The sequence below is a fragment of the Piliocolobus tephrosceles genome, chromosome 9, assembly GCF_002776525.5.
Source record: "Piliocolobus tephrosceles isolate RC106 chromosome 9, ASM277652v3, whole genome shotgun sequence".
NCBI classification, from domain to species: Eukaryota; Metazoa; Chordata; class Mammalia; order Primates; family Cercopithecidae; genus Piliocolobus; species Piliocolobus tephrosceles.
The window spans coordinates 18632212-18704300 of NC_045442.1; the positions used below are offsets into that span (position 1 = coordinate 18632212).

A 72089-nucleotide genomic window follows, 5' to 3' on the forward strand; every position below is an offset into this window, starting at 1 on the left:
ATATTTCAGAGTATGTAACTCTAAAAAATAAAATTGTTCTTATAGAACTACAATACTGCTATCATACCTGACCAAATTAATAATTCTCTAACATCATCTAATACCCAGTTCCCAAGAAAGTTTTAAAATCGTGAGGCTTGAAATTTCTATGGCCTCTCCAGGGAAAGGCCATGCTACAGACAGCCTTAACAGATTCATGATTGGGGAGTTCTTGTAGATACTCAGCTGAATTTTCACCCTATGACTGCATATTGTACCCCCGTGTATCACGTTAAATAATTAATCCCTCTTTTTAAAGTTTACACATTTCAGATATTTTATACATTTAGCTGGTCTCTTTCATCTTGGCTTAGCTGAGCTATACACATTTAATTCTTTTAATATTTCTTATAAATCAATCCCGTCAGCCCATTAATCATTTTGGAGCTTTTCTTTGAACCTCCTCCAGCTAGTTTCTATAAGCCTAGTAATGAGTAGCCCAGAACCAGACGCAGCATTCCAAGAGCAGTCTCACCCAAATCAAATCGCTCCCCACTTCTCCAAGTGCTCAATCCCAAACTACGAACGCCTTATTTTCTGTCTCATTTTAACAGAAACAAACATCTTGTTTCATGATTTTATTCCTGGTTATCTTTTGGCATCGCAGCCTGTGTCTCATCCCTCCCACTAAACATCTGTGCCTCAGAGCACCTTTCTCCAGATGTGATGTAAACAGCACTGGCGGAACCCAAAGCGTATACAGCTCTGCCACTCCAGCTGCGTGACGCTTGGCAAAACACCTATTCCTCAACACCACTTCAAGTTCTTCTTCACCTAAATAACAAATAAAGACAGATCCTACCTACTTTACAGGATTGGTGGAGGGACAAATAAGATGATGTAAATGAATGGGGTCTACTGGCCAGACGCGGTGGCTCATGCCTGTAATCCCAGCATTTTGGGAGGCTGAAGTGAGCAGATTGCTTGAGCTCAGGAGTTTGAGACCAGCCTGGGCAACAAGGTAACCTCACCTCTACAAAAAAATATTAAAAAATTAGCCGGGTGTGGTGGTGCACACCTCAGCTACTCAGGAGGCTGAGTGAGAGGATCACTTGAGCCCAGGGTGTTGAGACTGCAGTGAGCCACGATCGCACCGCTGCACTCCAGCCTGGGCAGCATAGTAAGACCCTCTCTCAAACCAAAAAAAAGCGAAGGGAATGTTTACTAACTTTAATGCTCTCTCTCTCTCTCTGTGTGTAGACAGATATATCTACTTAGTCAATTTTTGCACACTTACGTGCAAAAGGTGAACATCTATATTCTTTAAAGACATCAATAGCCTATTTCACCATTTCATAATCATTGCTGTCAGAAAATTGTTTCAGCTCAATTCTTCTTACCAAAACAATAGCTTATAAAGCATCTTTGAAATGTATAATTTGAATCCATAAATCATGAAAATTTTAGATTTACCTTTCTCCTCTTGGATATAAATCAGGCATGTGGCATTTGCTTCTGTTTACTGACTACTTCCTAGGTTCTAACAATTAGACTAAACACTATCTGAATGACCTAACTCAGGCTTCATATCAAGTAGACATTATTAATAATCCCACTTTACAAATAAGTAGAGCGGGGCTTAAAGAAGTTCGTTAACTTGCCTAAGGTTAATAGCTGATGATGAGCAGTAGGGCCAGGAAAATCTACAACATGAGAGCCCATGCTGTCAACCACAGGCATGACTTAGTATTTCAAACACTAACTGGGAACCCCTAACTATAGCTTCAAAAGGCCTCCTATTTGCCAAGCACGTGGAGAGAAGTGAAAAGGCATTGTCCTTTTCAGGAGGCTCATTGTTTGGCCGGTGAGGGACTCACAGCTGTTAAAAGAGGAACAAGCATAGTGGGAGTCATTATCATAGACAACCGTACCAACTAGGCAAGGCCTAAGAAAATGCTGCTCTTACACCAAAACTCAGATTCATTGTTTTTAAGAAAGACCATTTGATGACTATGGCTAGTCATTTTTCCCCTCTAATTTCATGGCTCTGGATTATCTAATAAATTACCAAATACCATCAATTTTCCTTTAAACTGTCCGTTCAAACATCCATTATCTGGTGATACTGTAGTTTGGTGTTTATTGCCTCAATCCTGCATTACTGCACCAGACTCAGTTCTAACTGGGCTCTCTGCATCTCATTTCTACCTATTCAGTTTTTGGCACATGTCACTACCAGATTAATCTTCTTAAAATAAACCTTTCATACGACCCAGTCCCTTCTCTGCGCTTTACTCAATCCTGGCTTTCAAGGGTCTAAATGACGTAATCCCAAATGATGCAAATCCTCCTCTCCATCCAGACCAGTCTGCTCTTTACTGACTGTGTTCATCTTGTACACCGTCATTTGTGCTGGAACTATTCTCCCCTCCTCAACTGCTCTCCTCTCTTAACCCTTTGAAAATTAAATACTGTTCAAGGCTCAACTCAAGGTCTTTCTCTTCTATCCTGACCACCAGGCGTCCTGTTCTCCCTGCTCTGTTTTCAGTAGGAGATCAGCAGATGTTTGCAGAAATGAATTATTGCTCTATCAGTAGCACTTTTGGCAATATCATTCACTGACACGTATATGTATGTATTGTCTTGCACCTCACGGCTACTTACCTTTTTTTTTTTTTTTTTTTTGAGACGGAGTCTTGCTCTGTTGTCCAGGCTGGAGTACAGTGGCACGATCTTGGCTCACTGCAAGCTCCACATCCTGGGTTCACACCATTCTCCTGCCTCAGCCTCCCGAGTGGCTGGGACTACAGGCACCCGCCACCACGCCCGGCTAATTTTTTGTATTTTTTGTAGAGATGGGGTTTCACTGTGTTAACCAGGATGGCCTCGATCTCCTGACCTTGTGATCCACCCACCTTGGCCTCCCAAAGTGCTGGGATTACAGGCATGAGCCACCGCGCCCGGGCGCTACTTACCTTCTTATAGGTACACTTCTTGAGTTCCCATCAAATGGAAGTTTCTTAAAGGCCCAGACTACATCTTTTGTATGGCGTGCAGTCTTTCCCTGCACAGTAGGCACTTGTGAATATTTGAAAACTAACATATTTAATTGATATAAAAGAAAATCACCTAGTTGTTACCTTTAGATTATATTGCCAATTCTGTGAGCCAAAAGAATATTAATGACTTAAGATATCTGGCCTCTAAGTCCTGTCCTTAATAATGCAATAATTTGGGGTTAGGAGAGTTTACTTTTCCATACCCCAATTTTCTCATTTATAAAGTAAGAATTTAAAAGTCAGATAATTCAGAGCACCTGAATACATGAATGGGGATTTATTAAATGCTTTGCCATTAGTCAACACCTTGACAGATGATTTTCTAAGAATATAAAATTCAACACAAAATTATGGTATCACAAGTCAGTTTATGTGTCTTAACTAGATACAGAATGTTCCATTTCTAGCAAAAGTAAGTGGAGAAAATAACCTCAAAACAAGTTTCCACTTAGGTATATAAAGTTTCAACTGAATCCATAAAAGCAGGTGTATTAGATATGGTTCTGCAGATAAACAGAAGGATACCTTGTGTGTGTGATTTATTATTAGATAGGAGGCTGAGAAGTCCCACAATCTGCCATGGGCAAGGTGGAGACCCAGGAATCCAGGTCTGAAGGCCTGAGAACCAGGAGTGCCAAGGGCAGGATAGATGTCTCAGCTCAAGCAGAGAGGGGGTAATTTCAACCTTCCCCTGCCTTTTGTTCTATTCAAGTCCTCAACAGACTGGAAGATGCCTACCCCTACTAGGGAGGGCCCTCTGCTTTACTTAGTTTACCAATTCAAATGCAAATCTCTTCCGGAGATACCTTCACAGACACACCCAGAAATACTGTTTAATTAGATATCTGGACATCCCATGGCCCAGTAAGTTGACACAGAAAATTAACCATTCCAGCAGCTAAAAAGAGAACAGCTGAGGCCTGGCGCAGTGGCTCATGCCTGTAATCCCAGCACTTTGGGAGGCTGAGGCAGATCAAGAGATCAGGAGTTTGAGACCAGCCTGACCAAAATGGTGAAACCCCATCTCTACTAAAAATACAAAAATTAGCCGGGCAGGAGGCGGGTGCCAGTAATCCCAGCTACTCGTGAAGCTGAGGCAGGTGAATCACTTGAACCCAGGAGGCGGAGATTGCAGTGAGCCAAGATCATGCCACTGCACTCCAGCCTGGGCAACAGAGCAAGACTCCGTCTAAAAAAAAAGAAAAAAGAAGAAAACAGCTGAAATTGTAATGAATTCTTAAAGTCCAGGAGTAGCAGCTGAGAAACAAAGCGATCACCAGACACAAGAGAAGTCCATACTTGCTTCCTTGCTCTTCTCCAAGGGTCTCTACTAGGTGCTCACAAAAAAGATTGGGGCAAGGCAGGAGAACTGAGAGACTGTACGAGGCACAAAGGCAGAGAATTCCCTCATACATGAGCCCTGCTCTTACGTGAAAGTCCTAAGTTGCTGGGGGAGAGGCCCAAGAAAAGATGCCCTGCCTTTGGTAGAAGGGTGAAAGCAAGAGCTGTCTGCCACTTAAGGAAGGACAGAAAATGAGCTCAGCTCAGGATATTGCACTGATACAAAGCAGAGAGCTGCCACTACTGGGGAAGGGGCCAAATTACTGAGAAATCACTGGATTCCATCCACCCCTGGAGTCTAGGAGCTCAGGGCCCAAGACCGAGGCCGGAGGATGAAAACTAAAAAACACCCTCTTACTCCATGATGAGCTATAACAAGCAACAGTCGATCACCAGGGAAGGTCAAAAAGAGCATGGGTCAGATTCCTTCTGTGGCACAGATATGAAACTTGCTGAAATCTGAGCATGGGGGGAAACACTAAGGAAAAACCCTTCCGCAATTCAGGCCTCACATGAAGCACAAAGCAGCAGCAGCCCACTCCTGCAGCGACTGGAAGTCTGGTGCACTGTAAGTATAGCATCAACAAATCCAAACCTAGTTCAGCCACTGACTAGACTGCCCCAACCTCCCTCCACACTGATGACTGGACACAGAAAATGTGCCTATTTCTGGATAGAAGTACAACTTATCTAAGTTTATTTTAAAGACAATATTTGGCATACAATCAAGAAATACAAAACCCACAGACAAGAACGAAGAAAAGCTGTTAACAGACTCACAAAGCTATTAACAGACTTAGATTTGAATGTCAGAACTGTCAGACAAGGAATTGAAAGTAACTATGACTAATATGTTAAAGGAGTTCATGGAAAAGGTAGACAAAATGCATCAAAAGGTAAAAAATGTCAGAGCTGGGCGCAGTGGCTCGTGCTGGTAATCCCAGCACTTGGGGAGGCTAAGGCAGGTGGATCACCTGAGGTCAGGAGTTCAAGACGAGCCTGGCCAACATGGTGAAACCCTATTTCTACTAAAAATATACAAAAATTAGCCAGCCACAGTGGTGGGCACCTGTAATCCCAACTACTCGGGAGGATGAGGCAGGAGAATCACTTGAACCCAGGGGGCGGAGGCTGCAGTGAGCTGAGATCCTGCGACTATACTCCAGCCTAAGTGACAGAGCAAGACTCCATCTCAAAAAAAAAAAAAAAAAGTGAGAGATGGAAACCAGAACACAGAGTTAAATGAAAATGCTAGAAATAAAAAACATGATATTAAAGACAAAGAATTTCTTCAACAGGCGTTGAGCACACTAGACATGGCTGAGAAAAGAATCAGTGAACTTGAAGATAGGTCAACTAAAATTATCCAAAATGAAAGACAAAAAGTAAGAAAGCAGAGCATCCAAGTGCCGTGAACAAATAAAATGGTTAAATATACCTGTAATTTGAGTCCCAGAAGGAAAAGAGGATGAGGAGAGCATGGAGTAGGATAAATATTTGAAGAAATGATGGCTAAAAATTTTCCAAAATTAACTTTTTAAACTATGATTTTATTTTTCTTTTTTTGCAGCCCACTTGAGGAGACAGACCAAAACTGATTAAAAAAAGAAAAAAAGGATCAAAGAAATTAAGAGGCCCCCAAAAGGATAAATACAAAGAAAATCACTCTAGACACATCAAACTGTTAAAAATTAAAGACAATGAAAAAATCTTGAAGGCAGCCAGAGAAACTACACAAGCCAGAAGATAACTGAGTGACTTCATTAAAGTGCTGAAGAAAAAAGAAGTTATCCAACATGGATTTATATACCCAGCAAAAGTATATTTCAAAAACAAAACACTTTTTCAGACAAATAAAAACTGACATAATTCATTGCTATTAGACATGTACTACAAAAAATATTAAAGGAAATTATTTAGAAAGAAGAAATATGATACCAGAATGAAATTTGATTTTACATAAAGAAAGAAGAAAGGGCACCAGAATGTGAATAAACGTAATAGATATTGTTAAGATTTTTAACCTCTTTAGAAGGTAACTGACAGTGTAAAGCAAGGGCTGGCAAGCTAGAGCATGAGGATAAATATAGTTACATTGGTACACAGCCACACACATTCATTTATGTGTATTTTGTTTTCCTTTTTTTTTTTTTTTTTTTTTGAGACAGAGTCTCACTCTGTTGCCCAGGTTGGAGTGCAGTGGCACAGTCTCGGCTCACTGTAACTTCCCCCTCCCGGGTTCAAGAGATTCTCCTGCCTCAGCCTCCCAAGTAGCTAGGACTACAGGCATGCGTCACCATACCTAGCTAATTTCTGTATTTTTAGTAGAGACAGGGTTTTGCCATGCTGGCCAGGCTGGTCTCAAATTCCTGACCTCAAGTGATCCATCCACCTCAGGCTCCCAAAGTGTTGGGATTACAGTCCTCATTTATGTGTATTTTCTATGGCTGCTTTCATGCTATAATGACAGAGGTGAGCAGTTGCAACAGAAACCCTATGGTCTGAAAAGCCTAAAATATTTACAGGCATACCTCATCTTATTGCACTTCACTTGACTGAACTTCCTAGATACTGTGTTTTTTATAAATTGAAGGCATATGGCAAACTTGCATGGAGCAAGTCTATCAACACCAATTTTTTCCAACAGCATGTGCTCACTTTGTTTCTGTGTCACACTTTGCTAATTCTCAAACTATTTCAAACTTTCTCCCATGATTATTATATCTGTTATGGTGATCTCTGATCAGTGATATTTGCTGTAACTATTGTAATTGTTTGGGGGCATCAAAAACCATACCTATATAAGACAGCAAACAATATTAGTGTTATGTGTGTTCTGACTGCTCCACTGACCAGCCATTCCCCCACCTCTCTCCCTCTCCTCAGATCTCCCTATTCTGAGACACAACAGTATTGAAATTAGGCCAATGAATAACTGTACTATGGCTTCTATGTGCTCACACAAAAAGAAGTGCACATCTCATTTTATTTTGAGACAGGGTCTTGCTCTATCATCCAAGATGGAGTGCAGTGGCATGATCTCTACAACCTCTTAATGTGTTGGAATTATAGGCGTATGCCACTGTGCCTGGCCTACATCTCTCATTTTAAATTGAAAGCTAGAAATGATTAAGCTTAGTGAGGAAGGCATGTCAAAAGCCAAGGTAGTCTGAAAGCTAGGCCTCTTGCACCAGTCAGCCAAGTTGTAAATGCAAAGAAATATATCTTGAAGCAAATTAAAATTGCTACTCCAGTGAACACACAAATAATAAGAAAGTAAAACAGCCGTATTGCTGATATGGATAAAGTTTTAGTGGTCTGGATAGAAGATTGAACCAGCCACAACATTCCCTGAAGCCAATGTCTAATCCAAAGCAAGTCCCTAACTATCCTCAATTCTATGAAGGCTGAGAGAGGCGAGGAAACTACGGAAGAAAAGTTGGAAGCTAGCAGAGGTTGGTTCATGAGGTACGAGGAAAGATGCCACTCCATTACACAAGAGTACAAGGTGAAGTAGCAAATGCTGATGTAGAAGCTGCACAAGTTATGCAAGAGATCTAGATAGTATCATTGATGAAGGTGGCTACACTAAACAACAGATTTTCAATGTAGATGAAACAGCCTTATATTGGAAGAAGATGCCATCTAGGACTTTTGTAACCAGAGAGGAGAAGTCAATGCCTGGCTTCAAAGCTTCAAAAAATAGGCTGACTCTCTTATGGGGGCTAATACAGCCAGTGATTTAAATTGATGCCAATGTCCATTTACCATTCTGAAAATCCTAAGTCCCTTAAGAATTATGCTACATCTACTCTGCCTGTGCTCTACAAATGAAACTACAAAGTTTAGATGACAGCACATCTGTTTACACAATGGTGGACCAAATATTTTAAGCCCATTGTTGAGACTTACTGCTAAGAAAAATAATTCCTTTCAAAGTATTACTGCTCACTGGCAATACACCTGCTCACCCAAGAGCTCTGATGGACATGTACAAAAAGATTGTTGCTTTCATGCCTGCTAACACAACATCTATTTTGCAGAAAATGGATCAAGGAGTAATTTCAACTTTCAAGCCTTATTACTGAAGAAATACATTTCATAAGGCTATAACTGGCATCGAAAGTGGGTCCTCTGGATAGATGGATCTGGACTAAGTAAATTGAAACCCTTTTGGAAAGGATTCACCATTCTAGGTGCCATTAAGAACATTCATGATTCGTGGGAGGTCAAAACATAAATATTAACAGGAATTTGAAAGAAGTTGATTCCAACCCTCATGGATGACTTGGGAGAGGTTCAAGACTTCAATGGAGGAAGGAACCACAGATGTGGTAGAAATAGCAAGAGAACTAGAATTAAAAGTGAAGTGAGGCCTGAAGACATGACTGTATTGCTGCAATCTCATGATAAAACTTGAACATATGAGGAATTTCTTCTTATGGATGAGCAAAGATTCCATCTCATTTCTTGAGATGGAATCTACTGCTGGTGAAGACACTGTGAAAATGGTTGAAATGACAACAATGGACTTAGAATATTATATAAACTTAGGTTGTTAAAGCAGAGCAGGGTTTGAAAGGACCGACTCCAATTTTCAAAGAAGTTCTACTGTGCATAAAATGCTATCAAAAAGCATCACACACTATAGAGAAATCTTTCATGAAAGGAAGAGTCAACTCTTCCTTTCTGAAGATTGCAGAAGAGTCAAGCTGCAATCTTCACTGTTGTTTTAAGAAACTGCCACAGCCACCGTAAGCTTCAGCACCTGACTCCCGATCAGTCATCAGTTAGAAAAGACCTTCCACCAGCAAAAAGATTATGACTCACTGAATGCTCAAATGACTGTTAGCATTTTTTAGTAATAAAGCATTTTAAAATTAAGGTACTTTTTTTTTAGACATAACACTATTGCACACTTAACAGACTACAGTGTTGTATAAGCAAAACTTTTATATGCACTGGGAAGCCAAAAGACTTGTGTGACTCACTTTATTGTAATATCCACTTCTTGCATATTTGTATTATTGTGGTGGTCTGGAACCAAACCCACAATATCTCCAAGGTATGCCTGTACTAGCTAGCCCTTTACAGAAAATGTTTGCTGAGCCCAGCCAACAGCAGTAAGGTAAAAACAAACAACAACAAACCCAATGTATTATAGGGTTTCTAACATGTAAAATCATATGTATAAAAACAATAGCAGGCTGGGCGCGGTGGCTCAAGCCTGTAATCCCAGCACTTTGGGAGGCCGAGACGGGCGGATCACGAGGTCAGGAGATCGAGACCATCCTGCCTAACCTGGTGAAACTCCGTCTCTACTAAAAAAAACAAAAAACTAGCCGGGCAAGGTGGCGGGTACCTGTAGTCCCAGCTACTCGGGAGGCTGAGGCAGGAGAATGGTGTAAACCTGGGAGGCGGAGCTTGCAGTGAGCTGAGATCCAGCCACTGCACTCCAGCCTGGGGGACAGAGCGAGACTCCGTCTCAAAAAAAAAAAAAATAGCATAAAAATTAGGAGACAGAAATGAAAATATACTATTGTAAGGTTTCTACATTACACATGAGGTTGTAAAATATTATTTGAAGGTAATCTGTGATAAGTTAAATATGTATATTATAAATCCTATATAAAACAGAAAAAATTTTTCAGAGGTATAACTAAAAAGCCAATAGATATAATGAAATACAAAAAAAGTATTCAGTACTAAAGAAAATGGTCAAAGATGAAAAAAGAACAACAAAAAGATGGCTCACATATAAAACAAATGAAAAGATGGTATAGCAAATCAAACCATGTCTATAATTACATTAAATGTAAATGGCCTAAACATTCCAACGAGAAGATTGAGATTATCAGATTAAATAATAAATTAAGACCCAGACATATGCTGCCTGTAAGACACCGACTTTAAGCATAAGGAAAAATATATACCATAAAAACACTAATTTTAAAAAGCCAGAGTGGTTATGTTAATAGCAGACACGTCCAGAAAAATATTTAGAAAAAGAAATACTATCAGGAATGAATACAGACATTCATAATGACAGATCAATCTATCAAGAAGACATTACAATTTTACATGTATATGCCCCTAATAATAAAGCTCTCATACAAATATAGCAAAAAAAGGTGACAGAACTGAAAGGGCTGGGTGTGGTGGCTCACGCCTATAATCCTAGCATTTGGGGAGGCTGAGGCGGGCAGATCACTTGAGGTCAGTTCGACATCAGCCTGGACAACATGGTGAAACCCCGTCTCTACTAAAATACAAAAATTAGCTGGACTTGGTGGCTGGCACCTGTAATCTCAGCTACTTGGGAGGCTGAGGCAGGAGAATCACTTGAACCCAGGAGGAGGAGGAAGTTGCAGTGAGCCGAGATCACGCCACCGCATTCCAGGCTAGGGAAGAGTGAGCCTCCCTCTCAGAAAAAAAAAAAAAAGAACTGAAGAAGTCCAACATTGTAATTGGAGATTGCAGGTCTCCTCTCACTGTAACTGATAGGCAAAGTCAACCAAAAATAAAAAACAAAACAAAGCAAAACAAACCCCCCATTAAGGCTACGGAAGACCTGAATAACACAAGCAACAAGCTTGACCTAATTGATATTTACAGAATGACCCACCCAACAACCATGAAAGCACATTCTTAACAAATGTACATGGAACAAATTCCAAGGTAGACCAATTCTGAATCATGAAACAAGTCTTAACAAATTTATAAGAATGGAAATCACATATTTTATGTTCATGTATTTTATATTCTCTCACTGCAATGAAATTAAACATCAACTAGAGAATTTTATATAGAAAATCCTCTAATATTCAAAAAGTAAATGATACACTTCTAAGTAATAGGTAAAGTGAAATATCATAATGAAAATTATTTTAAATTGAATGACAACTTATTATAACTTATGAGATGCAGCTAAAGCAGTGCTCAAAGAAAAACTGGTAACATTAAATGCTTAAGTTTGAAAAGAAGTGACCTAAGCCTCTACTTTAAAACTAGAAAAAGAGCAAGTTAAACCTCAAGCTAGCTCACTGAACTATACACTTAAAATGGTGAATTCCATTGCTTATAAATGTGACGTTAAAAAAATTCCTTTAAAAAATAATTGAACTTAAAAGGAAATTGACCAGGGTCCAAAATAAAGAACACTCTGAAAACCAGAGTGATAAACACACTTATTGGTGCTACAGCAATCCAGGTAGTGGGGAAGGGAGGCAAGATTTACTCCTCTCTGTAACCAAAGGGTTTGCATTTTAAGTGGGGATGGAAATGAAGTGTGGATCTTGAGAGGTAGGTTTTGGAATTGTGATACTCGCAAACACAGACATAAAACTGGTACCCTTAAAGGACTATACATTTAATATAATGGTAGACTACAATACAATTTACCACAAACATAGGGCAAAAATAAGGAAGCTTTTTTTTTTTGACTTAGGCTTTAAATTAAACAAAATACAACACAACAATAACAAAACATCTCTGCAATGATCATTTACGATAAGGATTTTGGAACAGCACTATCTCTGGTGTGCCTAGCAGAAACAATCCCAAAAATCTCTCTGGAAGGACACTCTCAACCCATGCACACACACTCCCACAGAGTCTCACTGAATTAACTCATAATCCAAGTTTGCAACACAAAGAACACAAGGTAGGACACAATCTTCCTTGGCTGAGAATGGGGAGATTCAACAAGCAATATTAGAGCATACTCCCTAAGAATTCCAGATAACTGAGTTAACAGAGACTATTAGGACTAAATAGACAATAAGACTAAATAGACTAATAGACTACATAGAAAATGAGACTAAAAAATACACATAAAGAAAAACTCTAAGAAATCAGAGAAAACCTCATTAAAACCATATAGTGATAAAGTAAACATGTGCCTAAATGGTTAAGATGAAAACGTAAAATACTTTGTGGTGATAAGGATGTGGAATCATCAGAATTCTCATACATGGTGGTACAGCAACTTTGAAAAACTGCTTGCAGTATCTACTAAAGTTTAACATATGTATACTCTGCAACCTAGATTCCAGTCTTAGAAAAATCCATCAGAGGCAGGTCATGGTAGTTCATGCCTGTAATCCCAGCATTTTGGGAGGCTGAGGCAGGCAGATCACTCGAGGTCAGGAGTTTGAGACCAGCCTGGTCAATATGGTGAAACCCTGTCTCTACTAAAAATACAAAAAAATTAGCTGGGTGTAGTGGCGTGTGCCTTTATTTCCAGCTACTCAGGAGACTGAGGCACGAGAATTGCTTGAACCTGGGAGGCAGAGGTTGCAGTGAGCCGAGATTGCACCATCCAGCCTGGGCAGCAGAGCGAGGCTCTCTAAAAAAAAAAAAAAAAAAATTCCAACAGAAATGTGTGCATGTTTACCAGGAGACAAGTACTAGATTGCTCATAGAGGCATTATTCAAAATAGTCAAAATTGAAAGCTAACCAAGTGTCCATCATTCAGTAAAATGGATCGATAGTGGTATTAACTGAATACTACTAAACAATGACAATGAACAGGAAGTGGGGCCTTTGGGAGGTAATTACATTTAGACAACGTCATGAGGTTGGAGCCACCATGATGGGGTCAGCATCCCTGTAAGAGGAGGAAGAAAGACAAAGCTTCCTCCCTCGGCCATGTGAGGACACAATGAGAAGGTAGCCCTCTCCAAGCCAGGGAGACAGCCCTCACAAGAACCCAACCACATACTAACACCCCGATCTCAGACTTCCAGCCTCCAGAACTCTGAGAAACAAGTATGTTAAGTCACTCAATCTATGATATTTTATCATAGCAGCCCAAACTAAGACAGCCAAAATATGGAAGAACCTGATGATTGTACCTTTGTGCAAAAGAAGCCAGACATAAAAGAATACATATCACATACTTCTATTTATATGAAGCACAAAAACAGACAAAATTACTAATCTACATTGTTACATGAAACACTAATCTATAATCTTAATGAAGCAGTAGAGGATTCTGGAGGCCTTGGTGATGTTCTGTTTCTTGACTTGTTTGATTATAGACATGTTTGGTTTGTGAAAATTCACTAAGATATACAGTTATGTGTGACTTTCTGTATGTATATTAAATACCAAAGTAAAAAAAAAAAATGCATTTTACTAAAACCTTAATGAAAGAGTAAGACAACACACGAAAAAAGAAGAGGCAGATTTTGGAGGAAAAAAACCTGGTGTAGAAATAAAAACAAAAGGCCGGGGCACAGTGACTCACGTCTGTAATCCTAACACTTTGGGAGGCTGAGGTGAGAGGATCACACGATGTCAGGAGTTCAAGACTAGCCTGGCCAACATGGTGAAACTTCACCTCTACTAAAAATAAAAAATAAAAAAATTAGCTGGGCATGGTGGTGCACGTCTGTAATCCTAGCTACTCAGGAGGCTGAGGCAGGAGAATCGCTTGAACCCAGGAGGTGGAGGTTGCAGTGAGCCAAGATTGCACCACTGCACTCCAGCCTGGACAACAGAGTGAGACTCTGTCTCAAAATAAATAAATATAAAACACAAGAGTGACTGGAATAAATATATGATTGTTAAACAGTAAATAAAAATAGCAAAAGGCATTCATTATCTGGAAAAAAGATTGGAGGAAATTCCCCAGTATGCAGCATAGTGGGATAAAGAGATGGAAAATACGAAAGAGTAATTAGATATACAATAAAACAAAAAGACTTAAATAGGATTACTAGCTGGAAGAGATGCAATATCCAAAGAAATGAAGGATGGGAATTCTCCAGAATGAATAAATATAAAAGTTCAGGTTCATGAGGAATGAGTTCCTGAGCAAAATAATTACTAATTATCTCCACTTGGAAGCCTAATATTTTAGTGTTGGAGAGATTCTTCGAGATGGACTAGTCTGTCTCCTTTGTTGTAAGGATAAGGAAACTGAGACCCAAACAGATTAAGTGATTCACCTAGGATCAAAAAGTTGACTGATGGTAAAGATAGAAATCAATATGCTGCATTTTAAGGGTTATGGATAACAAGAGCAAAATAATTCCCCAACTTCAACTTTCTGACCAGTATCACTATTTATAGCAGTAATGTGAAGATATTCCTGTTCATAAAGAGAATTTAGCCCACACATTAACAATTGAAGGCACTGCTGTTTCAACTGCCTTAACAAATTTGCTTAATAAATAGTGTTTAATGAACAATTAGGACAAACTAGAGCTCTGCTCATACATACCTTAGAGAAAGAAATTGTTTCAAGACAATCCCTCTTTAAATTTAACTACAAGGCCATTATACTCATTTCAGTGCATAAAACTGTGTCTATTATCTTTTCTTCTATTTAAATGTTTCAGCATTTTACAGTGCTTTTGAATTACATCTTTTTCTATTATATACATCATGATATAAGGTAAACTACTTACTTTCTTTGAAACAGAACAATTCACCATCTAATTGAACCTCAAAATGTTCATTGTAACTCTGATACAAATTTCAAACTGGTCAGGGGACACAAAATGTACTGAAGATCTGATACAAAGCACTCTTATTTAATACAGTAAATCATTTCTGATGATGAGTCAATGGCTTGTCTTAATTCAAGTATTTAAGAAAAAAAAAAAACCTAGTCAGTACAGGTAGAGGAAAGTATGTTTAGTCTTTATTCGCATTTCAAAACTTTGATTTTGCAAAGAGCAAATCTCTATTACATAAAGGTCCTGGATTTTAAAACTATAAATAAAATAATTCTATGACTTTTAACAACTTTTAAGAGAATATTTTTCAAATATAAAAAACTTAAAGTGTCAAAATGAAGTGATTTGGTATGCTCCAGGTTGAAACATTTTCAGATTTTTAAAATCTTTTACCGTTTTCTTACGAGTAAAACAACTTTATTACGTCATGAAGGTTTAGACCTAGAAAAATATAAGACACAGAAATTTCTTGAATATTTTGACAAAAATGAAAAAAAAATTGAGTTGGTATTTAAATACCAGACTATCAGGGAAAACTAATTTGTTTTATGAATGAGTCTTGAACTTTTCAGAGTATCTCAATCAGTTTCAACTGCTTATAAGAGCTGATAAGATTTTGAAGTTTCAATAAATTTTAAACTTTTCATACTTATTAATCTGACAACGATAAAAGAGGAAGAATTATTAGAATTAGCAAATTTAGTTAGCAAAAATGAAAATTAAAATTAAAAGGACAACAGACCATGAAAAATCCTTCTATCAGGTATTTACAACACAAATAACTCATGCAAATATGTACAGAAATCATTAAGATATTTATTTATATAAATGAACAGAGTATACATATAAATCACATAAAAGCAAATCAGAAAAACTTTGATTTCTCTCCTATATTTACTAAATTAGAAACAACATATAAAACCCCTACTCAAATGGTAACACCGTAAAATGTTCCAACTCTTTGGCAATGCAATAAGGCAAACATAAGTCATAAAGTTCTTCATATTATTTCACTAAATAATCCCCCTCCCAGGAATTTATCATAATAAAATTTAAAACTACTTAAGTATTCAGCAATAGATAAATAAATTAAGAGTATGAAGTAATATAATTAAAATAATCATTATCACAACTAAATACATATAGATAATATCAAATGAAAAAGTCAATTTAAAAGTATAGGTGCCTTAAGACTATGTGAACAACAAAAAGGAAAATAGTAATATAAAATTTTAAATTCTAAAGTTACTACATTAAGATGGTAGAGATAACAGTAATTTTCCCATTTGGCAAAAGTTCCTTCAGTTTTAAATATAAAAGAAAAAGGGTGACTATCATTTTAAAAAAATTGTCAACAATCTCTACTCCTCTATTAGTAAACTCTATGTGTCAATTTTTAAGTTGAAAAATACAGCAGAAATATCTCCGATGTGTTCTAAAACCTAAGTATTTTTCTATTTGGACTTTAACTTGCAATGGAAGAGGACATACTGTAACCTGTACCATTCCAACAGGCAGGCGCAGCCACTGCCACCTTTGGTTGACACGCACCGTGGGGCACCAGATATGAACAGTTTTAAAACTGCACATTTTCATTTTATGACGTTGTGTGTTTGGTATGTTATGTTAATGCATCATGGTATTAACATTCTTTTTCCTTACAATTTTGTCTCATACTAAGAATTGTTTTAATGTTTTCATTTAAAATATGTTGCCAATATGCTGAAAATGCCGTACTGATGCATATATAATATTTTACATTGAGTTTCAATTGGGTTAAGCACAAATAAAACTACTTTAGTTTACATACTTTAAATTTCAGAGTTAGAGATGACAAAGCAGGAAAACACCTTTAAAAAGACAAAGCATAAACATCTAAAAACCTGTATTTTATGAAATTTCTCATGAGTCTTCCTTTTGAAACCATATTTGAGTAAAGGAAGAGGGATTTGAATGTTTCCACAGACTGGCTGCATAATATATTGCTTTCCCACAACAAAAATATGAAGCACTCATTATATATGAAGTTTACTATTATAATATGACTGCATTTAAAAAATTATGGTAAAGAGAGATAGGGAACTTTCAGAAAGCTATCTGAAAGAAAATGTTTGAGAAGAACTGTTTTTAAATATTTAGAGCAGAAGAGATTAGCTGGAAATGCAGGGCAGCCATCTCAACATCTAAAAATATCTCTGGAAAGAGCAAACAAAAGAAACAATGTCACAGGGATAACGCCCTATAGAGAGATTTAAATAAATACTAAAGAATAAAGGTTTTAGTTGAAGACACAAAAATGATGTTAGTAACTTGGTACAAAGTGCTTAACCATGTTGAAATTACCATGAACATATCTCATAGCTGCCAAAATACAAAACTATAGGAGCTGTCTTCTGCTCTAACGGTAGGAAGGTGACTTCAATTATTAGTCTTCTACTTACAACCTGTTAGTGGTAGCAGTAATAATTTGGTTCATTTACAAATATTATCAAAGTTTATTCATTTCCAAGATCTAAACTAACACAGGTATTACTAGATGATGGCCATTTTATCAAAGAAATGTTTTTAATAATAAACTCTCCAAAACACAAGAAAGAGATCAATAATGGCCAGTTTAAACAACTTAAAGAATTTCAATAAAAGGAAGCCACCAGGAAGCCTAAATAAAGTAAAAATAACACTAAATTATGTTCATTTTTGTGAAACTAAAGAAACATGGAACTCACATATTTTTCTTTGATTAGAAACTTGTTCAACTTTTTCACAAGACTTAAGCCAGATCAAATTCAGAAAGTTAATTTTTTTTTGAATCTAATCATATTCATATTTTCACAATACAAAATATCCTAAAAGAACATTCCACAACACAGCAAACAACTGAGCAACTGCAAGGCCATTTATAATGCATAGCAAATAAATTATATGCTATTGAAACTGTAAATGATGGACGTTTTTCTTCATGCAAAAAAAAGAAAAGTTAGAAATATTGTTTGTCTTTTGAATGTAGCTTGTCATTCTGCATCTGCACACAGGATTCAAATGTCAACTAGAAAATGATGATATTCCCAGGTCATCTCAACACGTCTTAATTACATCATCTTCTCCCTTTGGCTCATTTAGAGTTATATATTCACAGCTCAAAACCTGTTCATTAGACTTCTCAGGTTTTGATTTTTTAAGTGCGAGCTCTGCTGGGAAAAGAGATGAGCAATGCTCAAGAGACTGTGCAATGTCATCAATTGTCCATTTGTCTTCAGGAAGGGCATGTTCTTCTAGCGTAAATGGTCCCTGTTTGGTTCGGGTCAGCTCTAGCACATTGGCACAGGAAGACAGTTCTATGGCAACAAAAGGTGGAGAAAAAATCCAGAAGATAATTGATTCAGTATTTCATAGTCTATAATTGTTCAAATGACCGTACTCAATTCAAATCTCTCAAAATCACCTAAAAGCACGAGTGTAATAATCCAAGAACCAAGAGCCCTGAGATAAAGAAATGATTAAACAGCAAAATAATACTTAATAATCCACCTTATAAGCTGCTTTAAAATCAACAAAGAACTTGCACACGTTTCTGTTATTTAATTCATACAGCAATCCCATGAAGATTACCCTCACTTCACAGATGAGATCATATGACCTGTCCAGTGCAACAGCTGCCAGTAAATGGCACAGCCAGAACCGAAACCTTCTGGCTGTTTATAAAGACTATGGCTTCCAGTTTAAAACAATTTGAATATAACTTTTAGAAGGTTAAATCTTTTTTTTTTCCTATCCCTAGTTTGAGTTAAAATCTTTTGTACTTGAAAAGATGTTGGCCCTAAGTTCATTATTCCTGTATTCATTTTCTATTCTCTCTTTCTCCTCTTTCCCATTACAAGCATTTCACTGCAGCTGCTGAGGCTGGTAATTGCAAGCCAGAAACCTACAATGCTTTTAAAGCTGAAGGCAGCAAGAGTTCAGTTCCTAAGGCCAGTACTCAGAAATAAGAAAAATGGAAAATTCCCTCTTCCCATTGAAAAGAAGTATTGCTCTCTAAATGATAATTCATAATTCATTTTTATGCTTACCTTTTCCAATGTCACTGACCAAGCTTCTGATATAAAAACCTCCTCCACATTCAACATCTGGAATGTTAACAGTGACATAGTAAATTGCTAACCTCCTATGAAATCCACTTTACATAGAAATGATGCCTCTAAACAAATGTAAAAATGCACTATGCAAACAATTGAGTGATAAAATATTTATGCACTAAAACATAAATTATTCATCCAGTAGCATATGTGTTTGTGAGACTGAAAAGTCAGAGTGTGGAGAAAGCAAACAGCAGAAACTCATGAACACATTTTAAATTAACTGGCAAGTCATACCACTTTAATACTTCAGCCTTGTTCATTTAATAGGCTTTAAATAGTTAGAAATCTCAGCTTTGCTATCATGAGCTGTAGATTTTTAAAAATATTTTCAGATCTGTATGACTTGTTCATTTAATAGGTTGTAAACAGTTAGAAATGGTAGCTTTGCCATCATGAGCTGTAGATTTTTAAAATATTTTCTGATTTGTACATTCAAAAACAATACAACCAACCAACCAACCAACCAACCAAAAACCCCTTTTCACAGTGACAAGAATTATGTTTGGGGTACTGCACTACACATGAAGAACTCAGTTTATTTAAATGTTCTCTTGGAAATACTCCTGAAGAAATCATAAAACAACTTAAAATTATACAATGTCCCAGAACTGAATGTAAATCTAAATATCTTCTTAACACAAGTTTATTGGTTAAGAACAGGGCTCTCCGTTATTTTTATTCACCAGCAAGACTTCCTGAAAAGAGCTGCCACATTTCCACACAAAAGGACTACATTCTAGCTGCTTCAAGTCTTACTGGTACAAATAAAGTCATTTGGGGGAATTAATCAAAACTCACCATCTGGGGATTTTAATCACCCCCCGCTTTCTTCAGTCAGCTCATGGTTGGGGGCCACGGCTGAGATTAAAAGTGGGCACTGGGATGAAACGCAGGTGTGCTAGCATTCTTGCATGATATTTGACTTGAGTGAAAAGATAGCTCTTTTGGCCTGTTACGCTCTCCCTAGTCAATAAAGTATTTCTGACTTAAATGCAATCTGAAAAATCTGAGATTTTCTTGCTTTCATAGAGAATATCTACTCTGCCAAACCAGCTGCTTCATTTTCATGGAATGGAGCACAACCTTTTTAAGTGTGTTTTTTTCATTATCTGTCAAATATTGTAGAAGCAGGAACCTGAAGACACAAAGTGACTTTTTTTTTCTAATGATACAAATCCATATCCTTCAGAAACATAACACAGATAAAACAATAGTGCCAATCAAAAAAAGCAATACAGTTTAGATTAAAAGATTTGGGGACATTATTTTTAAAAGGAATCCTATTCAATCCACTGTGAAATTAAGGGTAGGCCCAATTTAAAGGAGTCTGAGGATTAAGAACTACAGCTTTGGATTCTTCACAGATCTTACATGTTTACAACTTTCTGCAGTCAGATCATAAAATTTCCAAACAACAGAAATGAACTTTTTAGTGTTTACATTTATTTCAAATATGTATTAGAAATTAAAATTCATAACTTGAATTTAAAGTGTGACCATGTATTCAAGAATACATTTCTGACTTACCCGTTTTTTCCATATTTGCAGGATCTTTAATAAGTTATAGGTGGTGAAGAAGGGGGTGAGGGGTTTCCTGTCCAAAAACTAAAAATGCTTTGTTTTCAATGGAAAACTAATGTCAATTCTAAAACTGAATGTATCGGGTACTAGCCAAGGAAAAGCATCCAAAAGATAATAAAAACTAAAATTTAAAAAGTATATACTCCTTACCTGCTCTTCTCTATAGAGATCTAAAGTATGTTACTTTCAACTTTCTAGTAAGATAACATAGTACAATACATGAAACAGCGTAGTTAGAAAGGGACTTCTGAACCTCCATATAGCTACAGGTGTCTCATTAAATGTGTTACCAAAAAAGTATGAAGAAATCCTAACTTTCCTTAAATTCAAATTTTAAAAAATCTCCAACATCCTACAGATCTATTAAAATGACACAAAAGTAGCCAAATACAAATCAAAAGTACATGTAAATACAAATGATTTCAAATTTCTCCATCTTACCTAATGTGAAAAATGGTGGCTGGAATTTTTGAAGGGAGATACTGTACACAGTCACTGGCCTGGCAGGTTTTGCTTCTACAACTTCACCTCTCTTCATCAAAGTCGAAAGTCTCTGTCCATCTTTCTTTAATGCAGAATAGCTTATGAGATGAGAGAAGGAGAAAGGAAACGAAAGGAGAGCAAGAATTGAGAGGGATTTGGAAAGATTGAGAGATTATAATTCCAGATTCGGCATGGAAAGCAAGGATGACTGGCAGTGCTTGACAATGAAAATCCTTCTGAAAAATGAATGAATTTTTAATTCTAACCTACTCCATAATGCTGTCATGGATAGAGTTTCTAAATATTTCTAAGGCTGGTATAACCTCATTCTGGCACACAATAAGCAGTGTTACCAATTTTATTCTTTAATCATTTTTCTGGGGATGATCTATTCATGTCTTGTCCTTACAAGTCCTCATTCTGTGTTAAAGGCACAAGGAATTTAGTAGACTCTGGTCATAATACTCTCAGCTATATTTCCTTGAAACAATCTCTACTATAATATTCATTTTTATATAAGTTACCAAAATATTTCTAAGAAGCTAATAAGCAAATAATCTACTTAGTGTACCTTAGCTTTTCATGATAAAATTTTACTAGAAAACAAAATCCTTGCAATAATCATAGAAAATACTAAAACAATTCTTATACATAAATATAAATAAGTTTAATTTATTTTAACAATGATCCAAAATAATGTTTATGCAGATCTTGCCAAAATTTTTAAATTTTACATTTGAGGCAAAAATCATGAAAAAGCATCTCCTCAGAGATATTTCAATGTTCCTTAAAAAATCCCAAGATTTTAAATACAAAATAAATACTAAAATCTAAAAAAAAGTCAGAAACTTATCCTGACATATCCTTTAACCAATTCAGCCATTTTTTTAAAAAAGGCAATTTGCTTGAAATGGTAATGTGCATGAAAATATGGCTACATGGTATTATGATCTGAATGCCAAACCTCCAAATTTATATGCTGAAATCCTAACCCCCAAGGTGATAATATTAGGAGGTGGAGGCTTCTGGGAGGTAACTAAGTCACAGGGTGCAGCCCTCATGAAAGAAATTAGTATGCTTATAAAGGAGGCTCCAGAGAGCTGCCTTGCCCCTTCTATCATGGGAGGAAACGGTAAGAAGGTGCCATCTGTGAAGGCATCTCAGGCCTTCACCAGACACTGAGCCTACTGCACTGTGATCTTGGACTTCCCACCCTCCAGTACAGTGAGAAATAAATTTTTGTTGTTCATAAGCTACCCAGTTTGTTATTTTGTTACTGCAGCCCAAAGAAACTAAGACAAGCAGTAAAGCCATCTACTTATATTTTTAGTAAGTTGTAACTCTCATTGCTTTCGCTGGTTGTAGAGAACAGTGAAGCAAAAGATTGTGCCCAATAGGAATGGTCTCAGCACCTGACATGCAGTGTACATTAGGACTCTGACTCACAGCTCTGACTTCCCTCCCAGACTGGACTGGTCCCTCCACAACAGTTCTAGGAAAAGAGACATCTCTGGGCTCCAGAACTGCCCTGATGTCTGTTGACAGAATCAGAAAAGCCAATAAACACTGTAATAGTACAGATGCCAGGTTGTGACCGCACTCAGAAACAAAGGAGACCACATTCCACTCCCTCTTAGAGAGTGTTAAAAACTCCACATCCTGTCTCACCTTTACTTGAACATTTGGCACATCAGATTTAAAACCTGCCTCACCGTATGCTAAGAGGAAACTCGTGTATTTTAACTAGAGTCACGTTACCCATTGGAAAAGAAAACATTTTTCCAAATTTACTAATAGAACTTACAGGGGGGGAACTTGCATTATATTCCCAGTAAATTTCTGTAGAATGCCTTCAATATCTTCTTGTGTTATTTTATCTGCCAAAAATCAACAAAAAAGACACTAAAACAACCATAGAAGTACATGTACTATATTCACAGCACCAACAGCCCTGAAAATTCATTTACAATTTTTTCCAAAAAAGCATGTATTATGGTATATGTTTTATAGCCAAAATTCTACCTTGTTAAAAAGAATAAAATATACATTAATGAGATAAAAGAGGGAGAAAGTCTTATATTCTTTATTAAAACAATTTCATTTGCTTCAATTCTTCTCCAATAAAAATAATGCAATCATCTTATATATATACTCGGTTGGTTCTGACTATGGCCTTAAGAAGATCTGAGGAAAATCCCACATTAGCTATAGAAATGATCCTGCAGGAATTAATAATGAAGTGATCAGAATACAAGCAGCAAAATAATCCCCGTAAGTTCTTTTCTAAGTTTCTCTAGGGATCAAATATTGTAAATAACTTAATGTGGTACTTAACATTAACGGGCATTATCCACATTTTAAGTTTTACCTGGTAAGATTTCAAATCTGTTTTATGTTATGGCAGAAATTTTACACACTCACATTCAACTCTGTTGTCAAGTAAAATTGCATTTATCTGTCCCCCCCAACCTCCCCCTTCTCTGTTGTTGGAATTTCTCTCGTTTTACGTGAACACTCACAGCCAGCCTCAAAAATAAGCCAGGGCAAAAAAAGAACACATGTAAGCGAGGGTTTTAGCATGCTTACTAAACAAGCATTTTTTAAACAATGATTTTAGAAAATGTGAATGAAGACATATACATAAAGCTTTTAATATCTGTTACTTAGTCATGTTTTCAGCTTTTGTTTGGTATTGCTTCAAACAAAATGATGCAATATTAAAGCAGAGATCTAGCACGGCCCCTGAGCAAGGGTGACATGCAAATTAGTGAAGTGTTCCATATTTTACATATTTTATTTTTATTTTTATTTTTATTTTTTTTTTGAGACAGGTCTTAATCTGTTGCCCAGGCTGGAGTGCAGTGGTGTGACCTTGGCTCACTGCAATCTCTGCCTCCTGGGTTCAAGTGATTCTCATGCCTCAGCCTCCCAGGTAGCTGGGATTACAGGCGTGTGCCACCACACATTACTACTTTTTGTATTTTTTAGTAGAGGCTGGGTTTCACCATTTTGGCCAGGCTGGTCTCGAACTCCTGACCTCAGGAGATCCACCCACCTCAGCCTCCCAAAGTTCTGGGATTACAGGCATGAGCCACTGTACCTGACCGTGTTCCATACTTAAAAAAAAAAAAAAAAAAAAAAAAAGACAAAAAGTACACTTCTATAATTTTAAAAATTAAAACCTATGATACATTGAAATTCAGAATTTTCATACTCAAAGATGTCTTCATACATATTTCCTATTTAGTAATAAACTAAATCACAGAAGTATTCTATTATCTGTTTAGTTCACACCCAGTGGTAAGAAATTTCAGTGCTTTTACCATTTTGTAGAAAATTTATCTAAATTTTTTATTCTGGTATATGTGTATTAAATTTGATTTTATTTGAACAATATTAAATAAAAACGAGTATGCTTTGAATTACTCTTCCAATACCAGAATTAAAAGTCAGCATGGAATACTATGTCCAGATTTTAATATCAATCCAGCAAGACAGTTTTAACCTCAGTATGACCTTGACCCTTAAAAGCTAAACACAAACAAAAGACTAGAATCTACTAGACTCAAACAGACAGAAGAGCTATAAAACTCAAAAGAATTTCTCTAGCACCTAGCAGCTCCAAAAAGGCAGACCTCAGACAGCATACTGTTTCTCAGATATATCTCATGATACAGATGAGGATTTTTCTATGATAAAATTTTAGTCTATGGCAACATTAAGACATTATTACTAGTGGAACCTTAGTTATACAAACGTAAGATTTCCAGATCTAGACAGCCAAGGCTGTCACCAAGCTGGCACTTGCTGAAGGAAATGCCACTGTTGACAAAATTGCCATAGTTCACAACTTAGCCACATATTTTTTAAAACAAGGCCAAACAACTTTCTACTTCTGCTAAGCTGGTCTCTTTACTGACACTCCTGCAACTGTGTACTCCTTTGTGCTGCTTTGGTGGTCCTCTTTTGCTGATATCACCACACACATGATGACAAGATGTGTTCTTTCTCATTCTACTTCTGCCATACTGTCTCTTTCTCTGACTGAACATTCCAAGCATCTGTGGTTTGTGCTGTTCACTCTGTAATTAATCATACATAATTTTTAACTATTCTACCTTTTTTCTCTCTTCTTTCTACATATTCTATTTCTACACACACACACATACACACACGTAGGTATTATCTCACTAATGAAATTCTAAGCTTCTCAAAGACAAAGATAATTTTTCTTATATAACATACACTATTAAAATGGCACTCAGGGCCGGGCGCGGTGGCTCAAGCCTGTAATCCCAGCACTTTGGGAAGCCGAGACGGGCGGATCACGAGGTCTGGAGATCGAGACCATCCTGGCTAACACGGTGAAACCCCGTCTCTACTAAAAATACAAAAACTAGCCGGGCGAGGTGGCGGGCGCCTGTAGTCCCAGCTACTCGGGAGGCTGAGGCAGGAGAATGGCGTAAACCCAGGAGGCGGAGCTTGCAGTGAGCTGAGATCCGGCCACTGCACTCCAGTCCAGGCGACAAAGCGAGACTCCGCCTCAAAAAAAAAAAAAAAAAAAAAATGGCACTCAGGACATCTGCTGAATTTAATTTGCTGAAGAATAATAGAATCTCAAGGCTGAAGGGCATTTAAAAGTCACCTAGGCCAATCATCCATCTGATGTTTGAATTACGAGGCAACCTACACAGCAAGTTATCTCATAATAAAATCTAAGCTTGGGGTACATGAGTATGTAGTACAAACTGGCTATATCCAAAACATGATATAAGTCCAATCGAAATAATAATTGTTCTTATGACATAAGTATAAAGACTCTACTTCCAAAGTATTTAAAAAGAAACAGAATAAAATGTCCACAGTAAATATATCCAATAACTAGGCAGAATAAATATATTTGGTAAAAGAGGTACAAGTGTTGTAGGATTTGCGTAATTATTTTTTGTTTAGTAAATTAATAAGCCATCAAAGTGACAGCATTCATTTGAAATTAACTTTTTAAAATCATTTTCATAAAATGAATATATACAAGATCATGTTATACATCATTATTTCCTTAAAATTTTACTCTTCCAGTGAACTCACAACATGATAGTTGAGACTTAACTGGACTATAGAGCTAAAACCAATATGATTGAGTTAAAAACCATATTTGATCATGATAGAGTAACTGTGACTGGACAAATCTTGCCACCATAAACAGCTGTTAAACTGGACAAAATATATTAAGCAACAATTTCTAGACAGACAACAGGCAGCAAGGACCGTAATCCCTGAGGAAAGAGAAACAAAGCAAGTCCCATGATCACTTGCTTTTGTCTGGAAGTGCTTTCTTAACTGTGGGACAGACAGGGGGATAGTCAAAGCACAGTGATCTCACTGAACAGAGATCAGAATCTGAGGAAGTAATGGCAGCTGGAATTTGAGGAAAATACACAGAGAAAGAAATGTTTATGAAGGCCCCCTTGATACTCTGACTAAATTCTAAGCTGTACATACATATATACAGAGTCTCTACAAAATTAACTAAAGAAGTACTACCAAAGCTCTTATAAGGCTGGGGGATGTTTTAATTTTAACCATCCAGAATGAAGAAACTTTGCTGAATGCACAGGTCATTTGACAGACATCCCAGAAAAGTCATGCTTTAGGAGCAGAGCTAATCTAGACCTGGGAAAAAAGTCTACTTTAGAGCCATTCTAATATAAAATCTATATCAAAAACTAGAACAAATAAGTGAGTTTAGCAAGGTTGAAAAACACAAGATCAACCTACAAAAATCAATTCCATTTCTATATACTACCAATGAACTACTAGAAACTGAAACTTCAGAATTTGAGGTACTCAGAGATTTCATAAACAAAGGATGTAAAGATCTGATATTGAAAACTACAAAACTATGGCTATAAAAGACCTAAATAAATGAAGAGAGATATCTTATTTCATGGGTCAGAAGACTCAATATTGTTTAGATGTCAATTCTTCTGAAATTGATCTATAGCTTCAAAACAATCTCAATCAAACTGCCAGTAGGCTTTGAGTGTGTGTGTATAAAAATTGACAAGCTGATTCAAAAATCCATATGGTAATGCAAAGAACCAAGAAAGCAACTTTGAAAAAGAGCAAGTTGGAGGGCTAACACTCCTTAATTTAAAGACTTATAAAGCTACAATAATCAAGACAGTGTGGTAGTGGTTTGAAAATAAATACATCAGTGGAATAGAATTAAAAGTCTCGAAATAAAAGTATGCAGATATGGACAACCGTTTTTTGACACAGGTCCAAAGGCAACCACAGAAAGGATAGTCTTTTAAAAAATGGTTACAAAACGATGTACATATGCAAAAAATGACCTTGAATCCATATCTGAAACCATATTCAAAAATTAACTCACAATGAAGACAGGGGTATAACACTTTTATGATGATAAATATGTTCACTATTTTCATTATAGCTATGATTTTAAAGGTGAATGTATATTAATTTTTAAAATTATATATTTTAAATACAGTATTTCTGTATGCCAATTATAACTTCTAGAAAGCTGTTTTTAAAAAATAAATAGGGTCTTCAAATGAATTGCGGTGATGTATTTGGGGTGGTGGGACATCATGGCTGAGCTTGCTCTTGGGTAATTTAGGAAAAGTTATTTGCTCTAAGTTTGATATTTCAAAATAAAAGAAAGGTCATAAGGGACTATTATAAACAACTTTATACCAATATTTTTGAAATTTTACATGAAATGACAAATTCCTAGGAGAAAAAATTATCTATATTGATATAAGCAATAAAAAATAGTATAACCAATAGTTGGTAGAAAAAAATCCAACCCATAGTTTAAAACCTTCCTAACAAAGAAAACTCAAGAACAGATGTCACCCTGTAAATTCTACCAAACATTAAGAAAAAAAACAGCAGAAATTCGCCCTGAGAATAGAAAAAATGAGAACACCACCCAAACTCTTGTATGAGGTCGTCATAACTTTGATATCAAAACCAGTCCAGGACATAAAAAGAAAAATACAGGGTAATCTCACTCAAACACAGATGCAAAAATCCTAAACTAAATATTCGCAAAATAAATGCAACAATTTATATAAAAGATAACACACTACAACTAAGTTGGGTTCATTCCAGAAATGTAAAGTTAGTTTAATATGTGAATAAGGAGAAAAATCAAGAGATACAGAAAAAAAATATTTGATAAAGTTTAATGTCTGCTAATGATTTTAAAAAACCAGAACTCAGCAAATTAGGAATAAAAGGCAACTTCTTTACTTTGATAAGAAAATTATTTTAAAAAACCTATAGGGCCGGGTGCGGTGGCTCAAGTCTGTGATCCCAGCACTTTGGGAGGCCGAGGCGGGCGGATCACGAGGTCAGGAGATCGAGACCATCCTGGCTAACATGGTGAAACCCCATCTCTACTAAAATTACAAAAAATTAGCCGGGCGTGGTGGCTGGCACCTGTAGTCCCAGCTACTCAGGAGGCTGAGGCAGGAGAATGGTGTGAACCTGAGAGGCAGAGCTTGCAATGAGCCGAGATTGTGCCACTGCACCCCAGCCTGGGCAACAGAGCAAGACTCTGCCTCAAAACATAAAAATAAAAAAAAACCTACAGAAAAAAATATGTAAGAAATAAGGTAGGAAGGACTTGTTCTTCCAGATATCAAGATAGTCTAAAACTACAGCAATTAATATAGTCTGGTGTACATACAAGTATAAACAAACTGATCAATGTAAAAAAAATAGATTTTTTTTTAAACAATAGCCTAAGTGGGTACTTGAGTGTAATGAAGGAGAGAACACAGGAGTACTGGGAAAGTGCTGAAGCAACTGGACATCTATGCAGGAAGAAAAGGTGGACTGCAGAGGGAACATGAAAGGCAAAGCAATAACAGCTTCTAGAACATAGGAAAATATCTTCACGCTTTAAGAGTCAGAAAAGTTTTCTTAAACAGGACACCAAAAGGACCAACCATAAAGGAGAAGGCCTGATAAGCTAGACTAAATTAAAACTAAGAACTTGTGGTTTTCAAAAGATAAGAGAGGAAAAAGGCAAGCCACAAATTAGGAGAAAATATCTGCAACACACATAGCCAAAAGAAGAGAACATATCCAGAGTATATAAAGAACCTACACATCCTCAAATGGAAGGTGCTTAATAAAAAACAAAAACTCATACAAATGTATAAGAAAAAGGCAACTCAAAAGGGAAAGAACAAATAAAAAATGGGTAAAAGACCCGAACAGACAGATAATACACAAAAGAAAGTGGCTAGGAAGCCAAAAACACTTGATAAGGTGCTGAATCTATTCAATAATCAAAATCACAATGGAATACGACTACACACTCACCAGAACAGCCAAAATTAAAAACCCTATTAATAGCTAAGGATGTGGAGCAAGTGGAATGCTTATGCACTGCTAGTGGAAATGCAAAGTGTTCCAAGTACAATCACTTTGGACAACTGTTTGACAATTTCCAGTACAGTTAAATATACACCCATTCTATAACCCAGGAACACATGCGCGCGCACACACACAAACACACACACACACACAAATATATGACTTATATTCCATTTGGGTATATACCCAAGAGAAATGACGGTAGAAATATGTCTACCAAAAGGTAGGTATAAAATATACACAGCACTTTATTCACAAAGCCCCAAACTGGGACAGTATGTGTGTAGTATATTCACACAGTGGCATACTACATAGCAATAAAAAAGTCCAAAATACTCATACATGTACCAACGTGGATCTCAAAAATATACTAAGTGGAAGAATTTAGACACAAAAGGACACATAGTGTTTAATTCTATTTATACTAAATTCAAAAACAGGCAAAACTATGCCTTAGTTTTAAAATCATCTCCATAGTGTTGGACGTTAGAATAGAGTTATCTTTGCAAAAGCAGGACAGGGATTAGGGCACAAGTGTGGTTTCTAGAAATCTTCTATTTCTTGACTGAGGGTGATAGCTAGCTACACAGATATTTGTTTTGTGAAAATTGATAGAGCTGTACCTTTATTTTTTGTTTCATTTTCTTTACTTGTACAACATTTTATAATGAAAAGTTTAAATACAAACAGCTCTGTAAGAATTTTTATACCCAGCTACACACTGGTCCAATTATAGCATATACCCTATTGGTTTACATCACAATTTGAAACTAAATACAACTCTTGAGCTTACTCTAGGATAAGTCTCAGCAGCCAAACCATATACAGTCCAAGAGGAGCCAGTACTGTTAGATACAACATTAGCTACATCCATTTGAGAAGACCTTGGTAACATCTGATCTCAGGACTAAGGGGTGGTGGCGTTTAGAATAAAAGATTAGCATGAGATTCCACTTTTTTTTCTGCCTTTCTTGCCTCATGGAAAGGACAGAAAAAACTACTCCCATTACAGGGACAGTTAGGCCTTCCCAGACGCTTGGTCCACATCTAGCCTGAGAAGCTATGGTCCTAGTGTCCTGAGCTCAGTGGAGAACAGATGAGCACAATGAAGCTGTGTGTCCTCAGAGACACCAGCAATCGTAGCAGACACTTAATACCTAGACGTGGATGAGAAGACAGCGGCAAAAGGCAGGAAGATGCTGTGCCTTTCCCGGCTTAACTGCAATCATCTTTTCTGAGAATGCCTCTGCTGCCTATCTTTTTTTTATTCAAACTCTATATGTCACATCTGTCATTCGGTATGCTATATACTACACCAAAAATACACTGAGGACCAAAACAGACATGGTTTCAGCCCCATGGCTGAAATACACCTGCATGACTATCCGGCAGACATCCTGAAGTCTGGCAGTACACTGGACAATTCTTCATTGTGTTCTACGATCCTCTGTGTTACAGGACATCTGGCATCCCTGGTCTCCACCCACTGAAGGCAGCTGGTGTCACCACCCCACCCAGTCATTGTAACAACTAGAAACACAGTTTTTAATCGACCTGTCAAGAACAACTGATGCTGGATAAAGTAACTCAGTATGCAGTCAACGGCAAATTAATGTTAAGTCATTTTGTCCTATCTAGACAAATACTGTTTTTAACTGTTACGTCAGATAGCTGGAAGCTATCTCAGAGGAATAAGAAAATGAGTCTCTGACTTAGACTCAAACATCAAAGCATGTAACAAGGCCTTTCCCTTTGTTCTCTATCATAACACTCTATTATTCCTAAATAGCACTTTTCACTATTTATAATTATGCTGTATGTTTGAGTGTTGATCAGGAGTTCAAGACCAGCCTGGCCAACAAAGTGAAACCCCGCCTCTACTAAAAATACGAAAAATAGGCAGGCATGGTGGCGCATGCCTGTAGTCCCAGCCACTCAGGAGGCTGAGTCAGAAGAATTACTTGAACCCGGGAAGCAGAGGTTACAGTGAGCCAAGATCACGTCACTGCACTCCAGCCAAAAGACTTTTAGTGTGCTAGTATCTGTGTGTTTACATATGAATGCACCTACTTTATTATAAATTATTTTTATTTCTTACTTATATTCCATTTACAATATCATATTGATTTTTCTAAATGTATAAGTAAATTCAAGTATCTCTGAATTTTATTTCAGTATAGTAAAGAAGGCATTGTAAGATATTGGTCATAGGTCTCTGTATTAGGTCTCAGAAGGTTGAGAATATTGATCAGAGTTCTCCATTAGACAGTAAGTTCCTTAAGGACACAGGCTAGGTCTTACATTTATCTATCTTTCCCTTGGTACCTGCTATAGCAGCTTCAACAAATAAAAAAATATTTGTTGATTTACTGTAAGCACACAGAAAAATCACACCAATCAGCAAAATTCTGAGCTCTCATTTTCCGGGACTACAAATACTATTCAATAAACTGTAGGAAGCTCTTCTCTTCACAGTCGAAAAAAATTGTTAGTTTTGCTATGATTTACTGTGTCACTACAATGAGATGATTTAACAAACTGAGCTTTCTTTAAGGTAAGTAAATAAGGTTACAAATTACCTAACACAGCATAGAGCTTTTTAAAATTCTAAAATGCTTAAGAATAGGAAGAAAGGCTATGTTTAAGTATTTTTGTCACCCTGGTCCCCCACTTTCAGCATCCTCAGTGAATTACACCATCATGTAACCAATTTTAAAACCCCAAAACCTAGATCATGGTTGACAACTTCCTCACTATCCCATCCAATCAACTAAAAAGCAAGTCTCACCAGTTTTACTTCCTAATCATGGGAAATTGTTCTAACAGGAAAACTCTGTCTCTACCACTGGCACCCTGGTCCAACCCACCATCATCTCTGCTTGCACTACTGTAAGAGCCTCATGACTTGTCCATGAGACCTCCAAATTCATTCTCCTCCAATCAGTCCTCATCATCACACTATGAGGTTGCTATCATTATTGTCATTTTGGAGATGAAAAAACTGCAACATAAAGAGACTAAGAAAATTTCAAATGTACGCAGCTAGATAAGGGCAGAGCTAGAAATTAAACCCAGATTTGTTTACTCTAGTGCACCTTATATTTTTCATCACGTGGTACCCCCCAGCCTTAATTATATTACCCCAGGACTACTATTCTGAATAATAATCATTCTCCTTATTATGGTTTGGTAAATAGAGTCAGAGATACAGGAAACTTAATTACATAAGTCCTCATGAATACTTTAGTATACTCTGGAAATCTCTGATGTCCTCTTACTGCCCTATGCCTCCTTAATCTTACAAGTCTTCTGGTTGAAGGTTAAAGCTGGTTTCAATTAAGTGAGGGTCTGCTATTATATGCTAATAATAATAATTCCAAGAATATTTCAACATCTGTTTTTGAAAAGTTTTGAAATAAATTAGCAATTTTTCTTTTCATTATGTTGCCTGATTAATTGAGCAAGATACTAAGCTACATATAAATGTTAGCAGAATAAATGAAGCTATTATGAACAATAAAAAGGTTGTCCTCACTACTGGGGCAATACGCAATATGTAATAAAGATAATCAACACAAAACTATGAGGGGGCCAAATGCTGGCTTGCCTACGACTAAGAGATAACAGTAAACAAACAAACAAAAAACCAGAAAGTCCACAAATTGGTGACATAATCATGCAGGTGAACTGACTTAGAAAACTGCAATTGCTGCATTATAAACAGCATAAGTACTGTGAAAGCTGCTAGGAGACCATTTCATTTATCTATCCTTCCTTAGGGTAGTGAAAGAAGGGATAGTAGGAAACTAAAGGTGGGCCCCAGTGAGTTCTGCTTTACTTCCAGAGAAATAGCTCGCCCTCTGTCCTCTTTTTCACATAGTCCGAAAGCACAAAAACATGATGAGTTTTAAAGTACTAAGCCTGGTACATTTATTTCAACAGCTGACAGGTAATTTTTTTTTTTAATGGCAAGACAGATAAAATCTAACAGAGTATCTCCGCTTTGTTGCTCATTTACTAGGGAAAACAACGTAAATCCTAGCCGTAAGTGCTTTTGCAAGCAAGGAGGTTATTTGGAAGAATAATTCTGAACACTTAGATTTGTTTTAAAATTCTACCTTCACAGAAACTTTCCCTAAATGTTAGAAAACAGGCCTACATTAGGTGAGCTTCATACCGTAAGGTTTTTCTTCTGTTACCTTCCCTGTAGAATCTAGTGTATCAGTAGCTTTCCCCAGTTCTCCAATGGCAATATATCTCTAGAGGAAGGGAAACGAGAGAAAATGGGCCATGAGGCAAAGAAATACTGTTATGCATGTCTTGAAGTTTATACAGAATTTTACTACTACCACCAACCTGATACAAAATAAAGGCTAAAATAACAGACTGCAATGGTTTTGTTTTTAATATGTGGAAAGCAACTGTGTAAACTGAAGAGCATTCACAAACGTCTCACACTAGCCCATATGAGAAAGAAAAACCTGATTTTATTGATAATTATGGCTTAATAATTATGACCGTCATTATTGTAAACAAACTTCTCAAACCACCTTTATACTAAAAGTTTGTTTAAGGAAAATTTTCAAGTCTATCCATGAGTAGAGAATGGTACAATAGCCCTGACCCCGTGGCCATGTTAAGTTTCAAGAATCTTCCCACACATATAATTAAAATTAACTTTAAATAAACCAACTTAGTACTTCTTACATGAAATACTAAGACAATTCTTAGTAACTAGGTCATGCATTTAAACAAAAGCTAGATCTGTAGAAAAACAGCAAAACCAGTATAGTCACAGAGTTAGTGACTTAACTATTACATGTGGGTTTTTTTTTTTTTTTTTTTTTTTTTTTGCGATGGAGTTTTTGCTTGTTGCCCAGGCTGGAGTGCAGTGGCCCCTGGGTTTAAGCCATTCTCCAGCCTCACCCTGTGGAGTAGCTGGGATTACAGGTGACCGCGACCACACCTGGCTAATTTTTTGTATTTTTAGTAGAGATGGGGTTTCACCATGTTGGTCAGGCTGGTCTTGAACTTCTGACCTCAGGTGATCCACCCGTCTCGGCCTCCCAAAGCCAAAGTGCTAGGATTACAGGAGTGAGCCACTACACCCGGCCATGTGTTTTCTTAATAAAGATAAATTACTACTTAAGATCTCAGGAACAAGAATCATTTCTAAGAACCGATCTTTATTCACAAGTGAAGAATTAGATCATTCTTAGTTATGTGAGGACTGTCTTATTTCTCATCTTAGGACACACTTGTAGTACATATTCTTTTCACTACTCTCTTTTGGTCAAACGCAAATTTTATTTGGGGCATCACATGAAGCAGTGAAAAAAGTGCAAGAACTCTATTTCCCACTGAAAATAATCTGTATTTATGTGAGCAATTTTATAAAAGAAAGTTCAAAGTACTTTGCAGAAATACAAGCTTATTAATGACAAATTATTAGGCTAGTGAAGGGACCCAACACAAAAATGAGAAAAATATTAAAACTTCAAGACCTCATAAATATGCAGACATTTTATAACAGCTTAAGGGTCTTTGATGAAATCACCTTAATATTATATAGCTCAGATTTTTAAAAAAATAAATATAATACAGAAGGGAATATTTCAACACATTTGAATTAATTTTTTTAAAGTTTCATAGGTATTGACAAAAATTAGTTTTTTGTAACTAAACACAGTCTCATCACCTGGGACACCCATTCCTGCTTCTGTCAACCTTGATTAAGCATACCACAGGGAGAAGTACGAGAGAAGTACAACAATGGTAAAAGCACAGGCCCAGGGTCAACTGGCTGGGTTTGAATTCTGACTCTACCACAATTTGTAGATCAAGTTAGTCTTTCCTGCTGGAGCTTAATTTCCTTATCTTAAAATGTTGAAAATAATAATGCCTCATGAGAAGAAGCAAAGAGTTTAGAGCAACAATATCTAGCCCTGGTAAATAACAGATAATAATACCATCACCATTTTTATTTTCTAAGAAAGAAAATATTGAATGATTCACAGTAACACTGGCTAGAGTTGACTCATCTGGTTACAGTGAGCTCCCATAAGGAAAGCAAAGCATCAAAATGTTTCATGATTTTTTTGCCTTTAGAGTCTGTTTAGTTGCATAAGAAAACCACAGTGCAATCTTGCAGACTGAGCCTTGAAAGTATCTGCACTATCCCACTCTGTAACAAGATTGAACTAGGAACCTTAACATGTTTCCCAAGTATGCAATGCCCATTCTAGTCTCTGGACTCTTGGTGTTTTGTGCACCTGGGGCACATATGCCACTTCCCTGGCCTTGAAATCCCTTTCTTCTCTAAGGATCAAACCTTATTCAGCTTTCAGAGCCACCCCTCAATCCATCCCAACTTCCAATTACCCATCTCCACAGCATGACTAAGAGTAGGTGCTTGATACAAATTCCGTACATAGAAAGAAGGAAGGCCCATATCAAATCCACAAATTCACTCATGTTTCTTAAGGACTATGAATGTCCGAAGTATTCTTCTAAGTGCTAGGGAAGGACACACAGATACATAAGATAGAGTCCTCTCCCTCTAAGAGGTTATGGTGTAACGGGAAGACTTCAATAAAGACAACTACTGCAGAGGGGACTGGGTATAATGGCAACAACAGACATTTCTGGTTTATCTCACTGAGCTCTCATATCACACGGCTTAGCACATGACGACCTATAGAGATGTTCACTGTTTTCCAAGTATATTTTATTGATCCTTCCTTTCTTCAACTATGAACTCCTAGCTAGAGTTTCCCACTGCTGTTCTATTGTGTTTTTTACTAGATAGAAACACAGTAGCAGCTTAATAAAAAGTTGCTGACAGAATGATACACATGCTAGAGAAGTGCCTATGTGTGCAATTCTTCACATTTCACCATAGTTTTGAATATCTAGATTTTATCTGCTAAGTCTCAACCCATTCCAGGGTCTGCGATTATACTGTATGTAGCTACGTGTTGGATTCTTTTTAGGGGAGACAATATCTAAATCAACATTCTTAAATCAAATCAAAATGTTCTCAAACATTTTGGTTTCAGCACCCCTATACACACTTAAAACTTATTGAGAAACCCTGTCACACATTTTTTTTAAAAATGTATCTGCCTAGATTTATTATGTTAGAAATTAAAGCTGAAAATGTTTAAAACTTCCATTAGCCATCACAGCAATGATGCCATGGCACATCTAGTAACCTCTGAAAAACTCTGTCATGTATCTGTGGGATTGCAAGTTAAAAAGGCAAAACTATGGAAATACTTTCAATTTCAACAGGCACCCTGAAAGAGCCTCAGGAGTCCTTAGACCACACCCTGTGAACCGATGATTGAAATCATAGCTGTTTCCTAGCTTTCCCTTGTCCTCGCATCTAGTAATAATTATCCTTCAATTTTATTCAATTATCCACAAACCACTTAGAAAAATTCACCCACACAGTTAAGCCTCCAGCTGAAACAAAGTCTCACGACCAAAAAGATACTGGGATAGAAGAAAAAAGACATGGAGACGTGTACATTCAACCCTAACATTTTATCTTATGGAGTCTAAAATACTTATTTTCACTGGCTTAAATTCTACATAGAGTCTGTGCTTTAGAGCTGTTAATTCTCCAAGACATGTGTCTGGGAATTGTGAGTTCTACTACTGTATTCATTACAGTGTAATTCCACCGCACCAAAGAGAGGTGCTGAAGAACATTCCATTGACCTGTGTACTCTCTGGGACTCATAGTTTCTCGCTGATATTATTCTACTCTCTACTTTACTCATCTTCAAGCTCCCTGAATCCCACAGCAGATATGAGCTAGACATCTCTAGCAGCAAATCAGCTTCTGTACTGTTTAGGAGAAAGAAAAATGTTTCTATTACAGAAAGTATACACAATCATTTCCTTGGATCTCAAACTGAGGTGTGATTTTGAAACCTTGTGATTTAAAACTTCACCAACAAAAGAGGGATATTACTGAGGATGAGAAAGAACACTTTTTAAAAAACCTATCAAACCAAAAACATGTGGCTTTGAATATCTTCATTAAGAAGGAACAGTTCTTTTTTATAGCTCGTAAGTATAAGCCCTTTAAAATTTTTAATACAGTATTTCTGAAATATATAATAGAGTATACAGAAAAGGTACAAACTGGACTAGCCTCTGGAGAAAACTGATTAGAAATTCTGAAATCTTCAAGAGTTGGCTAAGTTTCATAGGAGCATTATTCAAGTCATACTATAGAGTTCTCATAACTGGTTAACCTAAAAACGTTACTGTGTTCTTGGGGAAAGTTACTATCCTTTGACCACACCAAGAAGGGGAAACTTCATTCACTCCAATGATAACACTTGTTTAATTACTGGAGGCGGATACAAAGTTGCCTTCTGAGGAAATGCTGGCTTTGCCTCCAGGTGCCACTATGGTTTACCTGCACAGAGATATAGAGGTACCTTTATATCTGGACATACTAGTTAGATTCTTTGGGTTTTCATAACCTTTCCGTCTGGTTTCTAAAGCATTTATAAAGTAACCAACTTTGATCAACAATATAGAAAACTAATAAAGACAGCACTCCAAAACCTCATCAAAGTCTGTTCCTTCAAAGTACAACATCTGGTACCCAGCTTTTGCTGAACGACTGGCTCAAAGAAAGTGTAATTTAGGGATGATAGGAGAGGGACTACTGCCCTTCTCTAGGTAAGCTATGTTTTATACTTAGATCAACTTAGGCCAAAGGAACACATCAGACTAACCTCTCAGAAAAATTTTACCTAAACTGTATTTTATGTAGCTCCATTTCTACATCTGTTGTAAAACTATTTTTGCAAATCGCCATCTGTCATTTAATATCCCTTATTGTCAGAAACTTCTTTCTGAGTTTAATGTCCAAGGAAAGTCTGTCTCTCCCTTAAAGAACTGGCATGCTTTCTCTTTCTGATGAGTGCACTATTTTTCCTACGTCACCAGTAATCACAAAAAGCAATGAAAAAAAAAATGAAGTTAACTGTATTCAAGAGTTCCAACAGAACTTGCCTGAGTAAAATTAATTTCAGGAGTCTACAGAACATGTAGCTAGAGAGCTCCAACAGGCCTGGACCTCAAGAGAGAGATTGGGGGATAGGTAAAATACTTGGGAATAGTAATAACAGTATTTAATGAGCAATTTCTGTATACAAGGCACTGTATAAAAGCTTACATGCTTTTCTTACACATTATACACATAATACTAAATGATCAGGCAGAGGGAAAAAAAGACTTGAGAAATATGATCACTGGCAGAACAAAGCTCACTCCAAGGCAGGAGAGGAAGACAATGAGGAACATAGGGCAGTGGCTCTTTTCTTAACTCTTACCCTGATCTGAATGGGAAGAAACGCAAGAAATGATTTGGGTGGTCTGATGAGTGCCTGGTCTTTATAGATGGAAGCAAAATAATATGATGGCCCAAAGATTTTATTTAAAAGGCCAGAATTTCACCTATTGACAGTAGTTGTATGAAGTGGCACCATGTTGAAGAAGATTCTAAGGGTGTTTCTTGATTCAGCAAGAAGAAATGTTAGGCCATGTTCAATTAGCATACCTCCAATTAGGACTGGCTACGGAGAGAAGGCTGTACTGTAAATATGGCCATAACAAGAACACTGAATATTTGCCATCCTAGAACTAAATATTTCTACTCTTGATGTAACTCCATCCTACACATACCAGAAGTCTAATTTTACTAGTTGCACTGTGATGCAAATAAAAATTCATCTGTCAAAACAGGAAGTGAAGAAAAAGTAGACATTAGATCTGGGCCAAGTTAGGGGCTGCAGCCACCTTTTTTTTTTTTTTTTTTTTAATGAAATAGAAGGAAAAGTATCAAGAATACATCATACATAGGGTTAAAGTTGGATAAAGTTTGGATGTCTGTCCCCTCCAAATCTCATGTTGAAATGTAATCCCCAGTGTTGGAGGTGGGGCATGGTGGGAACTGTCTGGGGTTATGATAGCGGATCCTGCAGGAATGTCTTGGTGCCCTCCCTGCAGCAATGAGTTAATGCGCAATCTGGCTGTTTAAAAGAGCGTGCGTAGCACCTCCGCCTCTCTCTCTCTCACTCCCTCTCTCACCATGTGACATGGCCACAAGTGTAAGCTTCCTGAGGCCCTCGCCAGAAGCAGATACCAACACCATGTCTCTTGTACAGACTTCAGAACCATGAGCCAAATAAACCTCTTTTCTTTATAAATTACCCAGCCTCGACTGTTCCTTTATAGCAACACAAACAGACTAACACAAAGTTGTTTCATAAAATTTTTCCTTTTCATAAATGTATGTATCTATAGGGTCACTACACAAAATATGTCTCTTACTATGGGTCTTGGTCAAAAAAAATTTTGAAAGTCACAAGGTAAGATGATCTCTAAGATTCCTTCCAGCACTTTTAAAAAAAGAAAAAAGATTAACAGTTTTTAACTACTTTTTATTAAAAAATAGTCTTCATCATTAAACTCTTAATGATTTAGTTCTTTTAACATGTACATAAAACTAAAAGGATAAGAAATATAAATAGCTAACAAGACAATGATGCCTATTTTTGAAATACGAAATACCTAAGAACTAGGTTTCTGTAACAAGATGCGCCTGTGGTATTCTATTTATGTTACAGTCATCTGAGGATCAGTGATTTCACTGTATGACATTCAGGTTTTGTAGCTGAACAGCAAATTGGCTGTTATAAAATGTATACCTGAGTCAGTGATATACTTACATTTTCAGTCATAATATTTCTGAAAATATGCCTGAAATTTACAAATACAATCTTTCAATAATATATAGTGTGCCTGTGTTTGTGGTTTGGAGAAGGAGGGGTGAACAATGAATATCTCAATGAACTCAACATATTTTACCTTGGGAAAAAAAACCCAAACAAATTCCTTAATGTAAACATAACCTTTCTATTATTAACATAAAAGTGCCTTGTTTATTGTACAGATTTTAGAAAATACCAAATAATGTGGAAAAAAAAACCATCCATAATCCCATATTAAAATAAACATTGTTCATCTTTGGGAGTACAGAAACAAATATTAAACAATTGGCAAAAACTAGTATCAGAAACAGATTCTAAACTCTGTGTGTCAGTATTTAAGCACAATATACATATTAATGAGAAACTGTCAAACGCCTTCATTCTAACGCAATGTTTACACTGTAATTTTTCAACACCAATATTTTGAAGATTACAAAGCAAGCCACCCTTCATTTATCAGAGGTACTGAGATTCCTTCCAAGTGAATGGCACACAGATTTTTATGCCAGTTGATAACCAAAATGAGATATCACATGCAGTATGTTCTCCAGGGCTTTTTAAAATCTATCAATCAATCAATCAATGTATCTATGTATCTATCTATCTACCTACCTACCTACCTTACTTATTATTTATTGAAATGGAGTCGTCTCACTCTGTCACCCACGCTGGCATGTGGTGGCATGATCTTGGCTCACTGCAACCTCCGCCTCCTGGGTTCAAGTGATTCTCCTGCCTCAGCCTAAAGAGTAGCTGGTATTAAAGGTGTACAGCACCACGCCTGGATAATTTTTTTGGTATTTTTAGTAGAGACAGGTTTCACCATGTTGGCCAGGCTGGTCTCAAACTCCTGACCTCAAGTGATCTGCCCACCTTGGCCTTTCAAAGTGTTAGGATTACAGGCATGAGACACTACGCTTGGCCAGGGCTTTTATTTTAATACTTAAACCACTACTACGTCAAGTGTTTTCCACAGGCCAGTATCTGCAATAAGTTCAGAAAATGAGATTGTGTAGAAACTTATTTAGCAATTTTACATTTTCATAATATTTTAATTATATTTTACAAAAGTCATCAATCAGTCTGCAATGAACTGAAAATTGTTTTAAATGGTCTTTGACTACAGATTCTTTTAAAGAAACAAGAGTCTTTTATCAATAATTTATATTACATTTAGAGCAACAGTTTTAAAACAAAGTTTATTCCAGGAACATAATGAAATTTTTTGCTACCTCCTGGCATACTAATCTTCTTTGCACATGCATTTTCATTGGCCCTTAGTCCCGGCACTTATAACCAGCACGTAATTACTCATATGGATACAGACATTATCTCTCTGAGAGGTGGAAGAGACCCCTTCTACCAGCAGTTCACAGCTTTCCAGCCTCTCCTGCCTCCAAATAACCCCTTCTCTCTTCTATCAAGTGCCTGGAAAAGTGCTTTTGGATCTATTCAAGGTTACTCTCATAGAACATACTTTATCATCTTAAAGAGGCCCTACTCTTTTCTTTAATAAACATTTTATAACCATTGAACAAAGCATATTTTTGCTAAAAGGGCGTAGGTTTACAAAATGGTACTGTTTCTGTAAAATTCCAAGGTTTAAAAAAGTCTGCCACTAGCGTTTATGATCTCTAAGTCCCAATCATCTAAGAAATATGATATTTTAAAAGTCCAAATATAATTTTATTAAATGATGAGCACTGTAGCATTGTTCCTTTAAGTCTAGTTGGTTTTCAATTAAGAATTTCCAATTTTCGGTCTCGATATTTTCAATCTCAGATATGTTCATAGACATAATTAATACTCAGGAATGATACCCATTCATGCAGTTTACTCAGTTTATTTTTCTATTTGGTAAAAATCCAATACATGTAAGTCATTAAGAACATTAAAGAAAAACAGAACTATTTCAGTATTCTTACCTTGGACCCTGACAACATACTGGTCAACATTTTTGTTCCACTTCCAATTCCAACAACTACAAATCAAAGAAAGAAATATTATGACACTCTGTTCTGAAAACTAGGTTTTTAAAATAGCTATATATTTTGGTCATAATTTCCCGGCTTAGGTAATGTGAAGTGGGAAAGACCATATATTTAGCAAAATTTCAGGGCTCCTATTACTCCAAACAGTTGAACTTGTCATGCAAATAAGAAACTCTAAAGAAGGGATGAGAAGACCTTTCTCCCCATTCTCAAAGCATTAAACTCAGTAGAAACCTCAACCCAGCCCACTAGATAATGAAGCCTTAGAACAATCTCAAAGGACACACTGGAATTTTATATGGGCACCAGTGAAAAACACATGGCACAATTAACCATGTTCAAGTGGGTATGATAAAGTCTTTTGACAGAATTCATTATTAAACAAAGCAAAAGCCATTATCATAGCTAATGAACCATTTAAAGATGATTAGCACCCAGCAGTATATACAATCAAGAAAAGAGAAACATAACAACTCAGTCTAACACAAAGAAGAATACAAGGTAAAATGAAGGCTGAAGAATGTATTTTAACAGAGACCAAATATAAAGCACAACAATGGCCTACCTTTCTCTTAAATTTCAAACATTATTCATACAACAACACATTTCACTGGGTGAGGGTGAGAGGATTTAGTCACTTCTCTTTTTGTAAGAAGCCACATTTTTGTAAGAATTGAAATATCTGTCATCAACAGATATAACTGTGCATAAGAACACAATACAACCACAATTCAGAATTATAAGAGCAAACAAGGAGTGCTGATTGGCAAACTGGAAAAAATATCTTCAATATTTACGGCAAATATCATTCAGTGAGTTTACCATGTATCAGATTCTACTCTAAATGCTCTCCTTTCATTATCCCATTTAATCCTTATAACAACTTTAAAAGGCCAGGCATGGTGGCTCACACCTGTAATCCTAGCACTTTGGGAGGTTGAGGAGGGCAGATCACCTGAAGTCAGGAGTTTGAAACCAGCCTGACGAACATGGAGAAAGCCCATCTCTACTAAAAATACAAAATTAGCCGGGTATGGTGGTGCATGCCTGTAATCCCAAATACTCGGGAGGCTAAGGCAGGAGAATCGCTTGAACCCAGGAGGCAGAGGTTGCGGTGAGCCAAGATGGTATCACTGTACTCCACTGCACTCCAGCCTGGGTGACAAGAGCAAAACTCCATCTAAAAGAAAAAAAAACTTTAAAAGATAGTATAATTACCCCCGTTGACAGATGAGATAGATGAAGAAACAGGAATAAGGGACTAAGAACTTTGTCCAGCATCTCACAACCAGTACCTGGTAGAGGTAAGATTCAAACCAAATGGTCTAAGAGCTGACCCCCTTCCTTTCCATTCCCTCTGCCACCTTAACTCACCTAGGCTTTCTTTTCACTGCCAACAGCCTGCATCACTGCAAACTTGACAGTTCTACATCCTATCCCTTCCTCTTCCAATTCATACCACTTCTTAACCATTTCTGAAACCCTATTTTTCACATTACAAAGCCCCCCAAACAATCCTTAGTAGGGTCTCAGTGCCTACAGTACCAACTCCTTATTAAAGTATCCAAAGTCAATCCTTTGAAGCCCAGCTCAAGCCCCAACTCATTCATAAAGTCTATTCCAACCCCCTCGAAACTTCTATGACACTCATCTGTATTGATCCTTCTAAGTCATATAGTTCAAGGTCTAAGATCAAAACAGTCTGCCCTAAGTAATCCTCTGAAGAGCATAATAGTCTTCAAATGACAGAACTTGTAGATACTGCTGTTGATGAGGCAAACAAGAAAGATTCAATGTAATTTGATTCCAATCAAATAAATCCCCAAACAATATTTTTTTGAACAACTACTATGAACATAATCCCAAGAGGAATACTTCCAATGGAAAAGCAAAGAAACTTGTGACACATTTCCTAACTTCAAAACAGCTTATAATCTCATCAGGAAAATAAAAAACAGAAAAATACAGTGCTCAAGAAATGTTGCCTAATGAGTGAAAAATGCTAAATAACAATATGATAGTATATGATTAAGTGTCAAAATGAACAGAGAGAGAACAGCTGCCATAGCAAGGCAAAGGTGGGAGCATTCTAAATGACTAAAGAGCCAGAGAATGCTTCATTCAAGCATTTCAGAGTTTGTATTAGGCCTTTGAAAGATGTATAGGGAACACAACAGAGAGAAGAGAAGCATGTTCTAAAAAAGAAAATAATTGCACAAACTCTCAGATACAAGCATGAGAACAGTGGGTTTATCAACTGAACACAGGGTATCAGTGTTAAAAGAAGGCATCTTAGAGTTACCCAGCTTAATCCTGTCATTTTATACCTAAGAATAACCAAGTGCCACTGAAGTGAGGTGATTAGTGAAAGCAGAATTTTAGGAAGACTAATATGGTGGTGGCATATAGAAAAATTACCTGGAGTTGGGACCTAGCCAACCAGCAGCTTTTCATTCACAGGTTAGTTTCCCAGACAGAATTTTTACTTAGCATTTTTTGCCTTCAATCATTCAAAATTGTATTCAATACTTATTGTGTAGGTACAGAAATAAATAAGACCTGGCTTCAGCTGTGATTTAACAATCTAATAGAGAGACAGATATTAACAAAAACCAGGAGAACAAAATGAAATTTTACATTAGTAGTATAGAAGAGCAAGCAGGCAGGCTTCAAAGGTAGGAAATGGCATTTCAGCTGAACCTGGAAAGGCCAGTAGGACTTCTACAACCAAAGGTGCTGAGAGAGATGAGCAGCTTATAAAAGAAAAACATGAGCAAAGGCACCACGTTGGAAAAGGTGTGGAGAATTTAGAGAGTGGATGAATGACAGGGTTTTCCATGCACTGTTGCACAATCACTATTCTCTTACTCTATCTCCCAAGTGTTCTGTGCTCACTCAAATGTCTTCTCTGTTAAAAAACAAAAACAAAAACAACTATCTCCAAACTAATCCAATGTCCTAGTATCCTATTCTCAAATCAAAAAGATAGAATTTGTTTATGATGAGAGTCTCTCTAGGACAGGCATGGACTACATATATGTATTTCCAGATTTCTATAAGATCATCTTACAAGGCCCGTGTCTTTCCAATTGTAGGAATCTATTTTAAGAATCTGAAACACCTGGCTGATACAGATGTGTGGGTAAAAAATAAAAACTAAAAACAAAACAAACAAAAAGCTCTATCTAGAAAGACATCTCTCACAAAATCAGTTCTGATAAAACTCTGGTAATAACCTCAGTGACCTCAAATAGGGAAATGATTAACAAATTGTATTTTAGCCATATGATGGAACATTTTATAGCCATTAAAAATAAAGTTTACAAAGAGCTTATCAACATGAACAATGTTTATGTTACAATGTTAAGTTTAAAAAATGGATATATAAGTACACACAGTGAAGTAGAGCTCAACTTTAAAAATCTGCATAGACAAAAAGCTACAAGGAAGTATGGCAAAAATGTTAACTATTGATGAAAGGTGGAAAATGGGTAATTTTTTATTTTCAACTTTCCTGTATTTTCTAAATTTTCCCACTGTTTCTATAACCTCTAAAGTTAAAAAAATAATTTTTGAAATGGTATATAGAAATTTTATTTACATTTTAAGTGATTTATGATAAACAAGAGTATTCCTTTCCTATTGCTACTGTAACAAATTATCAACCTGGGTTAAAACAATACAAACTTTTTATCATACAGTTGCGGAGGTCAGAAGCCTGAAACGGGTTTAACTAGGCTTAAAATCAAAGGGTTGGCTTGGCTGTGTTCTTCTCTGGAGGTGCTAGGGGAGAATCCTTCACTAGAGCCTCCCTAGAGGACCCATGTTTTTGTTTGTTTGTTTGCCTCCTCCAGTTTTTAGAGGCTGCCCCATTCTTTGGCTTGTGATCCCCTTCACTCTTCAAAGCCAGCAACCCACATTACTCCAACCTCTGCCTCCACTGCCACATCTCCTCTGACTCTCTCTTCTGCCTCCTCTTCCACTTTTAAAGAATATTATGATTACATTGGGTCCACTTGGAAATTTCAGGATAATCTATCTTAAAGTCAGCTGATTAGCAACATCAATTCCATCTACAACCCTAATGCTCCTTGTGATGTAACCTAATATTTTCACAGGTTATGGAAATTAGGACACGGACACCTTTAGAGGGCCATTATTTTGCCTACCATGTTTTTTTTTTGAGACGGAGTCTCACTCTGCCACCCAGACTGGAGTGCAGTGGCGCGATCTCAGCTCACTGCAAGCTCCACCTCCAGGGTTCACGCCATTCTCCTGCCTCAGTCTCCCGAGTAGCTGGGACTACAGGCACCCGCCACCTCACCCGGCTAATTTTTTGTATTTTTAGTAGAGACCGGGTTTCACCATGTTAACCAGGATGGTCTCGATCTCCTGACCTCGTGATCCACCCGCCTCGGCCTCCCAAAGTGCTGGGATTACAGGTGTGAGCCACTGCGCCCGGCCTGCCTACCAAGTATTTTTGAGAAACTTGTGAACCCTCTAGCAATCATGCTATAGAATTATAAACCTGAATTTCAGGTTATAATCTTAAATTGTCAGCTAAATTCTTAACTGCACCATTAATATTGCAAAAAAAAATGTTGAAAGTAAAAGTGTATTTTTTTGCACAGGTCCAGTTTTAGTTTGTTTTCTTTTGTTTGTTTGTTTTCAAAAAAGACCTTTTGGCCGGGCATGGTGGCTCACCATGCACTTTGGGAGGCCAAGGTGGGCAGATCACTTGAGATCAGGAGTTCAAGACCACCCTGGTCAACACGGTGAAACCCTGACTCTATTAAAAATACAAAAATCAGCCGGGCGTGGTGGCAGTCACCTGTAATCCCAGCTAGTCAGGGATTGGGAGTTGAATTTGGGAGGCGGACGTTGCAGTGAGCCGAGATCACGCCACTGCACTCAAGCCTGGACGACAGAACAAGATTCCATCTCAAAAAAATAAATAAAAATAAAAAAGACCTGTATACAACACTTCACAGGCTAAAGTATACATCTATATACTATAGGTATTTTGTAAGATATTTTTGAAAACCTTTTGACTCAGTTTTGGTAGACATTATCCTCTTTTAAGAGATGAAGAAACATTCAGTGAAGTTATGGGATTTTCTTAGGATGTATATAAGTTAGTAATTAAAGCAGCCAGTAGCCAGTGTACAAACCGAAGTATGATTAGAGTCCAGTGTTTATTTTACCACACAATCAAAAATCGTCTTCTCATAAGTTTCCAGAACTGCTAACTTGGACAACAAACATCCCTTACTGTGACTAAACACCAACAATTTTTTAAACTTTCTCTCTCCTTGGAAATCACATGCATTAGAAGAAAAATTAATACATCTGACATGTGAACATATTATATCATCATAAAAGTCCCTGTGTGATCAATATAAATTAAGCCTCCAACCAGAAAACTGTTTCCAATACAGTTTCTTCCACACATACAAATCTCAGCCCCTTCATAATACTAAAATGGAAGCTTCAACAAGATCCCTTAGGCCAAGGGTATCCAATATTTTGGCTTCCCTGGGCCACAATGAAAGAAGAATTGTCTTGGGCCACACACATAATACACTAACAATAGCCGATGAGTTTAAAAAAAAAAAAAAAAATCACAAAAAAACTCATGATATTTTAAGAAAGTTTACAAATTTGTGTTGGGCTGCATTCAAAGCCTCCCTAGGCCACATGCAGCCCGCAGGCCAAAGGTTGGACAAGCTAGCCTTAGGTTCAGGGTAAAAAATAAACTTTCATTCACTGCCTTGAATATGACTATTTTCTGCATGCCAATGAAGAACCGCCACTAGAAATTAATAGAATTGATCTATTCATAAACAAGCAACAGATCTTATCCTCTCTTTTCTTGTATTTGTGGTGCTATGCCTGGAAAACAGTAAAGCAGAAGGGTTAGGAACATAGGCTTCAACTCAGAAGCCAACTCTAATCAACTGGTACAGGCTACTGAAGTGCTAAGCTGATAAGAATCATGAAGCCCCAGTTTCTGCCAAGAGCACAGGACATGAGAAACAAAGCAGGAGCGCCAGGTATCTGCCATCCACAACAGGGCAGATGCTTTGGAACTGAGCAGATCTGCCTCAAATCCTGACTTTGTCACTGACTAATTCTATGACAATGAACATGTTACTTTATCCCTCAGGGTCTTCCTTTCTTCTTCTGTAAAATGAGGATGGTAATAACCTCTCTTACAGGTTACAATGAGAATTAAACTACAGAACTTATGAATGCCCAAAACTGAAGACCTTATATACAGTAAGTGCTCAATAAATGCTTATTAGCTGGGGTTTTTGTTTTGTTATGCCTGTTTTTTTGGAGTGCAGTGGTGCAATCACAGATCACTGCAGCCTCAACTTCCTAGGTTCCAGTGATACTCCCACCTCAGCCTCCCAAGTAGCTGGGACTATAGGTATGTGTCACCACACCCAGTTAATTTTTATATTTTTTATAGAGATGGGGTTTCACTATATTGCCTAAGCTGGTCTCGGACTCTTGGGCTCAAGCAATCCACCTACCTTGGCCTCCCAAATTTCTAGGATTATAGGCATGAGTCACTGTGTCCAGCCTAATTTTTTCTATTTTGTTTGTTTATTTATTCATTTATTTACTGAGACGGAGTTTCGTTCTTGTCGCCCAGGTTGGAGTGCAATGGCGGGATCTCAGATCACTGCAACCTCCAGCTCCTGGGTTCAAGTGATTCTCCTGCCTCAGCCTCCCAAGTAGCTGGCATTGCAGGCTCATGCCACCATACCCAGCTACATTCTGTATTTTCAGTAGAGACAGGGTCTCACCATGTTGGTCAGGTTGGTCTCGAACTGATTTTTTCTATTTTTAACCTCAAGTAAAAATATTATTGCCAACATAAATCTGTAATTTTAGAAAATACAAAAATCATATAGTTTATAATGTTCTTGAAGCATACCATTTTCTTTACCAATTTTATCCTTTTAAATAAGCACTCATTTACTTTGGATAGCTTAGATCAAGGTTTGCTGTTGTTCCTTTGTACCTAATTTTTGTTGTAAATGAAACTGAATAAAATATAAAATACAAGAGCATGTAAAAAGATGAGTATTGTTCCATAAAAGTTTGTTTCTCGTATGTGAGGACGGGGGCACTGAGAGGGATCCCAATGTATGCAGGTAGTTCTGTGACCAAGGATGCAGTTACAGAGTAAAATATTAAAAAAAAAAAAAAAAGAATAAAAAAGGATAAAATATTTTTATTCCCTTTGATCAATTCTACTAATTTTCCTTCACAAGCAATAAAATAGTCAACTAATACATCTCTAGCAGAAAATGACTTCCTCTCAAGCTTCCCCTTCTCAAGAGAGTTGATTTCAGAGATTAGATTAGAGATAGGCAGACAAACAGAGCCTTCTAGCTTGTCAGGAATCCCCAAGACCAGCCCACATTCAAAGACTGATATATAGTGCAGATTTTTACAGTGATGTAGTAAGACTACACAGCTGGACGATAAGAGATAAAGACACAGAGAAATCTGGGCATAAGCTTCCTTATCCTTTCTCCCTCCTGTAAGGGGATGCTCAAGCGTGCTGCTTTCTCCAACAAAAAAAGCGGTAACACGTGTGCAATGTTTTGCTCAGGGAAGCTCATTAGAAACTCAGTGCCCAAAGCTGTGTTTTGTTTTGTTTTGAGACAGAGTCTCCATCTATCACCCAGGCTGAAGTGCAGTGGTGTGATCTCAGCTCACTGCAACCTCCGCCTCCCAGGTTCAAGCGATTCTCCTGCCTCAGCCTACCAAGTAGCTGGGATTACAGGCACATGCCACCACACTCGACTAATTTTTGTATTTTTAGTAGAGACAGGGTTTCACCATGTCAGTCAGGCTGGTCTCGAATTCCTGACCTCGTGATTTGCCTGCCTCAGCTTCCCAAAGTGCTGGGATTACAGGCGTGAGCCACCATGCCTGACCCCAGTGCCCCAGCTTTTACTGGGGACTTGAGAGGATGATCACTCAGGCACCCTCTGCCTTAGCAGTGGAGCAAAATTCCAGATCCCTAGAAGGAAAGCTGGTGTTCTCAGAAACATCTGAGGCACAGCCAACCAGCCTTATCAGACAGAGAAGGGTGGGAACACTCCTAAAATCCAAGTTTCCAGATACCAGCCAAGGGCAAACTGTGCAAGCAGACCTTTCTAAAGATAGTAATTTCAGGCCTGCTATGTTAACTCTTTTCTGCACAGAGAGAAACCTTTTTTCAAAGTCCCATCCACACATAAAAGGAGCTATTTCTAACAGCCATATAGGCCTTGTACGATTTAAAGGCTTCTTTAAAAGATGGCACTATATATATCCATTAGATATGAAACATTCCAAAGTAGAGTGAAAAATACAAGGCTTTAATCAATCTATCTGTTCTCAACCAGTGTTTCTTTCTGATATTAAGTGACAGTGGACACTTAATTTCCTTTCATATCTCTTACCCAGAACTCCTCGGGCTGCGCTGTCTAGAGTTCCTCCATGCCCAATTTTCAAAGTCTGCTTTTTCCTCTTGGTCCATTCTGGAGAAGGCATTCCAGCTTCTACGAGAGTAATGGGGATGAAAAAAAGGTGATTACCATGACAAATTAAGTAGGATTTCCATAAACTTGGCAGGAAGAGGGAATGGCATTTTCAAAACAAATAAAAAGTATTATACAAACTTTACATGTTAAGAGACTATGACCTCATTACTAGTAAAGAAAAGATTTTAAAAGGTATATTTCCTAAATTATAAAGAAAGAGTATTCCAAAATTAGCTATCAAGACACTAGAATTCATTCTCTAAGAGAAAAATGGCATTTTTAAAAGGTGGGTAAATATCCAAACTAACCTGCAAAAATCTAGTAAATTCTTGGTAGTGGTGGGCTCTTAGAGAATCATGAAAAGAAGTTAATTTTTATATACAAAGATACTTTTAAAAGTCCTCAATTTCCATTTCTAAATCTCTTCCATGGTCTTTGCTGGTATCTCCAGCTACCTAACACTGGGAGTATATCTCATGCAGGGCTATTTCTAAATACACCAAATTCCCAAACTCCCTGTATTCGCTGTCTCCCTCTCCTAACCAAAATTTTCAATTCATTAAAGAAATGAATCTCAACAAAACGTTATGTGGAAAGCAGCTAAGATTAAGTTGCACCTTAACTTCCTAAGCATTTAGATCTTTAAAAAGAGGATGCCAGCCTGGCTTATCTCATATTCCTGTTGTAAATATAAAGTGAGCCAGGCATAGTGGTTCATGTCTGTAATCCCAGCACTTTGGGAGGCCGAGATGGATGGATCACTTGAACCCAGAAGTTTGAGACCAGCCTGGGCAACACAGGGAAACCCTGTCTCTACCCAAAATAAAATACAAAAATTAGCTGGGCATGGTGGTGTGCACCTATAGTCTTAGCTACTGGGGAGGCTTAGGGGAGAGGACTGTTTGAGCTCGGGAGGCAGAGGTTGCAGTAAGCCAAGACTGTGCCACTGTATTCCAGCCTGGGCAACAGAGTGAGATCCTGTGCTGTTTAAAAAAAATAAAAAATAAAAATAAGGCAAAATAACGTTACTTGCAAGTACTTTGGGGAGACAGGGCCAGTGCTTCCTTCTGGGTACATGTAAATTGTTTTGATGATGGTATATAACATATTGAGAGAGTACTGGCTATTAGACATCAAGTGAGAAAGAAGAGAAAAGCAGGAACTGCTATATTGATCTATACCTGCCCCCAAGCCCATCAAACCTTCCTTATCAACACTGACGCAGAGTAGAAAGAAAATAAAGGAAAGAAAACGAAATGAGTTGACAGACAAGGCAGGAGGGAAATCAAAGCAACAATGGAAATGCAGAAGCCAGATTAAATGGACAAAAGGATATGCTAGATGGCTTGGCCTCCCAACAAAATTATCACTCTACTGAGTCAGAACCATGGTCTCTGGAACACCCTGGCATCATTCTCTAATTATGACATCACCGTACTTAGAAGGGTATGGCTGTCTGCTTTGACATAAACTTCAAAGGCCAGACCTCGGTTTCAAACCCTTGACCTGTCACTTGCAACCCATCATGGATCTCTCACCCATAAATTAACAGAAACCTTTTGGGGAACTCTTTGTATTTTCAACTTGACACCCCTTGGAGTAAGAAGGCCCCATAAATATACTATCTTCCCTTTGTGCCCAAATATACCTCCTTCTAAATTGCAGACATACTGCCTCTACTATATAAAGTGGGGAATTTGGTTCACCCCACTGAACTAAGTATTCGTGGATTTTTATTAAAGTATTTTCTAGCTATAAAATTCTGGTACACTTAGGGCTTTGAAGGATCCCAACAGACAAAGATTAGGGATTGTAATATAACAGAAATCAACGCCAAGAAAGACAAGGAATGGCATTAGAGGACACAACCACTGACTGTGGTTGTCAAACACAGCTAGCATTAGAATGTAGGTATCTTTAAGAACCTTCCCAAGGCCGAGTGCGGTGGCTCACGCCTATAATCCCAGCACTTTGGGAGGCTGAAGCAGGTGGATCACCTAAGGTCGTGAGTTCAAGACCAGCCTAACATGGAGAAACACCATCTTTACTAAAAATACAAAATTAGCCAGAGTTGATGGTGCATGTCTGTAGTCCCAGCTACTTGGGAGGCTGAGGCAGGAGAATCACTTGAACCCGGAAGGTGGAGGTTGCAGTGAGCCGAGATCACGCCATTGCACTCCAGCCTGGCCAACAAGAGCGAAACTCCGTCTCAAATACTTCCCAAGTAATTCTGACAGCCAGTTATAATGACATCTGGAAAGCCATAGCCTAACTAACATAAATACAGAATAGGCCAATCACAAGCAATATAGAAATCGAGGATAATGAGAATGTCTCTAGCTAAAGATTCTAGCCTAGCAACAGCCTTGAAACAATCATTTTAACCAAGATTCAACAAGAAAATTCAGTTCTTAGAGAGATTAGCCAGAAGGCCAGAATATGGCTTTGTCAGAAACTTGTCTGAAAGAATGGTAACCATTACCTTAAGGATAACAAAAAAAGAAACCCAGAGTTTAGCTAACAAATCAGGAAAGCAGCAGTTCTATGCAGGAAAACTAAAAAACTATGATGACACCACAATACATATCCTTGATGCAGTTCCTCACGTTGACGTCCTCTGAATGAGTCATCCTTTCAGGCAACAAAGCAAAACTTTACTAAAAGAATGAGTAGTCGTCATACTGGAATTAAACAACTGCAGGAGTGTGCCTATTTGTCCATAAACATTTAAATCTGTACTGTCAGTTATAATTCCCATGAGAATAATTTGTTTTTGCATTTTTTTAAGTGTAAAGTTTTCCACTGGACACTAAACAATGTAAGAAAGTCCCTGTACTGGTTTAATGGCGAGAGAGAATACGGTCAAACTCTGGAGAGCCTTGAATAACCTAGCTAACTAGTTTTACCACCACAGGGTGCAGAAATCACTAGGCTGTCAGCTCAGTTAAGGTAAGAGACAGTATCTTTTATCTTCAAGTCTCTATAAGCTAGCACAGACCTGGTTTAGTGTATATGTCCAATGAACTTAAGGATCCTGGATGCTTTATGTGTGAAATCATCCGAGCTGATTAACGGGGTGATTCTTTAGGCTTTTCTAGTATTTTCCCACTATACGTGAATAAACGAATCAATAAAAAGAACACTCTCAGCTTAGCGACCAAGTTATATGTAGTGTCCCTCAAACGTGGTCCATAAACCACTTACACTGGAATCACCTGGAGCAACTATTTAGAATTGCAGTTTCCTAAAAATACCCCGAACCATCCGAATCACAATCTCGGACAAGGCAGGGATTAGGAATCTGTATTTGTACAAGAGACTCTTAAGTAATGGTTAGGCCCACTAAAATATGAAAACGACTTTATTAAGTCTTGGTTAACGAAGTATATCTGCATTTCCAATACATTTTGAGGAATGCAACTTTGGGGGTAAGTGCCAGTACTTCCTTTTGGGGTTCATCCACATGAACCCAACAAAAGCCTCCTGAGGGATCAGATTACAGAAAATAGGTCTGCACGCCCAAGGGCTGCGTTTTATTGTGTAAGTATAGGTTTTTTTTCTCCCACTGAGAACTACAACTGCCAAGTAGGCTACAAGAGTTCGTGCCAGGGCAAGTCCAAGCCCGAGATGCCCGAGATTTCTGTCCAGAGCTAATTCAATGGTCATTCTCCCTTTCCCTTCCTTTTGTCTCTTGAATCACGAGCGTCGCAAAAAGCCTAATGTGCTTCCCCTATCGTAGCGACCGCCTCAGCCTGGTCCCCACCCGGGCTGCAGTACCTGCCAGCAGCTTCTCCTTCAACCGATTCAGCAGCTCGGCTGAAGTGGGCCCTTTGGGCTTGTGCACGGCGAACACGCCGCTCAGGGACAGCAGCTTGGTAGCCAAAGCGGCCTTGGAGACCCTGGCTTCGGATCCGGTCCTGGCCGCGGCCGCAACCACCGCGGCTGCAGCCCTTGCTGGCGGGGTCGCAGCCATTGCTGCGACCGTTCCTGCAGTTTCAAGGACGGGGCATGTGTCTGTTTTCAAAGACGACGAAGACATAACCGCCGCCTCAGAAGCGGCCATACTTTTGTAGTCCAAACCAGTTTCATGGTGAAGGCGCACGCTGATGATGCAACAAGAGTGCGCCTGACAGGACCCTCTCCCTTATACCGCGAAGCTGCGCGGAACGGAGAGGTCACAAGGGCTTGTGGGAATTGTAGTCCATGACCTTCCCATACAGACCAAGAGCTTGCTGTGCCCTTGTGTTTTAAATAGAAAGTTTTAAATGTTGAGTTTTCCTGGGGCTTGTGAAGATCCATGGCTGCCTGGGCTCACTGCTTCATTGACTGTATTGTGCTCTTGCATTCAGGTTCAGAATTAGAAGACATCCAAATGTGATCTCTATTGGAGCAAGGAACTTAAGTACCACGTTCACTGAGACATCCCAGATGCCTCACACGTTGTAGGCACTTAAATAAATATTTGAAAACGTATAAATAAGTATGAATTCTTCAAATTCCCCGAAGAAGCCAAGCCAATGGTAAATCACTTGGGCTTATTTTGATGCTCTTCATGCACTCCTGTTCACCGCCCTCCAAGCCCCCACTGCCTCCACTACAATTTTTAATAATTCCGATTTTGAATACCAGCTTTTCTGTAGGTTGCATTCCTTAGTACACATTGCTTAGATATCAAAAGGCATTCTTGCAATTCGTAAACTTTAAACTACTTTCCATTTGAGACCTTCTCCCTAAAAGTTATTCACTCCCCAACAAGACTGAGGAATATTGTTTTGATCCCAGCACAAGGCAGAGTGGAGAAAAATTACTTTTGCACCAGATACATTAAATGCTATCATGAGTATTGTGAGACAGATAAAGTTTGTCCTCATTGTTTTTTAGGTTTCTTTACAGCCACTCTTTCTCCTCATCATACTCTTGGACTTTAACATCTGGTATTTTAATGATGCCCCTTAGCTGCTCACAATCACCAGTTATGGGATCCCATTTGAACTTGCACCCATTCGTGCAACAAACACATGGCAGAACAATTTATTAAAAGGAAAAAAAAATATTTGAGGGAGTTTTTTCAGGGCGGAAAGCTGGAACTCCTAGAAGGAAGTCACCTACTCTTGTGGTCTATTATAAAAGCCTAAGCTAACTGAAAAGATTGGCATATCACAAGATTAGTGAACACCTGGCCCTGCTTCAAGATGTTCATTTTTCCAGGAAGAGGTTGTGACTTCAGAAGGGATGACTGCACCCCAAGGAGCATGGTGTCCTTTAGCCTCAGGAAAGAGTTCTCTGTTCTTGTGGCATGGAAGCAGAGAGCCAGGGACTTGCAGGGAAGGTTGCAAGGCTTGACCAATGACGACCTGGAGATTAGAGGCCTTTTTCCAATTGTCCGGACATCAGCAAGCCTCCCTATTTCTGTTGTGGCTATGGGGGTGAAGGATGCAGAGGGATGCAGAGGGAGAGCAGAACTAGGGGTGAAAAATGATGCTTATATTCGGATTTTCCATCAGCCCAGTGTAGGACCAGAGTTAATTCGATTTAAACAAAATGAAGAAATTGGTATTTCTTGCACGTTTGATTTCTGGGATGCTAGGACACAACTAAATTAATTCTACTCTGCTATCATATGGGCATTCTTGGGATCAGAAGCACCAAGTTTTGTTTTTCTAAGGTAACCAACATCTCCCACATTGGGCAGGCCTTGAATTCACAGGTTTTCTTGCTCCAATACAAGTATGAGTTTGGGCTTTTTGGTTAGAAGCAACAGAAAACTGATTCATACCAGCTTGGGGGGCACACGGGGAGATGATTTATCAGAAATACACTGGTACACTATTCAGAACCTAGAAAGTTCTCTTTCTCTGGCTGCACATCCTTCTTTTATGTTACTCACTTGTGTCTTTTTTTTTTTTTGGAGACAGAGTTTCACTCTTGTTGCCCAGGCTGGAGTGCAGTGGCGCAATCTCAGCTCACCACAACCTCTGCCTCCCGGGTTTGAGGGATTCTCCTGCCTCAGCCTCCTGAGTAGCTGGGATTACAGGCATGTGGCATCACGCCCAGCTAATTTTGCATTTTTAGTAGAGACGGGGTTTCTCCGTGTTGGTCAATCTGGTCATGAACTCCTGACCTCAGGTAGTCCGCCTGCCTCAGCCTCCCAAAGTGCTGGGATTACAGGCACGAGCCATCGCGCCAGGTCCACTTGTGTCTTTATTCCTCTTTCCTTCTTCTAACAGGCCTTTTATTCTAACTCTTCATTCCACATCCTTGTTTTAAACCATCCTATTTTGATCCAATTCCAAAAATCGTCTGGATGAAGTCACTCCTGACCACCTGTAGAACATAATACCTCATTCTTTCTGTCCCTCTACCATGACACTTTCCTAGCTAACTTTCTGGCTTTATTTTTTTCCCATGGCACATCTCACCTGACATACCATGAATATGATTTGGATGTTGGTTCCCTCCAAATCTCATGTTGAAATGTGATTCCCAGTGTTGGAGGTTGGGCCTGGTGGTAGGTGATTGGATCATGCGAGTGGACCCCTCATGAAAGGTTTAGCACCATCCCGTTGGTGACAAATGAGTTCTCACTCAGTTAGTTCATGTGAGAGCTGGTTGTTTAAGAGTCTGGGACCTGCCTGCCCTTGCTCTCTTGCTCCCACTCTCGGCCATATGATGTGCCTGCTCCCCATTCACCTGCTATGATTGGAAGCTTCCTGAGGCCCTCGCCAGAATTAGGTGCCCACACCATGCTTCCTCCACAACCTGCAGAACCATGAGCCAATTAAGCTTCTTTTCTTTATAAATTACCCAATCTCAGATATTCCTTTAGAGTAACATAGATGGACTAATTTATACCACATATTTTACTAATTTTGTTTAATGTCCGATGCCCTCTATCAGAATATAAGCTTCATGTGGACAGGAATGTTGTATTCATTGCTATATCTCCAAGGCCTAGAATAGTGTCAGACATAGCACTCAATAAATACTGGGTTGTTTTTTTTTATTTTGTTTTGTTTTGAGATGGAGTTTCGTTCTTGTTGCCCAGGCTGGAGTGCAGCGGCACAATCTCTGCTCACTGCAACCTCCGCCTCCCAAGTTCAAGCGATTATCCTGCCTCAGCCTCCGAAGAAGCTGGCATTACAGGTGCCTGCCACCACACCTGGCTAATTTTTTTTCTATTTTTAGTAGAGACGGGGTTTCACCATGTTGGCACAGGCTTGAACTCCTGACCTCAGATGATCCGCCTGCCTCGGCCTCCCAAAGTACTGGGATTACAGACATGAGCCACTGCACCCAGCCAATAAATATTGTTGAATGAATGAATGAATGAATGAATGAAACTTCTATAAAGGCGGGTGTGATGGTTAAGACTGAGTGTCAACTTGCTTGGATTGAAGGATGCAAAGTATTGCTCCTGGGTGTTGCCAAAGGAGATGAACATTTGAGTCAGTGGGCTGGGAGAAACTGACCCACCCTCCATCTGGGTGGGCCCCACCTAATCAGCTGCCAACACAGCTAGAATAAAGCAGGCAGAAGATGGAAGAGCAGCCTTGCTGAGTCTTCCAGCCTTCATCTTTCTCCTGTGCTGGATGCCTCCTGCACTCAAACATCACACTCTATGTTCCTTGGCTTTTGGACTCTCGGGCTTACACCAGTGGTTTTCCAGGGTTCTCAGATCTTCGGCCACAGACTGAAGGCTCCACTGTCGGCTTCTGAAGTTCAGCCAAGCAGACAGCCTGTTGTGGGACTTCACCTTGTGTTCCTGTGAGTTAATACTCCTTAATAAACTCCCCTTCATATACGTCTACCCTATTAGTTCTGTCCCTTGAAAGAACTCTGACCGAAACAGCGAGTTAGTGCCTGTTCCCAGAAAAGTGGAGCGCTGAACACATAAAATAATAGATGTGAGTCACAAGTGTAGCTTACCACACCTGACTTCAAATTCCATTATCTCATTTTACACATATGAAACAGAGGTAAAGAGAATAAAATCACCTAAAGTCATATAATAAGACTCCACCTTTCTAGACCAGCTTCCATGCTGCCTTCAACCACCCATGTACCTCAAAGATTCGTTAATTAATAAGATTCAAAAATTAGGGACTCCAAATTTGTCACTAGCTCCCCCATGGCTGCATTCCCGGGGCACTTCTCTGATCGCTGTCACAGGCATGTATGCCTGGGAAAGCTGGTCTTCACAAAGGCTTATTCAAATGTTGTTCACCTCTGCAGCTTTCTGTGGATGGTAGAATCAGAGAAAGTATCAATGATGAGTGCTTTTAGACCACATAGTCCAAGTCCTTCATTTAAAAAATGAAGTACAGGCCGGGTATAATGGCTCACCCCTGTAATCCCAGCACTTTGGGAGGCCGAGGCGGGCGGATCCCGAGGTCAGAAGATCGAGACCATCCTGGTGAACATGGTGAAACCCTGTCTGTACTAAAAATACAAAAAAATTAGCCGGGCGTGATGGTGGGCATCTGTAGTCCCAGCTATTTGGGAGGCTAAGGCAGGAGAATGGCATGAACCCGGGGGCAGAGCTTGCAGTGAGCTGAGATCACACCACTGCACTCCAGCCTGGGCAATGGAGCAAGACTCCGTCTCAAAAAAAAACAAAAAAAGCACAAAAAGGTATTCCTAAAAACCAGGGAGAGAAAGCTGAGTATGCTCAAACCTGTGTGTAGACTTGAGAAAGACATAGTTCTAAAGTCCAGAGAAAAGGATGAACATGTTCCATCTTTTCAGGATTTCCATAATGAAATTTGAGAGTGCTGGAACGCTTTTAAAAATATCTTCTGTTATGCAATTGAAAATTCTCCTAACAGGGAAGAAAATGGTAAGGTAATTAAAGAAACCAGTGGCTGGTTGCACAAGAACTCTGCTATGAACTGAAGAGTCTAAAGGAAATATGATATCTTTAGAAGTAGGCGTCTAGAAAATTTTACTTTCTAAGGTACAAATATCTGTAATGTTTTGATTTTGACCATACATTCCTTCTGTAATTAGGAAAAATAATAGCAACAAAATAAATCTTAAAATTAAGCAAAGAATGTGTTTTTATTTTTTTGAAAAAGGAAGGGTAGATTAAAAAAAAAAAAAAAAACTAATACTAGGAATCATCACAAACATGTAGGAGTAAGGCCAGAAAAGCTGACATCCAATTGATCTGGGAATAGGAAAACATTCCAGAGATAGTAGAATAAAACAAAACTGAACTTTTAAAAAAGATAGAAAAAGAGATAGATTTACTGCTTAAGGCCAGTAAGATAAAGGTGATGGAAGACAAATGCCAAGCGAAGCTCTGACTTTTCCTGTACTCTTCATCAAAGAGAACAGTTTTGGGATGGAAATGGAAAAAACAAACAATTAATGAAAAGAGAATGGTGTCCGTAAGGGTGAAAAGATTGGAAGAGGACATCTCCCTAGACTAGCTGAGATGAGATCGCCTGGTCTCAACAATTATATCTTAGGGTTGGGGGAGAGGGGAAATATGAGCACTTACAAAAGATACTGCTTAGGGAAACAGACTTTTGCTAAACATACACCGTGTGCTGACATCGCATTTTCTTATAATTTCTACAGTAATTCTCAAGTTATACTTGTGGAGAAAATAAAGTGTAGGCTGGGTGCTGGAACTTCACTACAAGGTGGATGTTATTATTATTATCCCCATTTTATAGGTGAGGAAACTGAAACTAAATGAGATTAGGTAATATGACCAAGGACACATTGATACCGTACAGTAAGTGGATATGTCAGGAGTTCCCAAGACCAATCTCAGGCCAGCTTCACTAGAAAAACTCAAGGATTCAGAAAAGCTATAATACTCATGGTTATAGTTTCTTATAGTAAAAGGATACAGATTAAAATCAGCAAAAGGCAAAGCATGTGGGACGAAGGCCAGTTATCCTCTCTAAACTGACACATGCACAGTGCTTAATTCTCCCAGCACTGAAGTGTGACAAAGGTGTATGAAGTGCTGCCAATTAGGGAAGCTCACCTAAACCTTGACATCCAGAGATTTTATTAGGGATCAGTCATGTAGACACAGTGCCTCCATGACTGACCTTAGGTACTCAGTCTCTAGTCCCCTAGAGATCAAACTGATACAGCAGTAGCTCAGGGCCTAAGGTACACAAAATCATTTTTATCAGGCAGGATACTCCATGGGCTCAGAGGTTGTCTCCTAGGAGCTGGTAAAGGGTCGATCATTTCTTTTAAATGTGCAAAACTTGAGTACCCCAAGCTTACTGTCTGTATTAATCAGGGTTCTCTAGAGGGACAGAACTAATAGGAGAGATGCATATACAGAGGGGAGTTTATTAAGAAGTGACTCACACAGTCACAAAGTAAAGTCCCACTATAGGCCCAAGCTGAGGAGCAAGGAAGCCAGTAGTGGCTCAGTTCGGGTCCCCAAATGTCAAAAGTAGGGAAGCTGACAGTGCAGCCTTCAGTCTGTGGCCAAAGACCCAAGAGGCCCTGGCAACAACTGGTGTTAAGTCCAAGAGTCCAAAAGCCAAAGAACGTAGAGTCTGATGTTTGAGGGCGGGAAACATCCAGCACGGGAGAAAGATGAAGGCTGGAAGACTCAGAAAGTTGGCTCCTTCTACCTTCTTCTGCCTGCTTTTTGTAGCCGTGCTGGCAGCCAATTCGGTGATGCCCACCCACAGTGTGGGTGGGTCTTCCTGAGGGTGAGTCTTCTCCAGGTCCACTGACTCAAATGTTAATCTTTTCTGGCCACACCCAGAAACACCCAGATACTCTCAGAAACAATACTTTGCATCCATCAATCCAATCAAGTTGACACTTAATATTAACCATCACACGGCCTTAACTCTTTACTGCACAGTAAAGAAGCTGGCACTGGAACCCCTGCCTCTTCCAAATCCTTCAAAGTCTACTACACCCACTGCCAAAGATCTTAGAGGAAAAATGAAGAATTGCCTCTGGAGTAATTACAGAAGACACAAATAGGGTAAATATTTCAATTTTCAAAAGGAATTGAAGCCAGATTCAGTGACCTACAAGCAATAAATTTGGGCAAAATTCCAAAATAAGTTCCTTATATGATAGTTGTATAGGCTGGGCCTGGTGGCTCGTGCCTGTAATCCCAGCACTTTGGGAGACCAAGGCGGGTGGATAACGAGGTCAGGAGTTCAAGACCAGCCTGGCCAGCATGGTGAAACCCCGTCTCTACTAAAAATACAAAAATTAGCCAGGTGTGGTGGCGGGTGGCTGTAATACCAGCTACTCGGGGGACTGAGGCAGGAGAATTGCTGGAACCAGGGAGGCAGAGGTTTCAGTGAGCTATGATCACACCCCCAGCCTGGGGGACGAGAGTAAAACTCTGTCTCAAAAAAAAAAAAAAAAAAAAAAAAGTTGTATAGAAAGGAAGTTGTGGTCATAAAAAACCAGAATGGGTTATTAATTTCACAAACATTTATCAAGAATCTACTGTGTATAAAGCATTGGGGATTTAGCAGTATACAGTTTAGAATTTTGCAAATGTGTTTTGAGCTTCTGTGCTAGATGTAAAAGGAAACGTTCCTGCCCTCAGAACTCCTTTTAAGCAAGTCATGTTATACCAACACAGTTCCTTCTTTGATAAGTTCACTAGACTGGTAAGTGAAGGAAATCAGTAGGTATGGTTTATCGGCACTTAAGCAAACTATTTGGTAAGGTATATAATGATATTCCTAAGAACAAGATGATGAAATGTGGGCATTGTAGGAAAAATTACATGGACTAACCACCGGGAAAGTATGCTGTTTAATGGATTAATGTCACTCAAAAGAGATTTTTGGTGTTGTGTAACAGGGCAGCATCTGGCGCCCTGTTCTGACCAAAAATGTAGGTATCGTTGACTTGGATGAAGCTATAGAAAGTATGTGTACATCATTTTCCATTGACAAGAAGCTAGGAAAAAAGACTAAGCACATTTGAGAACAGAAAGTCCTCCCAGAATGGTAAATTCTGAGCACCTAGCATATGTCAGCTGTGGTGATTAGCACAACTCATTTAGCCACATGCAACTGAATTTTTACAGAGACGACCATTAGGCCCTCACATGTGAATGCTAAAAAACAATTTTCAACATCAGGTCATAGAAAATATAGGTTAGAATTGGCCGGGCGCGGTGGCTCAAGCCTGTAATCCCAGCACTTTGGGAGGCCAAGGTGGGTGGATCAGGAGCTTGAGACCATCCTGGCTAACATGGTGAAACCCCGTCTCTACTAAAAATACAAAAAAATTAGCCGGGCGTGGTGGCGCATGCCTGTAGTCCTAGCTACTTGGGAGACTGAGACAAGAGAATCACTTGAACCCGGGAGGCGGAGCTTGCAGTGAGCCGAGACTGCGCCACTGCACTCCAGCCTGGGTGACAGAGCGAGACTCCGTCTCAAAAAAAAAAAAAAAAAAGAAAATATAGGTTAGAATCAACCTAAATGAAAAGTCTTGAGGATTTCAGTCTAGAATGAGCCTTACATGAGTGCAATATACCTTTGTGTGAATATAAAATGACCACCAGAACAGCTCATGTGATCTTGACAGCAATAACAGAATCACCATGTCTAGAATGAAGGCGTTGTTATCGGGTCCTGATAACATAACATGGCTGATTCTCTGCAACAGTTCATATTCCAACTCTTTCTCTGTCTCAAAGACGCCTTGTCCTCTGCTTTTGTTAAACAGGCAATCTTGGCTGGACACGGTGGCTCACGCCTGTAATCCCAGCACTTTGGGAGGCTGAGGTGTGAGGATCACCAGGTCAGGAGTTCGAGACCAGCCTGGCCAACATGGTGAAACGCTATCTCTACTAAAAATATAAAAAAATTAGCTGGATGTGGTGGCGGGCACCTGTAATCCCAGATACTCAGGAGGCTGAGGCAAGGGAATTGCTTGAACCCAGGGCAGAGGTGGTAGTGAGCTGAGATCGTGCCATTGCACTCCAGCCTGGGTAACAGGTTGAGACTCCGTTTCAAAAAAAAAAATTAATATTAGTAATTTCAACATAATATTAACACCTGATAATCATTTGATGTGTCACTCCTCTAGGGGTATTTGCATTTTTGCCAAGGAATTCAGAAGACAGTGGCCTGGATTAGGAAGGGCAGACACTTGTGGACATGGAGACATTCTGATGCTTGCCGAATCACACCAAGCCCAACCTACATTTTCTTGACAGTTTCTTCCATTAAGCTATACCAGTACCTCTTTATGGCATTGTCAACCCATGTCCATTCAAATAAATTACTGTTTCTATCTCAGCAGACTCATTTGGCAGCAAAAACTAGTCCACCTGCCAGTACATTCGCTGGCTTGCACAACCTCTCTGTCAAAAAGTATACAGCACATTTTCACGTTAATAAGCAAAAAGAGACAGCATGTCCTCTCGCCCTCAACCTAGGAGTTTGGAGTAAGACAAATGTGAACATTTTAAAGGGCAAAGAGGTGGAAATGAGGGTACAGGATGCAGAGGCCTGGGAGGATGAAGGTATTTTACAATATATGCAAATACGAATACTAGAATTTTTTCCTTTTTAGTCCATAAAGAAATCCCTGTAATTACTCCTGAGCCCTCAGAACATTCATTCGCGGGGCATAATTGATTCTCTACAATGTACAGAATGTTGTACAGTGACATTCAGGGCATTTAATAAAGTCTCAAATTAAATGGATATATACAATTACAAATATTGAATTTTTATTAAGTTGTATTAATATAAATATTTATAACATAAATATATTAAATATGTGTGATTATATATGTCGGATACATTACAAATACAATAGAACAGACTACTCTGGAATTGGTCAAATGTTGTCTTCAATGCTGCCAAAATAACACAGTAGCTATGACTGTTTTTATGTTATTTAACATGTATTTGCATAACAGATGTTTATTATGCATTTGCTCAGTAATGGACACCTGAGATAACTTTCATATTGAGCACTGCTGCAAACAGAGGCATTCTTATAAACAGTTTGGGGAAGTGCTATCAATATGTTTTTAAGTAGGCTCTGGGGATTTGGAATATTTAAAACCATTTCGTATTCACATTTTGAAGATAACATGCAAATTGTCTTCCTTGATTAATCTACACTGTCATAGGTTGGGGAAATGTCCTTCTGTGACTTCAGTTTTCTTTAAACGTTTAGTAATATTCTCCACTTGAGGAAGGGTTTAAGGCTGGCTTCAGAGACAGAGGTGATGGATGTCTCCCATTACCAGGTTGAATGAAAAGCCTTTTATTTAGCATTGTCTATGCCTAGAGGCGAACCAAGGAAGCAGGCTTTACCCTCTGTCATTTTTCATCTCAAAACTGAAAGCTTCAACCTTTCCTATTACTACTTAATTGAATTTAGAAAATCATGATCATCTTTTTAAATATTTTACAGGCTTTTAAATGTAAAATTGATGGGGGTGGGGGCGCTGGCTGGAGAAGTTTTGGATATGTTCCTTCGAATCTGATTTAGTATCTATTCCACAATTTAAAAAACATCTGAATGTTTTGGCCAAGTTGGAAAATAAAAAATATGTTCTCATCCTTGGAGCCAAGGCATATCTGCCTAAGTGTCTTGATTTTTATGCTTAGCTGTAAGTAGAGAAAAATATTTTAAAAAGCAAATCTTGATTACAAAGCCTAAAATTACTTTTTACCCTTCACATTGGATTCCAGATTATTATTCTATGAACTTCATAATAGGAAACTCAAGAATAAGTTCTGACCTACACTCACATCTTATATCCACAGTACATGTTATTTTCTGATTTCTTTTATATTCTACTCTCCTACTTTTCAACAGCACTAATTAACCATGAACACCTGATCCTTTATTGCCTCAGAAATAAAATTTACTTATTTACCTCTACTTTACAGAGTTTCTAAAGGGAAAGAACTTTCTTAGTTCATTTATAGACCACACTCAAAACTCAGTGTTGCTGGGGTTTGATCTGTTTCTTAATCTGTACCATGGGAACTTAAAGTTCATATCTGGTTTGTGATTGGTCATAACATCTCAGTCAATAGCTGAACTGATTTATTTTATCCTGTTCTGCTAAAGGGTATATCCCACCTAACAAATTTATCTTTGATAACAAAGAACTATTCCAGGGGGGACAACTCTCTCTCTTTCCCTCTCTCTCTCTTTCTCCCCCCCTCCACCTCCCTCTCTCCCTCTCTCTCTTCCCCCACCCCCACCATATATATACACATATATATGAGAGAAAGAAAGAGGTGGTGCGGTGCAAAAGCGATAGCCATTCAGTAAAAACTGTATTTCAAATATACACACAGTCATTCTGTTTTTCAATTTTAGTACAGTGTTCAATAAATTACGTGAGATAGTCAACATTTCATTATGAAATAGGCTTTGTGTTAGATGGCTTTTGCCCAACTCTAAGCTAATGCAAGTGTTCTGAGCACATTTAAGGTAGGCTAGGCTAATCTATGGTGCTCAGTAAATTAGGTATATTAAATGCATTTTTGACTTATGATCTTTTCAATTTATGATGGATTTACTGGGACACAACCCCATCATAAGTCAAGGATCATTTGTATGTAGTTTTTAGAATAATATTAATATCTTGCTGTCTATATTACATAATAAAGATTCCATATTTTATGAGAAAGCTGGGATACCTATAGAATCCACAAAGCTGCCAGTCTATACAATTCATCAAAGAGAAGGGCAAGCTCATATATAAAGTTTTAGTCTTGATCTATTTCAGAGTTTATAGCCAGTTTGTTGTATTAAACACACGTTGATATCTGATATTTACATATTTCATGGGCATACACTTTATTTTCTGATTACAATGAAGGCACATGTAATTCACACTCCAGCATATAACAGATAGGGATGCCAGGCAAGCATTTTTAGACGTGGTGTCATTTTATTGAGAGATATCTTCTTTTCTGATAAATGGCTTTGAAAGCAGCCATATAGTCTTTGCCTTTCTTCATCTCCCCCACCTTGCAGAGTTTGTCAGTGCCCCTTTATAACCTGCTGGAAGAGAATTATAATCTGCAGTGTGACTTTGCCAGCCATTACTCTTCCTCCCATTTTAGGGGTCTGAGAGAAGAATTTCCTAGAGCATGTTTTCCCCTGGCCTCTGAGTCATCCTGTTAGTTTTTTAGTCACAGATAAAAGAGCAGTCTTGTGCTCTCACCGCTGGTCTCTGGGGGCAGGGCCAGCCACGCAACTGCGGATTTTTCCATGGTTTCATGTTTGTCACCAACCAGCCGAAAATCAACCCTATCAACTCCAGTTAAGGTGTCACTGTAGGCAGAAGATGTTTTCACAGCCAGGACACGCCTGTGAAAATAAGGAAATGACACATGCAGTTGAAATCTTAAATATATTATCATTCAGGGTTTGGGGGAAGAATTCTGTTAAAAGCTTTCATAAAATAACATTTTTTGCCAGCAGCAGCATTTTATCATCAGTTGCAATAACTAACTCCTTAAATGCATGACTTCCCTTAGAAGTCATGAATAAGCCAATTCTGATTCCTGGGTACAAAAATTGTCCAGGATGTCTCTTCCAAGTACCAAATTATACCTCTATATTCTGCCCAGAGAAGAGCCCTGAGATAATCTTATCGCTGTGTATTATTCCCTGACATACTCCACCGTGGTAGGGTAAAGGACACGACTCTGGGTCAATGTCGTGTGTAAATTAACACCACTCAAAACTGGTTTCAATGTCTGTCACTCAGTCTCGTGATCAAAATTACTGGAAGGTGCACCCAGGTGTCCACATTTATTTCTTTTTTCACTGAGAAATATACATTAACACTCAGGAAACATTTTTATCTCAGGGGTCACTGGTTCCTGATTGGTCCACTCAACATTCATCAAACACCTCTTGAAAACAGAGCCTTTGTTTCAGGTTCCATGCTAAAGAAGTTCTGGGGCAAATGTGCTTCCTAGAGTTCACAAGAACAACAGTAGCTGGCCCAGGAAAAGGAAATTATCTATTCTAGGAATCCTAGTGGTATCACTGGAACATCATATTGGCAATTTATTAACATTACTTAAATGTTACATATTTATATAAACTAGTGCTTCACAAACTACTTGTGGAAAAGGACAAGTTTTAAAAATGCCCAATCTATTGTACACTCATACTTTCATAAAACACAATGAAAATGAACTACTAAAAATATTGAATTAAAAAAAAAAGAAGCTGGGCACGGTGGTGGCTCACATTTGTAATCCCAGCACTTTGGAAGGCAGAGGCAGGTGGATTGATCGAGTCCAGGAGTTCGAGACCTGCCTGGGCAACATGATGAAACCCTATCTATACAAAAAATACAAAAATTAGCTGGGTTTGGTGGTGTGTGCCTGTGGTGCCAGTTACTTGGGAGGCTGAGGCAGGAGAATCACCTGAGCCTGGCAAGTTGAGGCTGCAGTGAGCTATGATCATGCATGGACTGCAGTCAAGCCTGAGCAACAAAGGGATAAAGGACACCCTGCCTTAAAAATAAATAAATAAAAATTAATTAATTAACTAAAAATTTAAAAGCTCATAATATGATGCCACATTTATTATTATTATACTGTGTTAAATTCCTATAAAAGTTCTCAAATATTTATTCTCGATTTCTGTATTTATTTCATGACAGAGACATAGTTCACCCGCTGGTGCAGGTTTCTAGGTCAGGCTTTAAGTAACAGGACCTGAACCATTGCCTTTTGTGCTTTATATATCCTTATATGCTTGGATACATTGAAATCAAACTGAGATGCAAACCTTTTCAAGGACATTTTGTCTCAGAAGAGGAAAGATACCTTGTTAGTTCCGTGGTATATATCGGCAACTTGGAACTCATCTTTTCCTTTCTGGGGATGAAATATTGTGGAATAAGCACAGGTTTGGGATTCAGACCTAGGTTTGAATCCCAATCTGTTATTTACTGGCTGTGTGATCTTTAGCAAGTTACTTAACCACTCTGAGCCTTTTTCCCTAATCTGTAAAATAGGGTGGCCATAACAATTTCCTCTCAAGACTGTTATGAAGATTAAATGCAACAATGTATGAAGTGTATCTTGAATGAAGTGAATAGGCAATAAATGGAACTATCGTTATTATAAATGGCAACTCACTAAACTGGGAATCCTTTTAAGGCAAGCTATGGAAAAAAAAAAAAACCCACATCTTTTTCTTTGTATATGCCCCAGTTTCTAGCTCAGTGCCCAACAATAAATGCTTATGAGTGTAAAGAGAAAGGAAAAGGAAGGGAAGTAGTAAAAAAGAAGGAAGAGAAGAAAAAAGGAAGCAAAGGAAAATGGCAATGCCAGCAGAGAAAAATCGAAGTATTTTCTCACTTTAATGAGTTTCAGAAAGTGCTTCATTATATTAATAACTTGCAGAAATTGGAACGGGTGAGACATAAATTCCTTGGTTAGCTGCCAGTGAGGGTTCAAAGTGAGGTCACTATCCTTCACTGGGCTAATGCCACCACACCACAGTCATTGAACTGTCCTTCAGTGGGTACTTACTGAGCAATGTACCCAGCACAGTGCTAGGCAGGCAAAGTGTGTGGTAGCATGACTCTGGGACACACCTATTTAATTGGAGATGAAAAAACATTACATAGCTTGATAGCTCTTGAAAACTACAAAATTGTTCATAGCTTCAAGAAGAGACACACTTAGCATTTTTAAATGAACAAATAAAAAGAAAGACTATCAGTGATTACTAATGTGTAACTTTAGCTGGGTATCATTATACAGGGTGCCCTACCATAGCAGAGCTTGCTTTGCAGACGGAAGTGGTGGCTCACACCTGTAATCCCAGCACTTTGGGAGGCCGAGGCAGGCAGATCACCTGAGGTCAGGAGTTTGAGACCAGCCCGGCCAACATGGCGAAACTCCATCTCTACTAAAAATATGAAAATTAGTCAGGCATGGGGGCACATGCCTATAATCCCAGCTACTTGGGAGGCTGAGGCAGGAGAATCGTTTGAAACCAGGAGATGGATGTCGCAGTGAGCTGAGATCATGCCTGGGCAACAGAGTGAGACTGCATCTCAAAAAAAATAAAAAAAAAGAAGAAGTGGTGGCATGGGCTGAGTGAGGCTATTTATCCCTCTCCAGGATTGCTGATGGGCACTGCAGAGTACTATTTCTTTTTGCAGAATACATCAGTTATTTTGGCTTGTGTTCCCAGACCATGATCTTTTCTGAAAGGCTGTTACCTGGCTACAGATGTGATAGGAAATGATATTGGTCTTTGGCATTTTGAGATTACAGCAATAAAACCTGTAACTGCGTATTAGCGTTCAATGATTCATTTTAAGACTACAACCTTTTCTTCACTTTCCTTTTGTGGGAAGAATTGCCACTGGAGAAAGTACATTTTGTTTTCCTCCAGAAAATCACACTGGACCATTTTCAGTATTCTGTAGGAGCCTGTAACACAAAGCTCTTTCTTGCACTTACAAAAAAACCTGCTTTTCTGTGATTTTTAAAAAATATTTAATTTGGTGCTTCTATCAAGGAAAAGATTTTAGTTTTTACTGAGAATAAAGTAAAATATCCACGTAACAGCAATAATACAGTGCTCTGTGCTGTACAAATACTTAATATGGTAATTACTTCTCTGGATAGAATTGAAAATGACCATTTTTCTGTGAGGTAATTCTCTTTCGTTTCTAGGGATGAGTAAAGGAAAATACGTAGGCTTACCAGGACACTAAGGAATCAGTCTCCATTCCCACAAGGAATTCTAAGTTTCATCACATTGGATTTAGAAAATTCCTTAGCATTCTTTAACTCTGATTTTTTAAAAAATTACTTCTTCAGTTAGCTAAAGCTTTCTAAACTAAATCCAAGAGGATGTTAAGTCCTAGAAGCTGACACAAACTCAAAAGTATGTAATAAGGTCCTTTTCCCCTTTGATGCATTAAATGTTTGTAAGCATCAGAATTCTATGTGTATAATTAGTAACGTACAAATGTAATGTCTCATCTTGAATATCCACATAGTTCAGCCCATTATGAAAAGATAGCAGGCAGAGTCTGACATTAGAGGAAACAGACCGCCTGGGGAAAACGAATGAAATACATTTTACAGTCCTTTGATTTCCTCCTAACTCAGAGGGGCTTTGATTTCTGGTTTAAAATTATAAGATTTATTATCATTCCTCTTGCAATAAAAATATGCTCATTTTTCAAGTAGGAATACTCTAATTAAGAATTGAGGAAGAAATTATTGGGACACAATGGAATGTAGAGCTTTAAGAGCTTTCAAAAAATTATCAATATAAACCACTGGTTATTTAGGGCCCATGACAGATCTTCTTTTGTTTTAGCAAGATATAAGAGAAAATGATTTGTATAGTTACCTTCCTTTGTCAGTGAGAAACAAAGATGGAGACTATGACCTATCCTGACATATATACACACCATTTGTAGTGGGAATTGTTTATAAAAACCATGGCACAGAATGTGGCTCTGTATTGAAACTGCGATGGCCCCCAGGTATGTCCCTTAAATAGCATGAGGAAGCGGTACCCTGTATTTAACACCATCTCTCATTGTTTTTTAGCACAGCTTTTCTTTGTTTGCTTTTCCTTTTTATTTTTCTTTTTGGCTTTTATTATTTTTTAAATTTACAAACAATAATTTTACATATTTAGGGGCTACCATGTGACAATTTAACACATTTTTGAATAAAATATACAATAAATTATTGTTAGTTATAGTCTCAATTTTTAATGATATCTGGAGACACCCAGATCCTACCCTCTGGATATACCTACAGTGACCCCCTTATGACTTTTAGTCCTAAATTAGCTTTCAAAAAGGAGACAGATTCAAGATGATTTTACATTGTTCATCAGGTGATTCAAACCCTTTATTTCTTTTTCTTCATTGTGTTTTACCTCTTTGAGACCTAGACGTGGTGGTTTCATTGCCTCAATAAGCTGAAACATCCTAAAAGGTATATATGTATTTTTTTGAGATGGAGTTTCACTCTCGTTGCCCAAGCTGGAGTGGAGTAGCACAGTCTTGGCTCACTGCAACCTCTGCCTCCTGGGTTCAAGCAATTCTCCTGCCTCAGCTTCCGGAGTAGCTGGGATTACAGGCACGTGCCACCACCCCTGGCTAATTTTTTGTATTTTTAGTAGAGACAGAGTTTCACCGTCTTGGCCAGGCTGGTCTTGAATTCCTGACCTCAGGTGATCCACCTGCCTCAGCTTCTCAAAGTGCTAGGATTACAGGCATGAGCCATCGTGCCTGGCCAAAAGGTATATTTATATTTTCATACATCTTATTCCT

At 38.2% G+C, this 72089-nt stretch overlaps 1 protein-coding gene and 1 non-coding gene across 2 annotated transcripts; one reads left to right on the plus strand and one right to left on the minus strand.

Moving 5' to 3' along the window:
- Positions 1–15638: 15638 nt before the first annotated feature.
- Positions 15639–54918, minus strand: TRUB1 (TruB pseudouridine synthase family member 1). Its single transcript, XM_023206661.1, has 8 exons — positions 54578–54918; positions 50720–50818; positions 42186–42241; positions 33639–33720; positions 22851–22923; positions 21005–21144; positions 18914–18970; positions 15639–18181 (listed from the first exon to the last, which is right to left on the minus strand). The coding sequence occupies exons 1-8, from the start codon at positions 54861–54863 to the stop codon at positions 17922–17924; spliced, it is 1053 nt and encodes a 350-aa protein (XP_023062429.1). The 5' UTR covers positions 54864–54918; the 3' UTR covers positions 15639–17921.
- LOC111538944 lies at positions 23725–23833 on the plus strand. Its single transcript, XR_002730514.1, has one exon. It is a non-coding gene; the product is annotated as a U6 spliceosomal RNA (small nuclear RNA).
- Positions 54919–72089: the final 17171 nt, after the last annotated feature.

Bases quoted from the DNA above. Each gene is read 5' to 3' on its own strand.
- TRUB1 (XM_023206661.1), bottom strand. From the start codon at position 54,863: ATGGCCGCTTCTGAGGCGGCGGTTATGTCTTCGTCGTCTTTGAAAACA. The intron at 50,819-54,577 runs GTACTGCAGCCC...TTACTCTCGTAG, and splicing joins GAAGGAGAAGCTGCTGGCAG to AAGCTGGAATGCCTTCTCCA. The intron at 21,145-22,850 runs GTAAGTTCTATT...TCATCTCATAAG, and splicing joins ATAATGCAAGTTCCCCCCCT to CTATTCTGCATTAAAGAAAG.